Here is a 72,089-nt window from a genome sequence, read left to right as displayed (position 1 = left end):
ATAAAAAATATACTCAAGAGCCTCCCTCTTCATGAATAGGCTTTGCAAGTGTTGTAGTTCCTGGGCTTGGCTTCTTGTAAATGACCTTGAGGAAAGTGCTCTTGCATCAATAGGCTTCATGAGTTGTTGCCTCACAATTGCCCTCGGAGTAGTATTCTTCACCCTTGTACGAGTTATGATCATATCGACCATATTCTTCATTCGGTCTATGAGCACTATCACCATCATATTCATTGTTAGAATAGTGATGCTCACCATCATGGTCATACCTCTAGTCTACTCCCTCATGGCCTCCGTCATCCTCATAGTCATACCATCCATTGCTAGAGCAATAACCTTCAAAATCTTCTCCACAAGACTCTGAAGCTAGGGATGACATCCTTATCTCTCCTTCTCCTTATGTCTCCTCTTCGTGTACCTACAAAACGAACAAACAAGATTAGTAGCAAAAGCTCCTCACGTCACTCGTATTTGCACTCAACCTACCTAAGCTTCTTCCATGGTTGGTCAAGAACCCCTTTTAATCCAAATCAATTCACAAGATTGCTAACCTTTGTGGAGGAATAGATTCCTGTTAATCGAAAGACGGACGACTCGATAAAGCAAAAAGGACTTGAGCCAAGAAGATTCAACGTTATTAAAACGAGAAAAGCTTGAAAAAAATTGGCACGAAAGAAATTAAGGAATCAAGAACTAGTTAACAACTAATAAGATCGATCACTAGTTGTTAAATAGTTGTAAGAATCAAATAAAAGAAGTTAGGAAAGAATCAAACCATTTTTGACACTTAGAATTTTTTTTAGAACTTTTCAGGGAATCAGGCTTTTTTTCCGCTTAGCGGAGGAAAAGCGGACCAAACAAATTTCTGGAAATCAGGCTATCCTTGCGGTATGCAGACCGAAAGCGGACCGCTTTCCTTCCGCTTTGCGAACCAGATGCGGGGTTTTCTGAGACAATTTATCTCGAACTTTGGGCTGGATTTTCAGATTTTTGTTGAACTATTGTCCTACTCAACCTTGGATCTTTCCCTTTTGGGCTGGAAAAACTACTTTTCACAACTTGGGTGAATTTCTTTGGATCAAACTCCCTTTTTGGTCTTCTTCTTCACTATGAAGATATGAGGATGCTCAAAAACATGAAGAACACTCAAAATCCAATTCACCTCCAAATCAACTTATTTTTCCACCAAATTTTAGATCTAGACTCTCCTTCACCTAGAGAACAAAGCCCAATAAAAATTAACCTTTAATTTAACTTCAATCACCCAAACCCATTTGGAGTTTTTCAAAAAGCTTGAAGGTCTTTAATGGTGATTTTTCAAAATACCTCCAAACACTCCCAAATTCGAGATCTAGATGGATTTGACCACAACGAACTTGATTATAACTTCAAATCCACCAAACAACAACAAATTTTCTGATTTTTTGATTTTTGAATTTCTTTTTTTTTATCAACCAAGGATTGAAGAATTGATGGAATAACTCCGCAACCTTGCTCTGATACCAAATGATACAAATTGAATTGGGGAAATAACCCAATTCAATCCGAAACGCGAAAATTAAGGGGATACGAAGAAAAAGGGGATGAGAAGGGAGGGATAAAGGAAAGACCTCTAGATAATGACTCTATGGACAAATTTGGATATGTTAAATCCAAACCCTCCCAATTGGAATCAAACCTAAAAACCTATACTATTTGAAATCAAGGCAAGTGAAGATTCAATTGAATCCACAAATGAACAAAATCTTCATGAAATCAATGGAAACAAAGGTTCAAGACCATTCAATGGAATCCACCATCACAATAGTTAACTAAGCTAAACTCTAACTACAAACTATCAACTCAGAAGAGTCTCTCATATCGTCATTCATCAACTAAGTGTAAAAATGAATTAAGTCTAATAGTTATACTCCAAGAAATAAAAAACAACTAGCTATTACATATTTGCCCTTAATGAGGCAATGGCCTTGTTTGGCTAGTTGGGATGTTGGTTTGGAATTCAAAATGTCTCTTCTTTGCACAACTAGCCCTCATCCAATCCACAAAGCTTGCAATTGTGACCATTTGCATTTATGCCCCTTGACTTGCATATTCGGCCACTTTTGCATTTCTACCATTTTGCGCTTCTAGCCACTTTTAATTGTTGGCCTTCTTTCTTGTAGCCTTATCTTCAAGCCTTTCCCAAGACACCTCCCACACATCATAGGCCTCATTGTGGGGCTTGTATGGGCCTCCAAAGGCCATCCTTATCATCCATGCCACTTGTAGAGCTTGAAGTTCCATATCAATGCCTTGGATGTAAAGTCTTGAAATGAAGTGTGCTAAGTAAGATAATATCATTTCTGCATCAATAACAAATATGAATCATGACTCAACTCTTATAACTTAGCTCTACCGCATGATTTGGATTTAAAAGAAGGGAAACCAACTCATGAATGCCCTGTAGTTTCTTATTTATATAACGCGGAGCACAACACATTTATAAACAAGACTCTACTAGACACGACTTGCAGAAACCTAGGACAGAACTGCTCTGATACCACTTTATCACACCCTGATGCAAATAAAATACCAAAGATAGAAAGAAGACACAATTTGAATAACAATTGGGCAACAACTAAGGGAAACTTACCTTAGCCACCTCCCAAAAGGTTCAAAAGGCACCGATCCTATTCGAACAATCCTCAAGAGAATAGCCATCTCTTGCAAACTGTTAGATCAAACGGGAGTTGTTCAATTTGGACTCCACCAAATTAACACTAGTCATTCAAGACTAAATGGTTTCAATAATATTCAATATTCAAAGATAGGTATCTTTCAAATGAATTACAAGCACTTTTAAATAAGGTTCTTAAAATATACTAGTCAAAAGAAATAAATGGAAGTGTAGTCTTCTCGGTGCATAGAAGACTACAAAATGCATACACCTAGAAGCCTAGAAAGCCACTACACATTATGAAAGTCAAAATAGCCTTTAATAAGCCTAGAAAACACAAAAAGGGAAGCTTCCTTCGTTCACATTAGACCAGCTCCTCATGTTCACACTAGAGCTTGTAGATGTCCTAATTTGGGCTGCTAGACTTGTTCTTTCCATGGGGCAGATCTTGGGCTTCAATCCACATCTTCTCGGGCTTCAATTTTAGGTCTCCTCGGCTTGAACACTTGAGTCGCCACCATGCTAATTTGGATTGCATCATCCTCCCTTTCTTGGAAGAATTTCGTCCTTGAAATTACAACATTAATATCAACCTCGACCGCAGCATCAACCTCAACCACATCATTATGGAACAGTTGGATCATCATCATGGCTATATGGACTACATCATTCTCCCCCTCTTGAAAAGAATTTTTCCTCAAATTTGATCCCTACAAAACATGGACGAGAATAAGTATGTGTAGCTTCCAAGTCTCAATCGGGTAATAGTTAAGTAGCAACATGAGTGAATAATCATGATATAAAACAAGAGTGCTACAAAACTGCCCAATGATAATAGTGATTACCGTCATGGATTTGGAAAGCCCAAGAAGAAGCATGAGCCAAGAAAACCTACCATCTGGAGTTTGCAAGTCGTGGTCGCATACCACAATGATGTCCAGGGAGGATCTTTCCAATGACTCTCCACCTAATTCACCTTAAAATACACTAAATTCTTTCCAAGGCTAAGTACAAAACAAGTAGAATAACTCAACTGCCAATACCGAAGTAATGTACCAGCCCACCCCAAAATCATTAATTCCAACAAGTTATAAACCTTATGATCAATTCTGGGGTCAAAAAACAAAAATGGTCAACGTATCAAGCTTAGAATATGTCTCAAGCATATCTACTAGTAACTCGAATAGTAACAACAAACAAGAGTGACAATGATGTATCCAATTACTACAAAAGTACTCTAGAGAAGCATGAATCATGAGGTAAGAATATGTGCCATCATTGATCTTAGAAACATCAAAGGGATCAAACCATGTGTAATGACCAGATTTCTCATACTTCTCTCGTCTTTTCCTTTGACAAGAACTCACAAAAAAGTCAAATAAGCAATCAAACTTATCAAAAGGAAGAATTTTACCTCTAAGATCGTGACTACTATCCCAAGATTCAAATGCAAAACTTCCACATTTCAAACTAAGGAACTTGGTATAGCCTATCTCAAGTGAGTAATCTATGTAGGGATCACAATAAGTAAAGTAATAGGTGGATTTAGAGACAAGCTGATGAATCTTTTCTTAGTGTTATCTGTCAATATAATTTCCCATCGGTCTTGGCTGAACAATGTCTATCTTGTAAGCGTGCAATTATGTCATCAATAAGTTGAGAAATCAAGACCGCAAAAATGAGTATAAAATTAAGACAAAAACTGTTAGAATCGTGATTGAATCAGTCTTAGTTTATAGCCTACATTTCATGTATTTTCTGAAGAGTATAAGTCAGCTGAACTTGCTGTCCAGTTGAACTATCTATTTTTTTTTTCTTTCTTTTAAAAGCTTTGAAACTGGTAAAATTAAATCATTGTGTAAATCAGTAATTGCAATACTTCCTCTCATGGTTTTAATCAAGCCACTTCATTTACGCAAGCCCCATCACTCATTAGCAAAATATCCTTTTATACTATCATTTACCACTTGGTTATTTCCTGAACTTAAGAACTATGATAACTAATGACATGACTCTTCTTACAATATCTCCTTTTGTTCTTCATCTTTATTAAGTAAGTGTTTTGTACGATAGTTGATTAATATTGTTATGATGCTTATAAAACTTTACTCCATATGTTTGAATATTTAAGATCATGTGTTTGTTTGTGCTTAATTGGTAATGTCCAAACTGGACATCCAGTTTTCTTTCCTTAAAAAGTAGAGAGAGTTGTCCTCTTCCTTAAGAAGTTCTCTGTAAGAGAAGTGTTTGAATGTAGGATATGTTTGCTGCTAGTTTTGTTGTAATGAAGTCACGTATGGAGGAAGGATTAAGCATGCTTAAACAGTACTATATTGAGTAGGAACTAAAAGCTGTATAAATTCCATGTCCTATTCATTGTGTTTCCTTTATTGAGATTGCTCCTAACACTTATTTGTTTTTATTGCATGAACACATTTGGGAGAATGTTGGAGTTATGGCAACTCCAATTTCAGCCCAGGCCGAAAAACAGTAGCAGGAATGTCATTCTCGTGTATAGTTGTCCCTTATTTTCATGTTGAAAGAGTCCGCATCCTTCTTCCTCTCTTCAAAATTTGTGTCTCCACATTAAAACATTCACATACATATATTCTAGACTAACATTTCTTTTGGATCATGTTTGTAGCATATTTGCTTCTGGCTTATGTATGAACTTGCGGGGAAATGGTTAAGTATTACATCGAGAGATTTTAGCAAAAAATGAAAATAAAATGAAAGGCTCGAAAGTATGGATTTTTCGCAAAGGAGAAAAGTGTGAGCTTTTTAAGAGTCCAAACGTAGATATTGAAGGAATAAAAACAAGACTTTTAAAACCTCTAAATGTAGGTGTTTTGGAGTTGAAAAGTGCAGATTTTTTTTACGGGACAAACAACGGCTGAATTTTAAGTTTGTTTTTATACAGGAGCAAGACCAATTATTATTATCATTATTTTTTCCAGAAATTTGTCTATTTCTATAACTAACGTCCAGCTGGCTTTATTTTTCAAGTTGAAAACAAAAAAAAAAAATCGTATTAGGCTTATATATATTGGCCAAAGCTATTTTACAAGAACTACAAGGTACGTACTTTAGTTTAATACACATATACTATCTTATTTTTCAATCATCTTTTCATTATGTGTGTGCCTATCTATATCACGGTACTTATACATATTATTATATTATCCATGGCTATTTCTAAAAGTATACCTCTTTATACTATTTTTACATACGATAAACATACTACATGTATATATTATTTTCTCATAAAAAATTATGTATTTTCATACTCTATATTATATATACTGTCCTTATATACAATAGCCATATTTATACCTAATCTTCAAAAAATACACATGTACTCTTTTTGTAAACAATATACATCCCTAGTACATATAATTTTACGACTCGTATTAATTACTTTCCTTTACAATGAATATGCCTACATACTATTATTTTTTTAAACACGTAACATACATATACTATCTTATTTCCATTAATTCCCTTGGTCGCCTTTACATTATACGTATCTATATAGTACTATCATGTCTTCAATAACTATTTTTTAGTTACCCGTGATATACATATCTCATATATATGTTATTTTCTTATAAAAAATATATCTTCTTATTCCATATTACACATACTATTCTTATATAAAATAAATGTCATACATATTTTTCTCAAGCATACATTAGCATTAACTACTTCCTTTATAAATATGCATTTACTTACATAGTTGTAATTTCATCAAAGCTCATCTATACCAGAAATTTCAAAGGAAGTGAAGTAGGGTTTTTGGCATAAAAGAGTATTGTTGTTCAAGGTTTGTTCCAACACTACCCAAGGTAAGTTTTATAACTTTTTCATGATGATTGAAGTAATCATATGTTGAAACACTTGGATTATGGAAGAGTGTAGTAAATGGGTCATAAAATGTGAATAGTGTCATAGTTGGATGATAGTTGGATTGAATCATGAATGTTGGTGTGTTGAGAGTATAAATATGCTATAAATGACGTTTAGACCATGAAATAAGTATTATGTATGAGGAGATGTGATGATGAGCCAAAACCAATAAATATGGAGAGATTAGAGGAAAATGGTGGAATGTGGTAGATGTAGATAAATGACGATTGTTCATACGATATTGTGAGTGTTATTATGAATATTTGGTAGTTGAAATGAAATGTGGGAAAGGTAGTAGAAACAAGGGAAATGCTGCCCAATTTTCCCTATAAATAGTAGTGTGTTCTTATCGTTGATTGACTAACGATGGTATGAATTCTCTCTTGAAGGTAGAGACGTGATATTGAAGGAGCACAAGCGAACACTAGACCAATTAAACGACAAAGGTATGTGAGGCTTATCTTTTCTTTCAAAAAGGCATGAATTCTTCAAGTTTTCTATAATCCATCTACAAGACGAAGCCTATGAGTCCTCCAACATATCGAAATACATATGAATATGATGGTGATGACAATGAGCTAAAGTATAGTGATTCAAGAATTTGTGGCACAATGTTCCTATAACGCTAATGATGTCATCTTTGTTAATACTCGCCTTATGCTCTATTTCCTTCAAGGCGAGGCATGGTACTCATAACCGTTCATAATATAATCGGGGGTTCACGACCTTACGTTACCCCGACATAGTGTGGTTTCCTTAAAAGCTTAACGTATGCTCTTAATGCTAATATATGATATGTCTATAAGATGATTAGCAATGATAGTTTGTAATACGATGATGATATGTATAAGATACCAAGAAATGATAAGATGATGCTATGTTATGAGATCTGTAATAGTGATGTGTTATGATTGATTTTGTGATGATAAGATTCCACCGCGCCTATATGGCCGGGCATGTCACCGCGAATGCGGGATGCGTATGATTCCACCGCGCCTATATGGTCGGGCATGTCACCGCTAATGTGGGCTACTATGTTTACACCGAGCCTAGAGGGCCGGGCATGATCACCACTAGTGGGCGGCATATGAGGATTACCCGGACGCGGGTAATGATGCGGAGTACGATGTGACGATGTACTTGATGAAGTATGTGATGATGTTTGTGATGATGAATGTGATGATATATGGGATATGATGAAACATATACTATGATGATGTAAAATATGATATATGTAAAAAGTATGTTGCTTATAACACTCAAGCCGGTTATATCTTTTCTTATGATTCATGATGCTTCTATGACACTGTTCATTTCATTCCTGCCTTACATATTCAGTACAATGTTCGTACTGACGTCCGTTTTCTATGGACGCTGTGTTCATGCCCACAGGTAGTCAGGGAGGAGATCCTGCTCCAGATTTTTAGAAGCTGTTAGCTGACTGAAAGCACTCCATTGTCCCGGAGGTGCTTATGATGATTCTTTTGTGTACAATTGTAGATGTCATCTCATAGAGGCTCGTAGATACTCAATGTGGGTTATGTGGTTTCACGACGTAGATATTGTGTAAATGTATTGATATGTGTGATTGTATAAAAGCATTATGTTTTGTAATGAAAAGCAGTCTCTTTTGTAAAATGAGTATGAAATCGATAAATGATTGTGAATGAGTCTAAGAAGTAATAGTACGAGTAGTGCTCGGTAGTTAGCCCCGGGTACACGTCGCGGCCCCTAGTTGGGTCGTGACAGAAGTGGTATCAGAGCAGTTCGTCCTAGGAAGTGTCTATGAGCCGTGTCTAGTAGAGTCTTGTTTATGGTGTGTTGCGCGCCACATCAATAAAGAAGAGGCTACAGGGCATTTAGGAAAAATGACCATCTTCCTTCTTATGAGATCGTGCGATAGAGCCATGTATAAGATTTTATCCTCCCTAATAGTGCGTTGTGATTTCAGAATGCCGCTAAAGGGGAAAGCTATAGCCACCCAGAAGGGCAAGACCACGACAAAGAGACGGGTAGAAAGAGAGCCTCCGGTGAATATTGGAGAGGGCGAGTCACCAAATGAGACTCCATCTAGCACTTCCTCCAACCCGCCAACTGTGGAAGAACAAGGGGGAGCCCCAGCTCCAATTCCTCCGCCGGTTGCTTCCGGTCAACAAATGACCGAGGCCATTCAGTTATTGACACAGTTGGTTGCCACCCAGGCCCAGCGGCAAAATGCGGGCCCGAGTGATCGATCCGCCAGTACTAGAGCCCGTGCTTTCATGACTTTAGATCCTCCGGATTTCTTTGGGTCAAAGCTGGATGAAGATCCGCAAAACTTTATTGATGAAATGTTGAGGACCTTAAAAATTATTCCTGCCTCCGAGACTGAATCCGTGGAGTTGGCATCTTATTGACTCCGGGATGTGGCAGTCCTATGGTACAACAATTGGGTGTTATCAAGAGGAGAGAATGCACCTCCTCCCGTTTGGCAGGAGTTTGTTGACGCTTTCATTCGTCATTATTTGCCACCTGAGGTCCGCCGAGTTAGAGCGGACAGGTTCTTGAATCTAAAGCAAGGGAGCATGAGTGCTCGGGAATATAGCTTGCAATTCAATTCCTTGGCCAGATACGCCCCAGTTATGGTGGCCGATATGGGAGATCGGGTGAACAGATTTGTGAGTGGGCTGGGATCGCATTTATTCAAAGACTGTTTCACAACTTCATTGCAAGATGGGATGGACATTTCCCGTATACAAGCCCATACCCAGAATTTAGAAGGGCGACAACAACCATCGAGGAGTGATCGTGATATGGACAGGAGGCAAAGTAAGCGGGCCAGATCTATGGGCACAGGCAGTGATTATAGAGGGGGACCAAGACAGACTTATTTCCGACATTCAGGCCAGTCAGCGACCAGTGCGCCTCCCAGATTTCCAGACAGGAGATATGGCCGCTCCTTTCGCCCAAGACAGGGCCAGAGTGCGAGGGCTTCAGGTTCCCAGTTTGAGGGTGATTATAGTCAGGGGAGACCCCCAGTTCCACGATGTAGTCGGTGCCGCAAATTACACTCAGGGCCGTGTCGCCAGGACACAGATGCTTGTTACGTTTGTGGACAGACTGGGCATTTGATGCGAGATTATCCCTGGCGGTATGGTAGAGGTGGAGCTCAGCCCACAGGTTCAGCAGTGGGTTCTTCTTCGGTACGCCCGACAGCACAGATTCCCCAGACTCTAGCAGGTAGAGGTAGAGGCAGAGGGGGAGCATCTACTTCAGGTGCTGTTCAACCCCGAGTGTATGCTTTAGCTGGGCGACAGGATCTCGAGTCCTCCCCAGACGTCGTTACAGGTATATTGTCTATATTTTCCCGTGATGTGTATGCTTTGATAGATCCGGGTTCTACATTCTCTTATATTACTCCATATGTTGCTGGTTGTATTGGGGTGAAGCCCGAGTCAATTAAACCTTTTGAGGTACTCACTCCGGTTGGTGATCCCGTGATAGCAAGGCAAGTGTACAAAAATTGTGTGATTTTGATATGTGATCGTCAGACAAAAGCTGATTTGATTGAGGTGCAAATGATAGATTTCGATATAATAATGGGCATAGATTGGTTGGCTTCGTGCTATGCTAATGTTGATTGCCGAACGAAAGTAGTTCGATTTCAATTCCCGGGAGAGCCCGTACTTGAATGAAAGGGTAACACGGCATCCCCAAAGGGTCAGTTTATTTCCTACCTCAAGGCAAGAAAGATGATAGCCAAGGGTTATATTTATCATCTAGTTCGAGTACGTGACACAGAAGCAGAATCGCCAACATTTCAATCTGTTCCGGTGGTGAATGAATTTCCGGATGTATTTCCTGATGAACTTCCAGGCCTTCCTCCAGAAAGAGAAATTGACTTCTCCATTGATGTATTGCCGGACACCGAGCCCATTTCTATTCCTTCTTATCGAATAGCTCCGGTAGAATTGAAAGAGCTAAAGGTGCAGCTGAAAGACTTGCTTGAAAAGGGGTTCATTAGACCCAGTTTATCGTCGTGGGGAGCACCAATCTTGTTCGTGAGAAAGAAATACGGTCCCTCCGAATGTGCATTGATTATAGGAAATTGAATAAGATGACAATAAAGAATAAATACCCCTCTTCCCAGAATTGATGACTTGTTTGATCAGCTGCAGGGTGCCAAATGGTTTTCAAAAATCGACTTGAGGTCGGGCTATCATCAAGTGAGCGTTAGAGAAGCAGATATTCCTAAAACTTCTTTCAGGACAAAGTATGGCCACTATGAGTTCCGAGTGATGTCGTTTGGACTGACAAATGCCCCGGCGGTGTTCATGAATTTGATGAACAATGTATTCAGGCCGCTCTTGGATTTATTTGTAATAGTGTTCATCGATGACATTCTAGTGTATTCTCGCACAGAATCAGAACATGCGGATCATTTTACGAATTGTTCTTGGAATTCTGCGAGCCCGAGAATTATATGCAAAGTTCTCTAAGTGCGAGTTTTGGCTGAATTCTGTAACATTCTTGGACCATATTATTTCAGATGATGGCATTCGAGTCGACACCCAGAAAATTGAAGCTCTGAAGACTTGGCCAAGGCCTACGACGCCTACAGAAGTTCGTAGTTTCCTGGGTTTGGCGGGATATTATAGAATATTCTTAGAGGGATTTTCATCTATTTCAGCCCCGTTAACGAAGCTAACCCAGAAGTCGGCAAAATTTCAGTGGAACGATGCTTGTGAGCGTAGTTTTCAAGAATTGAAAGACAGATTGACCTCAACTCCGGTGTTAACACTTCCAGAGGGGCCAGATGGCTATGTTGTGTATTGTGATTCTTCCGGTGTGAGACTAGGATGTGTATTGATGCAGCATGGCAGAGTTATTGCATACGCTTCGAGACAGTTGCGGAAACATGAAACGAATTATCCAACTCATGATCTCGAATTGGCTGCGGTTATTCATGCGTTGATGATATGGAGACATTATTTGTACGGTGTGCACGTCAATATCTATACAGATCACAAGAGTCTCCAACATATTTTCAAGCGGAAGGAGTTGAATCTGCGGCAGAGGCGGTGGTTAGAATTGTTGAAAGATTATGATGTGAATATTTTATATCACCCCGGAAAAGCGAATGTAGTCGCCGATGCGCTCAGCCGCCGATCCATGGGCATTCTATGTGAAGTCCCTCCAGAAAAGAAAGAAATGGCTCGTGAGCTCCATAAATTAGCTAATCTTGGAGTACGTGCCATTGATTCGGGTAGTGCAGGTATTAGCATTAATGACCCCACAGTGTCATCTTTGAATGTAAAAGTGAAGGAACGACAGTATGAAGATCCCCAGCTAAGCCATTACAGAAACTTATCTCATAAAAAGGAGAAGTCTCCATTTGAAGTTTCTAGAGATGGAATCTTTAGATACTGAGGCAGACTATGTGTGCCGCATGTGGCAGAATTACGCTGGCGGATTCTAGACGAAGCACATTATTCTCAGTATTCTATTCATCCAGGTGCAACCAAAATGTATTAGGATCTCAAATTGCTATACTGGTGGGATGGCATGAAGAGGGACACAACAGAATTTGTAGCACAATGTCGAAATTGCCAACAAGTAAAAGCCGAACATCAAAAGCCAGGAGGATTATTACAAGCGATGGAAATCCCTACTTGGAAATGGGAAGAAATCAATATGGATTTTATTGTGGGATTACCCCATTCACGGGGAAAGTACGATTCTATATGGGTGATCGTGGACAGACTCACAAAAGCAGCTCATTTTCTTCCAGTCAGAACCACGTACTCAGCGGAGGATTATGCTAGGTTGTACTTAAAAGAAATTGTGCGACTTCATGGAATTCCATTATCCGTTATTACAGATAGAGGGGCACAATTTACAGCCAAGTTCTGGAAGTCCTTTCAAGAAGGTCTAGGTACTCAAGTCAAGCTCAGCACGACATTTCATCCACAGATTGATGGACAAGCCGAACGTACTATTCAGACCTTGGAGGATATGCTACGAGCGTGTGTGCTGGATTTTGGTGGCAGTTGGGATGAGCATCTGCCTCGTATTGAATTTGCATACCCCAATAGCTATCATTCCAGTATTCAAATGGCTCCGTATGAAGCTTTGTATGGAAGAAAGTGTAGATCTCCAATTGGATGGTTTGAAACCGGAGAAACACAATTAATAGGCCCCGAATTGATTCAACAAGCAGTCGAAAAAGTCAAAGTGATCCGAGATCGACTGTTGACAGCCCAAAGTAGCCAAAAGTCTTATGCAGATAAACGCCGATGGGTATTTCTGAAAGTATCCCCAATGAAAGGGGTAATGAGGCTTGGTAGAAAGGGGAAGTTAAGTCCTAGATACATTGGACCCTACAAAATTATCCGTAAGGTGGGTCATGTAGCCTATGAATTGAATTTGCCTTCAGAGCTTGAATCAGTTCACCCAGTTTTTCATGTTTCGATGCTCCACAAGTGTATTGGAGACCCAACAAGAATAGTCCCGATAGATGATGTACAAGTGACAGAGAAGCTAACATATGAAGAACTACATATTGCTATTCTAGATAGGCAAGTGCGAAAACTCCGAAATAAAGAAGTAGCGTCAGTTAAAGTTTTGTGGCGAAACAATAGCCGAAAGGAAATGACATGGGAAGCGGAAGAGAGTATGAAGTCCAAGTACCCGTATTTATTCCAACACCCGAGAGAAATTCAAGGTGAAACGCCAGCGACATAAGGTATGCATGCATTAAACGAAGTGTAATAATTAAAGTATCTGAACACCCTTACTTCCATCATTTCTTGGAATTTTATTGTGTTATGGCCCTGTGAGGCCATGGTACGATATTATGGGTTGTTGTGACAGGGTGGTAGCGCCATATTACAGGGGAAACTCTGGCGAAATTTTTCTAGAATCCCCGATGACTTAACATTCGAGGACAAATGTTCCAAAAGGGGGGAAGAATGTTACGCCTCGGAAAATTCCCCGTGAACGTACAATGAATGGACTAACAAAGAGTATATGAAGGGAATGACTACTTATGAGTTTGGAAAATGCGAAAGTTCCAGATTTACACTTCACCCCAGTTGGTCGTAAAATAGAATACGACCCGTAAAGTGGTTTACGAACCATAAACTGCTATCGTCCTCCAAACTTCAACTTTCTGTTAAATGTATAAATGGTTAAATACGACTCAGAATACGGACCGTAAAATGAAATACGGCCCGTAAACTTCAACCGTAGATCACCATGACTTCAATATACCTTTCTGGTTTGATATGCTTAAATGCGGTCGTGAAGGACGGACCATAAACCAGAATACGGCCCGTAAACTGGGTTTACGGCCACTGTGCACTCCGACTACTGTTCATAAAAATCATGTTTTGTGATTAATATAAGGGACCCTTTTCATTCATTTTCATTTCATTTCTCATCTACACAACTCAAGAGAACTCTAGAACATTCCAAACATTTCATCCACAAGAATCTAAGAGAAATTAGTGATCAACTACATGAAATCCATGGAACCAAGAGTGTGAAGCTCATCTACACCAAGAAATTGCAAGGGAAGTGAAGTAGGGTTTTTGGCATAAAAGAGTATTATTGCTCAAGGCTTGTTCCAACACTACCCAAGGTAAGTTTTATAACTTTTTCATGATTATTGAAGTAATCATACGCTGAAACACTTGGATTATGGAAGAGTGTAGTAAATGGGTCATAAAATGTGAATAGTGCTATAGTTGGATGATAGTTGGATTGAATCATGAATGTTGGTGTGTTGAGAGTATAAATATGCTATAAATGAAGTTTAGACCATGAAATAAGTATTACGTATGAGAAGATGTGATGATGAGCCAAAACCAATAAATATGGAGAGATTGGAGGAAAATGGTAGAATGTGGTAGATGTAGATAAATGACGATTGTTGATACGATATTGTGAGTGTTGTTATGAATGTTTGGTAGTTGAAATGAAACGTGGGAAAGGTAGTAGAAACAAGGGAAATACTGCCCAATTTTCCCTATAAATAGTAGTGCGTTCTTATCGTTGACTGACAAATGATGGTATGAATTCTCTCTTGAAGGTAGAGACGTGATATTGAAGGAGAACACGCGAATGCTCGACCAATTAAATGACAAAGGTATGTGAGGCTTATCTCTTCTTTCAAAAAGGCATGAATCCTTCAAGTTTTCTATAATCCTTCTACAAGACGAAGCCCATGAGTCCTCGAATATATCGAATTACATATGAATATGATGGTGATGATAATGAGCTAAAGTATAGTGATTCAAGAATTTGTGGCATAATGTTCCTATAACGCTAATGATGTCATCTTTGTTAACACTCGCCTTATGCTCTATTTCCTTCAAGGCGAGGCACGGTACTCATAAACGTTCATAATATAATCGGGGGTTCACGACCTTACGTCACCCCGACATAGTGTAGTTGCCTTTAAAGCTTAACGTATGCTCTTAATGCTAATATATGATATGTCTATAAGATGATTAGCAATACTAGTTTGTAATACGATGATGATATGTATAAGATACCAAGAAATGATAAGGTGATGCTATGTTATGAGTTGTGTAATAGTGATATGTTATGATTGATTTTTTTATGATAAGATTCCACCGAGCTTATATGGCCGGGCATGTCACCGTGAATGCGGGCTGCGTATGATTCTACCGCGCCTATATGGCCGGGCATGTCACCGCTAATGCGGGCTGCTATGTTTACACCGAGCCTAGAGGGCCGGGCATGATCAACACTAGTGGGCGGCATATGAGGATTACCCGGACGCGGGTAATGATGCGGAGTACGATGTGATGATGTACGTGATGAAGTATTTGATGATGTATGTGATGATGAATGTGATGATATATGGGATATGACGAAACATATACTATGATGATGTAAAATATGATATATTTAAAAAGTATGTTGCTTATAACACTCAAGCCGGTTATATATTTTCTTATGATTCATGATGCTTCTATGACACTGTTCATTTCATTCCTGCCTCACATACTCAGTACAATGTTCGTATTGACGTCCATTTTCTTTGGACGCTGTGTTCATGCCCACAGGTAGACAGGGAGGAGATCCTGCTCCAGATTCTTAGAAGCTGTTAGCTGACTGAAAGCACTCCATTGTCCCGGAGGTGATTATGATGATTCTTTTGTGTACAATTGTAGATGTCATCTCATAGAGGCTCGTAGATACTCAATGTCGGTTATGTGGTTTCACGACGTAGATATTGTGTAAATGTATTGATATATGTTATTGTATAAAAGCATTATGTTTTGTAATGAAAAGCAGTCTCTTTTGTAAAATGAGTATGAAATCGATAAATGATTGTGAATGAGTGTAGGAAGTAATAGTACGAGTGGTGCTCGGTAGTTAACCCCGGGTACCCGTCGCGGCCCTTAGTTGGGTCGTGACAAATGACTGTCTTCGGATAGGCTCTGAGGAATGCTTAACACCTTCCCGTCGGGGTTAATAAAACCCTTACCTAGAATCTCACAGGTTTCAAAGACTAAAAAAAAGAGTTTACTGTTTTTACAAATGGTTTCCTAATATTTCCTAAAATTAGGTGGCGACTCTGAAAATTTGCAAAACCGGAGGAAACATAGTCATAAGTTGTGAACTAGTTTTAATCCGTTGAAAATAGGACATGACAGAATGGCGACTCTGCTGGGGACCATACCTTAGGTTTTGACTTTAGTAGACTTAGTTTAAGAAGTAGATACTCGAGGGATGTTTTTTTTTTATTATTTTATCACCTGTTATTTATGAGTTGCTACATTGCTATATTTGAAAGGACGCAAGCCAAAGCCAAACTTGTGCTCCTTATTTGTTTGAGAAAACACTATTTGTTACTGCTTTCCTTATAATGTCATTGCACTTTTTATCGAGTCTTTGGCCGTACACTTACACACACTGTGGTTCACACGAGGTGTTGTCTGACACACCTCCACCCCTTCTTTGGATTCTCTAGTTTCAGAGTCGGTACGGTAGTTTACTACGTATCTTCTCGCAGACATTCAGTCCCACTCCGAAATTCTTAGGAAAAAATCTTATTCTAGAAAAAATAAGTCATGCTGCATACACCTTAGGCAGGACAATCCAAGGTATTGTCGCTGCAAATTAGGAATCCACCCTTTTGTCAAAGGTCTGAAACCTGAATGAACCCTTTATGTGAATTGATGAAATGATCCTTAAGAGACACAAGATGATTTTTTTAACAAACAATACTTATCATAATCTTTACCCTTCTTTTTTTAGATGGAAATTAACCAAAACCTACCAAATATCCAAATGATAGTCTCATCTCCTCACGACCTGCAAACTTGGTGGAGGAACATAAAAGTGGCACACGGAGAGGAAATCCGACAACATCTGGGGTCATTAATGTCACTAATGGGTATCCAAGCTAACAAAACTCTCACCAAGCTGCTGACAGAATTTTAGGATCCCGCCAGTGTAACCTTAAATTTTTTGGATTTTGAGATAACCCCTACTTTAGAGGAAGTTCGTGGATTCACCGACTTACCATTTGAGGGAAGAAGGCAGTGTTACCATCCTTCATATCGGGAGAGAAATTCTTGCGCATTTTGGGATTTAATGTCTACCCGGTCTTGAGGAACGTGGAAAATGATTGAGTGAAGTTTGACTTTATTTTTCAGAGATTTGGGCGCCGAGAAAGCTTTGATCGATATCGGGATGAGTTTACGTGTGACCGCGGAAGGTGGGAGAAAATGCGGCCACGAGTCTTCGCCATAGCCTTGTTGGGAGTCATGGTCTTCCCAAAGAGAGCCTACCGAATCAATATTAACCTTTTGCCACTTGTTATGAATATCTTCTCGGGACCGGATGAATTGACATTGAGCCCTATGATCCTCGCGGTGATGCTCGGAGCTCTATCGTCTTGTTCAAGAGGGCATAACTCTTTCAAGGGGTGTAATCTCTTGCTGCAGTTATAGGACATGGAACACTTCTATACTCGCCTCCTCATCATGGATTATTGCATAGATACTCGTAGAAGAATTCAGAGCCATACGGAAAGAATGAGGTACTGGCCTAAACCTATTGGAGAGGAAGAGTGGCGCGCATTCTTTGTTCAGCTCACGGGATATGCTATTCAGCGGAAATATCCCTGGCTGTCAGGGAGACATTTGGATAGAACTGCAAATCTGTACTTCATTGAGTTGATCGGGTTGGAAGGGATTCAACCATATGCACCTCTTAGAGTCCTGAGGCAGTTTGGAGTTACACAAGATGTCCCAGTTTGGTCCCATATGGCACTGCATGAAGATAATTATGACAGGGTGGTTCCAGTAGCACGAGTGAGAATTCTACAAAGAGAATGGCTGAACATGATCACAATTGGTATGGGTTATGAGAGTTGGTGCACACCCGAGTATTACATCTGGTATAATGTGGGAGGCTTGGCACTTTTGCCAACCGAGGACGGATTCGATGGGCTCACGGACGATGATGTAGCCGCTTGGCTTAAAGTTGAGATATTGCCTTTCATGAACGTCAATAATGGCATGTACAGGTAGGTAGTTTCGGGTTCAGTAAACCATATGATACAACTGGTAGAAGAGGAAGATCCGATCGAACCGGAAGAAGAGATGGAAGAGGATCCTGAAGAAGATCCGATAGAGCCAGATGAACCAATGTAAGAGAATTCGAAAGAAGATCCAGAGTGGGAATTAAAGCATAATCTTGCAATGGAGGTAGAGCCGGAGAAATCACCTGAGTATACTCCAGCAGGATATTCTAAGGAGGAACCGGAGGTGCAGTCCGAGTACAGGCCTACAGTACATGGTATAGAGGAGGGACATGAGTATGATCCAGAGGCAGGTTGGGAGATAGAGACAGACCCAGAGGAAGAACCTGAATACGACCCCAGGCCCGATTATGATCCAGCATATGGTAGGGATGATAATGACAGCCCGACATAGCCTTAGACTATTTTCTTTCCCCTTTTATTTTCTTTACATTCCAAAAGAGTGTCATACGGCCCAATACCTTTGTACGCCTTCGCGGCCACCCTTTGCATTTTCATTTCAAATTTCCATCGACCCATTCCTTTTGTATGCCTTTATGGCCATCCCTTTTTATGTTTTATCATTTCAGGCTGCTATAGGCCTATCCTTGTAAGCTCTTGAGCTACCTTTTGTTGGAATGGAAATTATGTTTGTTCTAAAAAATCACAGAATGTGTCACAAAAGGATCATCATCATCAACTTGTGTGTAACGTAGGTTTACCTCTGGCAAAAAGAGGCTTCACAATTAGGACACACTTTTTTGCACATCGACTTGACGTAATTATGTGATTAAACGTGTTACGAGACTCTTTCTAAAGGTTCCCGGACTAACCTTCTTGTTTTCCAACTGTCTTTATTTTGGTTTTATCCCCCCAACAGAGGTTGATTTGTGTTGATCTTCAAACTGGCCGAATCACACTACAATTTGAGGTCTAAGGGAAAAATGACTATAACCAACGAAGTCAAACCAACAGCTAACCTTGCCATAACGAATGAAAATCCAGGGAGCTCAAGGGAGAGGAATAATCTAAACGATGAAGAAGAGATCACTTTGCTAAAACTACAACTTGACGAACTAAGAGGAGAGATGCACCAAGTTCGGCACCTGACCCATCTCATTGTGACTGCTTTCGCAAACCCACCTCACTTTCCATCCTTGGATTCGCCTATTCTAGAACACTTCCCTCCATCCACACGCCCACCTCCAGTACCCCTTTCTTGCTCCAACCTACCTCCAGTCACTTCGGCGAATGTACCAAATCTACCTAAACAAAGCCTTTACATCCTCGACTACACCCATACATCACAAAACCCACTACCAACCCAAACTGCTACCGCACCTACTTACCCCACCGTGCAGCACATACCATGGGAACATGTTGACACTTCCCACAAGCAACATGTGCCACCGGTATATGCAGCTGGGGCTCCAACCTTTACCGCTTCTGTCACAGTCAGGATCCAGTTGAGGTGGATCAGTATGCATAAATGGAGAGAGATGCCAAGATAGGAGAAGACGAATGAATCATTAGCCAACTGCACAGTCTAAGGAAATAAATGAGGAGCATGCGAGTCACTCAGGGAAGTGAGAATTTGGATTAAGATGATCTATGCATACACCCGGATATTGGCATGCCAGTAGGGTACATACCTCCTAAGTTTGATGTTTTTGATGGGACCGGTGATCCTCATGCTCATTTGAGGGCCTACTGCGAGAAGTTAGTAGGAGTGGGAAGGAACGAGAAATTGAGAATGAAGTTGTTTATCAGAAGTTTGTCAGGAGAGGCGCTCACTTGGTATACTCGCCAAGATCCTCGCAAATGGAGCGACTGGCACGATATGGCTAGGGATTTCATGACTCACTTCGGGTTTAACACTGAGATCACACCAGACAGGTTTTCTCTGAGCAATGTACAAAAGAAGGCGACTGAATCATTCGAGGATTATGCAAGACGTTAGAGAATTGAGGTCGCCCGATTTATGCCCCCATTGGACGAAAGCGAGCTCAGCAAGTATTTCATTCGTGCTCAGGAAGGAATCTACTTTGAAAAGATGATGGGATCAATTGGCCAAAAGTTCGCCGATTTGGTCAAAATGGGAGACTTTTTGGAAGAAGGAATCATGTCCGGAAAGATTCAATCAATGGCTGCGCTGCAAGCCGCAAGCAAAGCCATACCGTCAGGTTCCATTAGCGGAGTTAAGAAGAAGAAGGAGGACATATCTAATATCACACCTTACCACCGGCGAGGAGAGTCATCTCGCCTATACCCCAAAAACTCCTAAATATTTGCTCATGCCCCTTATGTCCCGTACCCAGTTTATAACGCCCAACCACATTTCAACACACCACGAGCCCCCACTTACCAAAACCCTCCAAGACTTTACACCTCTATCTAAGCACCCATCCACCAAAATAGACCAGCATATGCCCCAAGACCTCGCCTAACTCTCGAAGTCAGAAATACCCGAACCTATAACCCCATAGCCGAGCCTTTAGCCCAGTTATTTGAAAGGTTGAGGATAGCAAGATTGTTGCAACCAATTGAAGGGAGAATCTCTGATCCAATTCCTCGAAACTTTGATGGGAACAAACGTTGCGCATATAATTCAGGAATTCAGGGATATGACACTGAGGAGTGCTTTGGTTTGAAAAACCAAGTTGAAGCTTTAATGAAGAGTGGAGCAATTCAATACACTACAGTGCCCTCGAACGTGAACAACAACCCGCTACTAAATCATGGAAACCGAGCAGTTAAAATGATATCATTTAATGAGAAATATGACTTGGAGGGAACCATTGTGCCCATTGGAAACACTGAGGCATTTGTCGCAACATCCCCAACTGCTCCCATCATCACGGTACAGTTGAAGGCGCCGGCAACTATTCGGACATACCAACCAAAATCCGTGGTGACCACTGTTGTAGCAAGAAAGCACGATTATGATTATAGGGAAGTCCCATGGGACTATCAATTGAAAGGGAAGGCTAAGATGATGGAAACCGCAGTCGCCCATGGAATGACAAGGTCAGGAAGATGTTATGTCCCAGAGGATTTAAACAGAGGAAGTTCAGGCAAAGAGCACCATCAAAGGAGAAACATTACTGATGCCGAGGCAGCAGAATTCTGGAAGAAGATGCAAACCAAAGATTATTCAGTCGAGGAACAGTTGAAGAAGACACTTGCCCAAATATCGATCATGTCCTTGTTGATGAGTTCTGAAGACCACAGGGACACTTTAGTTAAGGCGTTGAGTTGAGTAAGCATATCGAACGAGATGATGGGTGAAACGCTGGCCACAACAATCGGGCAGATGGTTGAAGCAAACAAGATATCTTTCCACGATGATGAACTTCCACCAGAAGAACAGAACACAACAAAGCACTTCACATCACCGTGAGGTGCGTATATAAGTTTGTATCCAGGGTACTTGTTGATGGAGGTTCTGGGTGTAACATTTGCCCTCTAAACACCTTGAGAAGTTTGAAGATGGACACGGGAGTGAAAGAAAGCCGTATGAAGGTCCGAGCTTTTGACGGGACACAAAGGGGTGTCATTGGAGAAATCTGTCTACATTTGCAGATCGGTCCTATGGAGTTCCCGGTCCTTTTTCAAGTGATCGACATATCATCAACTTACAACTTGTTGTTAGGAAGGCTATGGGTCCACATGCCTAGAGCCGTTCCTTCCACTTTGCATCAGTGTTTGAAATTCGAAAGGGGTTGGGAGCAAATCGTAGTTCAGGGGGAACTTAGTCACCTCGTCTATTCTGAACGCTCTATCCTGGTTACTGAAGAAATGGGAGAATTAGATGGAGCTACCTTTCATGCTGTGGAAATCATGCAAGTGGTAAAAATAGATGAGATGGCAGGATCTAATGAAATGAAGATGTCAAGCGCGGCAAAGATGGTAGCGCCAGAGATGTTGAAGTACGGCTACCAGCCAAAGTGTCACGACCCGACTAGGGGCCGTGACGGGTACCCGGGGCTAACCACCGAGCATCGCTCGTTCTATTACTCATCATACTCATTCAATGCTCTTTTATCAAATTTATACTTAGTTTATAAGGAAATCATTGTCCATTTAAGAACATAAATACTTTTATATACATAAGCCTCTCGGCTATCAAAATGATAATATACATATATATACAATAGTGACCTTGTAAGACCATATGACCCACACTGCGTATCTACGAGCCTCTACTAGAGTACTAAATATAGGGACGGGACAAGACCCCGTCGTGCCCAAAATATACATGTACACAAAAGAATAATCATAAGCACCTTCGAACAATGGAGTGCTCTGTGGGCATGAACACAGTGTCCAAAGAAAATGGACGTTAGTACGAACATTGTACTGAGTATGAGAGGCATAAACAATAATGGTACGTCAATGAAATGAAGAAGATATCAATAAAGAACATCTGGATCTGACTGCCAATTATAAAGGAAATAAATCATGCTATCTTACTCATACTCATCATCATATCATATATGCATAAATGTATAAGCTGCCCATCCATATCGGATCGGTGTGATAATCAATAACATTAGCCTGTGTCCAGGCCTCCCGCGTCCGGGGTACCATCTCATGCCGCCCACTAGTGGTGTCTGCCCGTGCCATCTGGCCATGGTGAATACGCTGCCCGGCTTAGCGGTGACTGCCCGGGCATTTAGGCGCGGTGTTATATCATCATCATAACATGCTCATCATAACATGCTTATCATAATAAGCTTATCCTAGTATGCTTACCATAGTACATGTATAAAGGCTCAAGGACAATTATACTTTATCGGGGTGACGTAAGGTCGTGATCCCCCGATTTTATTATGGAGCATTCATTGACATCCTGCCTCACCTTGAAGGAAATAATGCATAAGGTGAGTGTAAACAATAATTGACATCATTAACGATATAGGATCATCACATCATGAACTCTAGAATCCCTATACTTTAACTTATCATCATTATTATTGGGCTCATAACATATCTCATTTGACTACTCATGAACATAGGATCATAGTTTTCCGGAATGTAAGAAATTCATGAAGAGGAAAAGAAGTCATACTATAGGATTCATCCCATATAAAGAAAGGACTAGCCTCACATACCTTTTACGTTTAGCTAATCTAACGCTTGCTTGTTCTCCTTCGATATCCGCATTTCTACCTTCAAGAGGATTCGCGTTAACGTTAGTCAATCGGCTATAAGAACGCGTTACTATTTCTAGGGAAAATTGGGCAGCATTTCCTTTGTTTCTACTACTTTTCCCATATTCTATATCAACTCCCAAACGTTCATACAACATTCACAATACCGCAAACAACAGTCATCATTTATCTACATTTACTACAATTCACCATTTCCCTTCAATTTCTCCACAATTATGGTTATAGCTCTTTATCGCGTTTTCTCATATATAATACATATTCCATGGTCTAAATGTCATTTATAACATATTCACAATCACAACATACCAACATTCATGATTCATCCCAACCACTATTCAACAATGACACTATTCACTCATTTATGACCCATTTTCTATGTCTTTCTACAATTCAAGTGTCTTAGTCTTCCAATACATTAAACAACATGGTATGGTCATGAAAATTACCTTAGATGATGGATGAAAAACCCTTGAGTGGAACTTCTCTTCTTGCACCAAAACCCTAATCCACTTCCCTTGAGGTTTCTTGGTGTAGATGAACTTTGGCTAGGTCTCATACACTTGTTTTCATAGTTTGAAGTAGTTGATCATGGATTTCCTTTGATTTTCTTGTGGATGAATGTTAGAGAGTGTTCTAGAGGTTTCTTGACTTGTGGAGTGAAAATTAAATGAATTGAAATGAGAAAGGGTCCCTTATATTTAATCATGAAAGCTGTCCCGACGAACTTATACGGACCAACATACGGTCCGTACATTTTATACGAACCGTATGTGTGGCCGTATGTTTGGTCCAGTAGGTGGTGTCCCTCTTGGATAAATATACGGCCTAACATACGGCCAGTATATTTTATACAGTCCGTATGTTGGGCCGTATAGTGCCCAGCTGTTCCGTTTTCGTTTTCGTCGACTCGTTTGATCTCCAATCCTTATGGAACCTTCTTGACACTTGTTTAGCACCTCAATACCAATATAAGGGACGTTACCACTCTTCTCTAAGAGGTCATTACGCCATCACTAATTCTTCGTCCATAATTCCTACCCGACACATAACATATCCTTCACTTCCTTTGTCAAACTTCTTTCTTTACGTCTAATGTCTTTGAATCTCGATTAGGATCATCAAATACTATTTATTACTTATCAAATCATAGTACACATCGTGCCCTTCACTGGCTTATTCACTGCACGTTAACAGGGAATTTTCCAAGGTGTAACATTCTTCCCCCCTTTTGGAACATTCGTCCTCGAATGTTAAACACTCGGGAATTCTACGAAAATTTCGCCAGAGTTTCCCATGTAATAAGGCACTACCGTCCTGTCACAACAACCCACAATAATATTTCCTAACAGGGCCACAATACAATAACAATGTAAATTGGCCACACACGACCAAAAGCATGAAAAGAAAGCTTACATACCTCAAAATCTTGGTGTTTCATCTTGAATCTCTCCTGGGGATTGCAATAAATGCAGATATGTGGATTTCATTTTCTCTTCCACTTCCCAAGTCATTTCTTCCTGGTTGTTGTTTCGCCACAAGACTTTGACTGAAGCTACCTCCTTATTTCGAAGTCTTCGTACTTGCCTATCTAAGATGGCAATAGGCACTTCTTCATATGCTAGCTCTTCTGTCACTTGGACATCATCAATCGGAACAATCCTCATAGGATCTCCAATACACTTACGGAGCATCAAGACATGAAAGACTGGATGAACTGATTCAAGTTCTGATAGGCAAGTCCAATTCGTAGGCTACATGACCCACCTTGCGGATAATGTTATAGGGTCCAATGTATCGAGGACTTAATTTCCCTTTCTTGCCAAATCTCATCACACACGACCAAAAGCATGAAAAGAAAGCTTACATACCTCAAAATCTTGGTGTTTCATCTTGAATCTCTCCTGGGGATTGCAATAAATGCAGATATGTGGATTTCATTTTCTCTTCCACTTCCCAAGTCATTTCTTCCTGGTTGTTGTTTCGCCACAAGACTTTGACTGAAGCTACCTCCTTATTTCGAAGTCTTCGTACTTGCCTATCTAAGATGGCAATAGGCACTTCTTCATATGCTAGCTCTTCTGTCACTTGGACATCATCAATCGGAACAATCCTCATAGGATCTCCAATACACTTACGGAGCATCAAGACATGAAAGACTGGATGAACTGATTCAAGTTCTGATAGGCAAGTCCAATTCGTAGGCTACATGACCCACCTTGCGGATAATGTTATAGGGTCCAATGTATCGAGGACTTAATTTCCCTTTCTTGCCAAATCTCATCACCCCTTTCATTAGCGACACCTTCAGAAATACCCAATCATCAACCTGAAATTCCAAGTCTTGCTGGCGGTTGTCCGCATAAGATTTTTGGCAACTTTGGGCTGTCAACAATCGATCTCGGATCACTTTGACTTTTTCTACCGCTTGCTGAATCAATTCAGGGCCTATTAGCTGTACCTCTCCTATTTCAAACCATCCAATTGGAGACCTGCACTTCCTTCCATATAACGCTTCGTACGGAGCCATTTGAATACTGGAATGGTAGCTATTGTTGTACGCAAACTCAATAAGGGGTAAGTTATCATCCCAACTACCACCGAAATCCAGCACACATGCTCAGAGCATATCTTCCAAGGTCTGAATAGTACGTTCGGCTTGTCCATCAGTCTGTGGATGGAATGTCGTGCTAAGCTTCGCTTGAGTACCTAGGCCTTCTTGAAAGGATTTCGAGAACTTAGCTGTGAACTGTGCTCCTCTATCTGTGATAATGGATATTGGGATGCTATGGAGTCGCACAATTTCTTTAAGATACAACCTCGCATAGTCTTCTGCTGAGTAGGTAGTTCTAACCGGAAGAAAATGAGCTGCTTTCGTGAGTCTGTCCACAATCACCCATATGGAATCATACTTTCCTCGAGAACGAGGTAACCCCACAATAAAATCTATGTTGATTACTTCCCATTTCCAAGTAGGAATTTCCATTGTTTGCAATAACCCTCCTGGTTTCTGATGTTCGATTTTCACCTATTAGCAATTTGGACACTGGGCTACAATTTTGCTATGTCTCTTTTCATGCCATCCTACCAATATATCATCTTGAGATCATGATACATCTTAGTTTCACCTGGGTGAATAGAATACCGAGAATAATAGGCTTCTTCTAGAATTCGATGGCTCAATTCTACAATGTTCGGCACACATAGCCTGCCTCGATATCTAAGAATCCCATTCATGGAAACATCAAATAGGGACTTCTCCTTTTCATGAGATATGTCTCTGTAATGGCACAAATGAGGATCTTCATACTGATGCTCTTTCACTTCCATATTCAGAGAAGAAACTGTGGGATCATTAATACCAATCCCTGCACTACCCGAATCAATTATACGTACTCCAAGATTAGCTAACTGGCGAAGCTCATGAGTCATTTCTTTCCTCTCCGAAGGAACTTCACATAGGATACCCATTGATCTGCGGCTAAGCACATCAGCCACTACATTTGCTTTTCCGGGGTGGTATAAGATGTTCACATCATAATCTTTCAATAGTTCTAACCACCGCCTCTGTCGCAGATTCAACTCTTTTGCTTGTAAATGTACTGAAGACTCTTGTGATCTGTATAAATATCGACATGTACACCATAAAAATAATGTCTCCACATTTTAATACATAAATGACTGCAGCCAATTCGAGATCGTGAGTTGGATAGTTCTTTTCATATTTCCGCAGCTGTCTTGAAGCATAAGCAATAACTTTACCGCGCTGCATTAACACACATCCTAACCCAACACCGGAAGCATCACAGTACACAACATAGCCATCTGGCCCTTCTAGAAATGTTAATACTGGAGCTGAGGTTAATCTGTCCTTCAACTCTTGGAAGCTGCGTTCACAAGCATCGTTCCATTGAAATTTAACCGACTTCTGGGTTAGCTTCGTCAATGGGGCTGAAATGGCGGAAAATCCCTCTACGAACCTTCTATAGTAACCTGCCAATCCCAGAAAACTACGGACCTCTGTAGGTGTTGTAGGCCTTGGCCAAGTCTTTACAACTTCAATTTTCTGAGTATCAACTCGAACACCATCATCTGAAATAACATGACCCAGAAATGTTACAGAATTCAACCAAAACTCGCACTTTGAAAATTTTGCCTATAATTCTCGGGCTCGAAGAATTCCAAGAACAATGCGTAAATGATCAGCATGTTCTGATTCTGTGCGAGAGTATACCAAAATGGCATCAGTAAATACTATCACGAACAAATCCAAGAGCGGCCTAAATACATTATTCATCAAATTCATGAACACTGCCGGAGCATTAGTCAACCCAAATGACATCACCCGAAATTCGTAGTGGCCATATCTTGTTCTGAAAGCTATCTTAGGAATATCTTCTTCTCTAACCCTCACTTGATGATAACTCGACCTCAAGTCTATTTTAGAAAACCACTTGGCACCCTGTAGTTGATCGAACAAGTCATCAATCCTTGGGAGAGGATATTTGTTCTTTACCGCCACCTTGTTCAATTGCCTATAATCGATGCACATTCGTAGGGAACCGTCTTTCTTTCTCATGAACAAGACTGGTGCTCCCCAAGGCGACGAACTGGGTCTAATAAACCCCTTCTCAAGTAAATCCTTCAACTGTGACTTTAGCTCTTTCAATTCTGCCGGAGCCATCCGATACGGAGGAATAGAAATAGGCTTCGTGTCCGGCAACACATCAATGGAGAAATATATCTCTCTTTCTGGAGGAAGTCCTGGAAGTTCATCTAAGAATACATCTGGAAATTCATTCTCTACCGGAACGGATTGGAAAGTTGATGACTTTGCCTCGGTGTCATGAACTCGGACTAAGTGATAAATATAGCCCTTGGCTATCATCTTTCTCACCTTAAGGTAGGAAATACACCTACCCTTTGGAGATGTCGTATTACCCTTCCATTCAAGCACGGGCTCTCCCGGAAATTGGAATCGAACAGTTTTCATTCGGCAATCAACATTAGCATAACATGAAGCCAACCGATCCATACCCATAATTACATCGAAATCTAGCATTTCCAGCTCGATTAAATTAGCTTTGGTCTGGCGATTGCATATCACGACTACACAATTTTTATACACTTGTCTCGCTATCACAGGACCACCAACTGGAGTAGATACCTCAAAAGCTTTAATTGGCTCAGGCTTCACCCCAATACAACCACCAACATATGGAGTAATATAAGAGAAAGTAGAACCCGAATCTATCAAGGCATATACATCATGGGAAAATATGGACAATGTACCTGTAACCACATCCGGGAAGGACTCAAGATCCTGTCGTCCGGCTAAAGCATACACACGGGGCTGAGTGGCACCTGGAGTAGATGCTACCCCTCTGCCTCTACCTCGACCTGCTGAAATCTGGGAAGTCTGCCCTACCAGGCGTACTGAGGATGAACCAGCCACTGATCCTGTGGGCTGAACCCCAACTCTACCGCTGATCGACGGGCAATCTCGCATCATATGCCCAACCTGACCACAGGCATAGCAAGCATCTGTGCCCTGGCGACACTGTCCGGAATGCCATCTACTGCACTGGCTGCATCGCGGTACCAGGGGTCTCCTCTGACTATAATCTCCCCTGAATTGAGAATTCGAAGCTCTCGAACTCTGACCCTGACCGGAAGGAAAGGAGAGATCAAATCTCCTACTCGTAAATTGAGGAGGTGCACTAGTCACCGACTGGCCTGAGTGTCTGAAATAAATTTGCCTCGATCCCCCTCTATAATCCCTACCTGCCTCCATAGATCTGGCCCTCTTGCTTTGCCTTCTATCAATATCACGATCACCTCTTTGTGGTTGCTGTCGTCCCTCTAAATTCTGGGCATGGGCTTGTATTCGGGAAATATCCATCCCATCTTGAAACGAAGCCGTCAAACAGTCTTTAAATAGATGTGGCCCTAAGCCACTCACAAAGCGATGCACTCTATCTCCCATCTTGGCCACCATAGTCGGGGCATATCTAGCCAATGAGTTAAATTGAAGGCTATATTCCCGGGCACTCATACTTCCTTGCTTTATATTTAAGAACCTATCCGCTCTAGCTCGGCGGACCTCGGGTGGCAAACAGTGACGGATAAAATCATCTACAAATTCTTGCCACACGTGAAGTGGCGCATTTTCTTTCCTTGATGCTAGCCAATTGTTATACCACAATACCGCCACATCTCGGAGTCTAGAAGATGAAAACTCCACATATTCGGTCTCGGAGGCATGAATAATCCTCAATGTTCTCAACATCTCATCAATAAAGCCTTGCGGGTCTTCATTCGGCTTTGACCCAAAAAACACCGGAGAATTAAAACTCATGAAATCACGGGCCCTGGTACTAGTTGCCCGATCACTTGAACTCACGTTCTGCCGCTGCGCTTGGGAGACAACCAATTGTGTCAATAATTGAATGGCCTCAGTCACTTGTTGACCCGAAGCAACCGGTGGAGGAATTGGAGCTGAAGCTCCTCCTTGTTTTTCTACATTGGGCGGGGTATAGGAAGTATTAGATGGAGCCTCATTTTGTGACTCGCCCTCTTCTACATTCATTGGCGGCTCTCTTTCTACCCGCCTTTTTATCGTAGTCTTGCCCTTCTGGGCAGCTGTAGGTTTTCCTTTTGGCGGCATTTCTGAAATCACAACACACTATTAAGAGGGGAAAATATTGTAACACAGCTCTATCGCACGATCTCTTAAGATGAAAGATGGTTATTTTTCCTAAATGCTCTGTAGCCTCTAGTTTATTAGCGTGGCGCGCAACACATCATAAACAAGACTCTACTAGACACGGCTCGTAGACACTTCCTAGGACTGAACTGCTCTGATACCACTTCTATCACAACTCGACTAGGGGCCGCGACGGGTACCAGGGGCTAACCACCGACCACCGCTCGTTCTATTACTCATCATACTCATTTAATACTCTTTTATCAAATTTATACTCAATTTATAAGGAAATCACTTTCCATTTGAGAACATAAACACTTTTATATACATAAGCCTCTCGGCTATCAAAATGATAATATACATATATATACAGTAGTGACCTTGTGAGACCATATGACCCACACTACGTATCTGCGAGCCTCTACTAGAGTACTAGACATAGGGACGGGACAAGACCCCGTCGTGCCCAAAATATACATGTACACAAAAGAATAATCATAAGCACCTTCGAACAATGGAGTGCTCTCAACTCAGCTACTGGCTCCTACGAATCTGGATCAAGATCACCTCCATGTCTACCTGTGGGCATGAACACAGCGTCCAAAGAAAACGGACGTTAGTACGAACATTGTACTGAGTATGAGAGGCATAAACAATAATGGTACGTCAATGAAATGAAAAAGATATCAATAAAGAACATCTGGATCTGACTGTCAATTATAAAGGAAATAAATCATGCTGTCTTACTCATACTCATCATCATATCATATATGCATAAATGTATAAGTTGCCCGTCCATATCGGATCGGTGTGATAATCAATAACATTAGCCTGCGTCCAGGCCTCCAGCGTCCGGGGTACCATCTCATGCCGCCCACTAGTGGTGTCTGCCCATGCCATCTGGCCATGGTGAATACGCTGCCCGGCTTAGCGGTGACTGCCCGGGCATTTAGGCGCGGTGTTATATCATCATCATAACATGCTCATCATAATATGCTTATCATAATATGCTTATCCTAGTATGCTTACCATAGTACATGTATAAAGGCTCAAGGACAATTATACTTTATCGGGGTGACGTAAGGTCGTGATCCCCCGATTTTATTATGGAGCATTCATTGACATTCTGCCTCACCTTGAAGGAAATAATGCATAAGGTGAGTGTAAACAATAATTGACATCATTAACGATATAGGATCATCACATCATGAACTCTAGAATCTCTATACTTTAACTTATCATCATTATTATTGGGCTCATAACATATCTCATATGACTACTCATGAACATAGGCTCATAGTTTTCCGGAATGTAAGAAATTCATGAAGAGGAAGGGAAGTCATACTATAGAGGTTTAGCTAATCTATCGCTTGCTTGTTCTCCTTCGATATCCACATTTCTACCTTCAAGAGGATTCGCGTTAACGTTAGTCAATCGGCAATAAGAACGCGTTACTATTTCTCGGGAAAATTGGGCAGAATTTCCTTTGTTTCTACTACTTTTCCCATATTCTATATCAACTCCCAAACGTTCATACAACATTCACAATATCGCAAACAACAATCATCATTTATCTACATTTACCACAATTCACCATTTCCTTTCAATTTCTCCACAATTATGGTTATAGCTCATTATCGCGTTTTCTCATATATAATACTTATTCCATGTTCTAAATGTAATTTATAACATATTCATAATCACAACATACCAACATTCATGATTCATCCCAACCACTATTCAACAATGACACTATTCACTCATTTATGACCCATTTTCTATGTCTTTATACAATTCAACTGTCTTAGTCTTCCAATACCTTAAACAACATGGTATGGTAATGAAAATTACCTTAGATGATGGATGAACAACCCTTGAGTGGAACTTCTCTTCTTGCACCAAAACCCTAATCCACTTCCCTTGAGGTTTCTTGGTGTAGATGAACTTTGGCTAGGTCTCATACACTTGTTTTCATAGTTTGAAGTAGTTGATCATGGATTTCCTTTGATTTTCTTGTGGATGAATGTTAGAGAGTGTTCTAGAGGTTTCTTGATTTGTGGAGTGAAAATGAAATGAATTGAAATGAGAAAGGGTCCCTTATATTTAATCATGAAAGTTGTCCCGACCAACTTATACGGACCAACATACGGTCCGTACATTTTATACGAACCGTATGTGTGGCCATATGTTTGGTCCAGTTGGTGGTGTCCCTCTTGGCTAAATATATGGCCTAACATACGGCCAGTATATTTTATACGGTCCGTATGTTTGGCCCTATAGTGCCCAGCTGTTCCGTTTTCGTTCTCGTCGACTCATTTGATCTCCAATCCTTATGGAACCTTCTTGACACTTGTTTAGCACCTCAATACCAATATAAGGGACGTTACCACTCTTTTCTAAGACGTCATTATACCATCACTAATTCGTCGTCCATAATTCCTACCCGACATATAACATATCCTTCACTTCCTTTGTCAAACTTCTTTCTTTACGTCTAATGTCTTTGAATCTCGATTAGGATCATCAAATACTATTTCTTACTTATCAAATCATAGTACACATCGTGCCCTTCGCTGGCTTATTCACTGCACGTTAACAGGGAATTTTCGAAGGTGTAACACAAAGTCCGAGTTAGGCCCAAAATCTGATGGCAGAAGGGTACTTTTGAGCTCGGGTATGATCCTATGTTTGGAGAAACTAGCGGCACCAAGAGGATCTTTTTCCAGAAGCAAGTTCCTGTCCAGGGTCAGATGATTGTGCCGGAGGTCGATGAAGATATCACAGAAGGAATGAAGAACCTGTTCGTGACAGTGATCGAGGAGTATTGTGGGGAAACTGAAGCAGATGCCGAGACACCGACTATTCGTGATGCCGAACTAGGAGAGATCTTGCAGAATTGGATTGTCAGCCCATCCTTGGTTCGCCGGGAGTCTTGGTAGTGTGAAATTGTAGTTTGTTTTCAAAATAGCATGATCAATTGAGGCTTGAATCATGCCTGTGCTCTTTTGTCATCTGCCGCTTTCTTTAAAAGCATTGAATGCTTCTTTAATGAAAATGCATTTCTACCTTTTTATTAAAAATATCATATCTTACGTACACTCACTTTCCTTTTTCAGCACTCAAGCTAGTAAAAATATTCATTCTATGATTATGACATGTAACAAAACCGTTGAGCAAGGTACAAAAGGGGAACAAGATTATAAGGAATATGACGAAAGCATGATGCCTGAGAAGCTTCCGCAAGAGATCGAGCAGCTCGAGAATCAAAAGAAACCTAACTTGGATGAAACTGAGATAGCTAACTTAGGAGTCGACGAATTAGTGAAGGAAACTCGGATTAGCATACACTTAGAAGCTGAACGGAAGCAAGAATTGTTGGAATTACTTAAGCAGTATGTCGACGTATTTGCTTGGTCCTATGAAGACATGCCCGAGTTGAGCACCGACATCTTCTCTCATAGGCTACCAACTGATCCCACCCGCCCGCCGATCAAGCAAAAGCCAAGGAAGCTCAAGCCCGATTTGAGTTTAACGATCAAAGAGGAAGTCACTAAGCAGATTGAAGAAAATGTCGTGAGGGTTACAAAATACCCTTCGTGGTTGGCCTACATTGTGCCCGTTCCAAAGAAGGACGAAAAAATTAGGATATGTGTGGATTATCGGGATCTCAACAAAGCTAGTCCTAAAGATGACTTCCCCCTTCCGAACATCCACATACTCATCGATAACTGTGCAAAACATGAGTTTCAATCATTTGTCCATTGCTTTGCAGGATATCATCAGATTTTGATGCATGAGGATGATGCAGAAAAGACGGCGTTTACCACTCCATAGGGAGTGTACTGCTACCGAGTAATGTCATTTGGCCTCAAGAATGCTGGTGCGACCTACATGAGGGCCATGACTATTTTGTTCCATGATATGATTCGTAGGGAGATCGAAGTTTACGTGGACGATGTCATTATCAAATCTCGAAGGAGTTCAGATCATTTTACTGACCTAAGGAAGTTCTTTGAACAATTGTAGAGGTACAACTTGAAGTTGAATCCAGCAAAATGTGCATTTGGAGTTCCCGCTAGAAAATTATTGGGATTCATTGTTAGCAGAAAAGGTATAGAGTTGGATCTTTCAAAAATCAAGGCAATGCAAGACTTGCCTCCCCCGAAGAGCAAGAAAGATGTAATGAGTTTCTTCAGAAGGCTCAATTACATTAGTCGATTCATCGCACAGTCGACGGTGATTTGTGAACCTATATTTAAACTGCTGAAGAAAGATGTTGCCATAGAGTGGACAGAAGAGTGTCAGAAGGCCTTCGACAGAATCAAGGAGTACTTGTCCAGTCCACCCGTATTGTTCCCGCCAGAACCGAGAAAACCTCTATTGCTGTACTTGTCCGTATTGGATGGTGCGTTTGGATGTGTGTTGGGACAACACGATGAGACGGGGAAAAAGAAGCAAGCCATTTACTACCTAAGCTAGAAATTTCACACCGTACGGGGAAAGGTACACTTTGTTGGAACGCACGTGCTGTGCTTTGACTTGGATCGCACAAAAGTTGAGATACTACCTATCTGCGTACACCACGTTCTTGATCTCAAGGATGGATCCACTCAAATACATCTTCCAAAAGCCGATGCCCACCGGGAAATTAGCAAAATGGCAGATCTTGTTAAGTGAGTTTGACATCGTGTACATAACTCAGAAGGCCATCAAGGGACAAGCATTGGCGGATCACCTCGCTGAGAACCTCGTAGACAATGAATACAAGCCGCTTACAACTTATTTTCCTGATGAGGAAGTACTATTCGCAGGGGAAGATATTTCAGAGCCTTATTCAGAATGGAGGATGTTCTTTGATGGAGCGTCAAATTTCAAAGAGAATAGGAGCAGTTTTGGTTCCGAGATAGGTCAGCACTACCCTATCTCGGCAAATATCAGATTTTTACCTGCACGAACAATATGACAGAATACGAAGCTTGCATCCTCGGGCTTAGGATAGCAGTTGATATGAAAATCAACGAACATTTGGTAATAGGCGATTCTGACCTATTAGTTCATCAGGTACTAGGAGAATGGACCACCAAGAATGTCAAAATTCTTCCATATTTACATTGCGTGAAGGAGTTGTGCAAGCAGTTCAGAGAGATTGACTTCAAGCATGTCCCTCGAATCCAAAATGAGTTTGCTGATGACCTTGCGACATTGTCATCAATGATCCAACATCCGGACAAGAATTACATCCACCCTATCAAGGTAGAAATACACGACCAACAAGTATATTATTTTTATGTCGATGAGGAATTGGATGGCCAGCCATGGTACTACAACATTAATAAGTTGCTCGAGACAGGAGAATATCCGGAAAATGCTACTAACAAACAGAAGCGGACCTTGAGGAGAATGGCAAATCACTTTTCCTTAACGGAGAAATCCTATATAGGAGGACTTCAGATCTAGGATTGCTAAGATGTGTAGATGCCGCAGAGGCAACAAGGTTGTTAGAAGTACACACAGGGACATGTGGACCCCACATGAACGGATTCACTTTGGCAAAGAAGATTCTGCGAGCGGGATACTTTTGGATGACTATGGAAAGAGACAGCATTCGCTATGTACAAAAGTGCCGTCAATGTCAGGTTCACAGAGATTTCATTCGAGTTCCCCCAAATGAGCTTAATGTAATGGGCTCCCCTTGGCCGTTCGCCGCTTGGGGCATGAATGTGATTGGACCTATCGAACCCCCTACATCAAATGGACATCGCTTAATCTTGGTGGCCATCGATTATTTCAGTAAATGGGTCGAAGCTTCAACGTACAAGGCAGTAACAAAGAAGGTGGTAGCAGATTTTGTTCGCCACAATATAGTTTGCCGATTTGGGATTCCAGAGTCAATTATCACAGATAATGCAGCCAATCTCAACAGCGATCTTATGAGAGAGACTTGTGAAAAGTTTAGGATTGCCCACTGAAATTCCACAGCTTATCGACCACAGATGAATGGAGCAGTCGAGGCAGCAAATATGAACATCAAGAAGATCTTAAGGAAGATAACAGATAGTCACAGGCACTAGCACGAAAAGTTGCCATATGCTTTACTTGGTTACCGTACCACTGCTAGAACATCCACAGGAGCAACTCCCTATATGTTGGTGTACGGTTCTGAAGCTGTGATACCCGCAGAAGTAGAGATACCTTCTTTGAGGATTATCCAAGATGTTGGTTTGGACGATGCAGAATGGATACGTAGTAGACACAAACAGTTGATGCTCATTGATGAGAAAAGGATGGACGCTATCTGTCACGATCAGCTTTATCAGAATAGGATGTCCAAGGCATTTAACAAGAGAGTAAGGCATAGGAAATTCGAATCAGAGCAGTTGGTTTTAAAGCGAATATTTCCTCATCAAGACAAAGCTAAAGGGAAATTCGCACCAAATTGGCAAGGTCCATATGTGGTTCATCGAGTGCTCTCAGGAGGAGCATTGATTTTGGCAGAAATGGATGGTAAAGTGAGCACGAAGCCCATCAACTCAGACTTGGTCAAGAAGTACTACATCTGAAGATATCCAAGCTAGCTTTTTTCTTTTCCGTTGTAATTTACATTTCTATTGTAATAGAACTACGATGACTTGACTTCCCACGGTGGGATACGTAGGAAACCCACCTCGGGTCCGGTCTCTTGTAATAGAAAACCCAAAAAAAATTATCTTCATGTAACTGGAACTACGATTCGACCTGATTTCCCTTGGTGGGATACGTAGGCAATCCCCACCGGATTCGATCCCTTTATTAATCTTCTTTTCTATTGTAATTGAACTATGTTATGACTTGATTCCGATTGGATACATAGGCAGCCTGAGTCAGGCTCGGTCACATAACATTACATATCATTTTCTTTTCATATGTACCCCCGAACTACGTACAGACCTGATTCCTATTTGGGATACGTAGGCAACCTAAAAAGGTTCGGTCATACCTTAGGAACCCTTTTATTTGTAGTGTAACTATCGATTAGGATCGATCTCATCGTCAAAGACATCGGGGCACTTGGCTTGAATACGAAGAAGCATCATCAGAGGAACAGATTATACAAAGACATCGTTTGGATACAGGTGTCAGAATGGAGAAGCTAAATGCGTTTCGGAACATGTCATAATAAAAAAAATGATAGAGTTTTATTGCATTTATAGGTAGCATATATACATGCATATCCGATTTCTAAAAACCATTTTTTTCTTTTTTCAAAATGCATTTATGTACATTTCCACCTACTAAGTCTCTGGACAGAGATCTCCGCAACCGAAGAAGCTCAAAGGATTCAAGTGACAAGGCTAGGGCCACGATCGACACAAATCAACACCCCTTCCCAAACTAAGAATTTTTCTTTGAGCACAGGATTTACAAGAATTAGGATGAGAGGACATTGAAACGAGCTTCCAGTGAAGGCGTCACAAGATCCATCACTACATCATGAGCCAAATAACCTTCTCCTATTTTTTTTATCTTATCTTATGCACCTCTGAACGTTTCATTTAAATTTGCAGGTATCTCCAGAAGCAGGGTCAAGGTCGATTATTCGAGAGATGGGGCCCCCGTAGCAACCTTGTTCCTTAATAACAACTCCGCCAATCGGAGATCTACGTTCTAACTATGTTAAAAAAAAACTCTTCGCCAATCAGAGATACAATCTAACTGCGATTAACTCTGCCAATCGGAGATACGATCTAACTGCGACTAACTCCGCCAATTGAAGATACAATCTAACTGCGTCAAATAACTCCGCCAATCGAAGATACAATCTAACTGCGACTAACTTCACCGGTCAGAGATACCATCTAATTGCATCGACTAACTTCGCCAATCAAGGATACTGTCTAACAACACCAATTACCCCGCCAATCAGGGACCGCCGTCTAACTTCGTCAACAACTCCACCGGTCGGAGATTTTTACTTTACATTACAGTTGCTCCGCCAGCCAGAAGGTTTTACATTACAGTTTCTCCGCCAATAAGAGATTTTTACTTTACATTACAGTTGCTCCGCCAACCGGAAGACTTTACATTACAGTTGCTCCGCCAGCCGGAATCCTTTACATTACCGTTGCTCCGCCAGCCGGAAGCCTCTACATTACAGTTGCTCCGCCAGCCGGAAGCTTTACATTCCAGTCGCTCCGCAAATCAGAGCTTTCAATTCTAGTTTGTTTACAATCCTTCCCTTTATTCCCTTATGTTATTATTACATTACAACTTTGAACTGCACAGGTATCTTTACATCTTTTGCAGGTCAACACAATACAACGTGGAACTATCTCTGCCACAGCGAACTGAGGCGCCCCGCTTAATGAGGACATCAAACTCATAAGCTATAGTCAATGAATCCGCTCTCCGCTTCAGCTCGCCAATCTGTTTTTCTTTCAGTTTTTAAGAAGATAGTTACTTCCTCTGAGAATCTACATTCTGGAGACTCAGTCAAATTCTTCCACATCAAGGTCGTCAAAATACGATACTAGGACAATTATGAGGGTCAGTCCTCTACGATGTACTGATATGATCCTATGACGGCACATAGATGCATTCGTGTAGAGTCTCACTTATGGGTGTGTTGCGGCCGCCACATTTACAATCAAGAAGCTGCAAAAGTACATCCCGTCATCAGAAAGACCTTTTTCATCAGCAATCTTTCCCAAAATTTGACCACATCTTCCTAGCAACATCTAGTGTCACCATAATTCGACACTGGGACAAAATTTTGAGCATCCCTCAAAATTTTCTATCTTCTCATTTTCGTTAAAACACATCTGAATTAATTCCCGTCCTCTTCAATACGTAGGGGACTCAGAGTCAATCCAGTCATATTCCATTCTAGCTATTTTCGCTCATGTTGAAACCACTACCCTTTCCATCTCCGAAACCTCGTGTTACCATAACTACAACACTGGGACAAATTTTTGAGGATCACTCAAAAAATTTCAATAACTCAACCTTCCAAATCTCCAACAAAAGTATTATCCCCTATCCATGACAAGAGAGCCAGTGTCCTCATAATTCAGACACTGGGGCAAAATTTTGAGGACCTCTCAAAATCTTGTCGTCTTCTTGTTCGAACTACATCGACCTGATTCTCTTATGACCCGAGATATGTAGGCTACTCAGGAACCAGAGTTCGGTCGAATTCATAAATTCACCTCTCGATTCCCAAAAGAATTACTCTTTTTCACTTGTACTCTTTCCAAACCCAATCTGATTTACCCATCGGGACAAAATCGGGTTCACGTCAACGTCTTCGTCCAAAGACTCTATCATCATCCTTGGTCGAAGAAGGACAAGCTGTTGACACCCAATTTTGGCCCTCCTTTTTCGTTTAATTAATTTCACTATGCTTTTAGTCCAGAAAATTCCCCAAAGGAGCTAGGAATATTTTCACTAATTATTACGCTATTTTCCGAGATATATTTCTCTAAAGTTAAGGAATTTTTATCGTTTCTTAGAAATTACCAAAAAAAAAATCATATTTTTTAATTATAAATGACTAAACATCATTTTTTTTATATAATTAAAATCACTCAAAAAAATAATGTTGATATTCGTATATCAATATTGACATTGGCATTTTTCCTTTAATCCTACTTATTACCGTATTAATCATCTTTTGCTCTATTGTTTTTAAAACTAAATACGTATATTAAATTACTTGTATTGTAATTTATATAGGTGTATATATTTGGGAATTAATTAGGACAAAGAAGCATATTTTAATTAATTGATTAGACTAAAAAGGGATTAGAAATTAATTCACCTACATAACATTAGGCCAATTCCCTTCTCCTCCAAATTAAATCAGCAACCCAACACATCTAGCCCAATTCCCCACCGACCCAAACCGGCCCAACACCTACACTAAAATCCCCCAACCCATTTTTAGTTCAATCCAGACCAAACCCTTTCTCTTTAACCAAACAGCCCTAAAGACTAACGCTCCTCTCCTCTCCCTCTTCCACCTCGCTGCCCCCCCCCCCCCTTTACCCATCAGACCATCGGCTAAAGCCGATTTCGGCGACACCGACGCCACCTCCCATCAACCCCTGTCCCTTTTTCTTCAAGTGACAGAGCTTCGAACAGCTCGTCCAAAGTCGAATCAACCCCCAAATCAAAAAGCACGCAATCAACCCCCAAATCAAAAAGCACGCAATCAACCCCCAAATCAAAAAGCACGCAAACATATTTGGGATTCCAGACCGTTCTTCCAACAATCCATAGGGTAAAGGTTTGTTTCGGTCCATGGAGCCTAAAACCATGAAGAATGCACTAAATTCGGAGTGCCAACGAATTTGTAGCCTTCAAATCGCTCTGAAAAGGTGAGAATCTGTCATTTTTTTTCATCATTTCATCCTTTCAAAATTGCAGATTTTCCCCCCTCTTTAATTCGAAATTCCAAGGCAAAAGGCTTCTTGAAGAAGCTGTTGAAACGCCCCAATCCTCAGCTATAAATACCGGCCTTTGAGGGCTGTTTTAGAACAAGTCGAACAATTGAAAAAAGTCCTGTTATTTCATAAGTTTTCTTGACAGTTAAAAATCCCCTTAAGTTCAAGAATTAAAAAAAATCTCATTATTTTCACAAAGTTCAACAATTGGAAAATTCCCCACTATTTTTTTTTTTAGCTTCTTACTCTCTGAAAATCCCCTTAACTCTAAGTTTTCTTTGGTTATCAAAATCTTCTTTCAAGTTCTGGACTCCACAACAAGCTTTTCAAGCGAATTCGAAGACTCGACGACGATAATAGCCTCATTTTTTTATATAATTAAAATCACTCAAAAAAAATAATGTTGATATTCGTATATAAATATTGGCATTGGCATGTTTCCTTTAATCCTACTTATTACCGTATTAATCATCGTTCGCTCTATTTTTTTTAAAACCAAATACGTATATTAAATTACTTGTATTGTAATTTATATAGGTGTATATATTTGGGAATTAATTAGGACAAAGAAGCATATTTTAAGTAATTGATTAGAGTAAAAAGGGATTAGAAATTAATTCACCTACATAACATTGCGCCAATTCCCTTCTCCTCCAAATTAAATCAGTAACCCAACACCTCTAGCCCAATTCCCAACCGACCCGAACCGGCCTAACACCTACACTAAAATCCCCCAACCCATTTTCAGTTCAATCCAGACCAGACCCTTTCTCTTTAACCAAACAGCCCTAAAGACTAACGCTCCTCTCCTCTCCCTCTTCCACATCGCCTCCACCCCCCCCCCCCCCCGCTTTACCCATCAGACCATCGGCTAAAGCTGATTTCGGCATCACTTACACCGCTTCCCATCAACCCCTGTCCCTTCGTCCCCTTTTCTTCAAGTGACAGAGCTTCGAACAGCTCGTCCAAAGTCGAATCAGCCCCCAAATCAAAAAGAACGCGAACATCTTTGGGATTCCAGACCGTTCTTCCAACAATCCATAGGGTAAAGGTTTGTTTCGGTCCATGGAGCCTAAAACCATGAAGAATCCACTAAATTCGGAGTCCCACTGAATTTGCAGCCTTCAAATCGCTCTGAAAAGGTGAGAATCTGTCATTTTTTTCATCATTTCATCCTTTCAAAATTGCATATTTTCCCCTCTCTTTAATTCGAAATTCCAAGGCAAAAAGCTTCTTGAAGAAGCTATTGAAATGCCCCAATCTTCAGATATGAATACCGGCCTTTGAGGGCTGTTTTAGAACAAGTCGAACAATTGAAAAAAGTCCTGTTATTTCATAAGTTTTCTTGACAGTTAAAAATCCCCTTAAGTTCAAGAATTAAAATAAAAATCTCTTTATTTTCACAAAGTTCAACAACTGGAAAATTCCCCACTGTTTTTTTAGCTTCTTACTCTCAGAAAAAATCCTCTTAACTCTAAGTTTTCTTTGGTTATTAAAATCTTCTTTCAAGTTCTCGACTCCACAACAAGCTTTTCAAGCGGAATCGAATACTCGACGACGACAATAGCCTCAGTTCGCTGTCATGGAGAAGGTAATCACACTCGTCCTCTTTTCGTCTTTCATTTTAGCAGAAGTAGAAATGTAGTCATTCAAGTGTTTCTCATCGTTTGTTTGGTTTGGCTGGCTGGAATGAGTTCATTTTTCATTTGTTGCGAGCTGGTGTAAAACGACTAATCACACTTAGTAGAACTAGTAATTAATCCATCAAAAAGTGTGTAACTATGTTGTCGTTGTGTATATCTCTGCTTGACATGTTTATCCGAATTTGTTTTACCTCTTTTGTTTAAAATAGTGAACGCACTGTAGATCTTAGAGGAAAGCTATTCGTTCAATAAAAAATAAGAAAAAATAAGAAAGCAAATAAGCGACAGGTTCAAATGGTTGTTTGTTAATACTCTCTGCATAATCGTTATCATGCCTAGAAAGTTGTCCACTTTATCTAGAAATAGTTCAGATCATGAGTTTGTGATAGTTAAAAATATGTGCTTCTTTGGTGCTTTTAATAAAATCTACTAGTCTAACATGTGTTCAAGAAGTACTGATTCACTACGGGATAATTTGGAATTCAAACTGAAGGTTTATGCATATATAAAGAAGTGTATTTTCATTTTGATTAGTGGTTTATACTTTAGCATGATTTGAAATATGATTTGTTTCCTTTAGAACAAAAGTGCTTTTTGTTTATCTAAATGTTAGCAGGATTTATCATCTTACTGATTTTTGTCTGAAAAAAAAAGGGTACTTTTTTGTTTAACTAAAAAGGCATTAAAGATGATGGCTAAAGAATGCTAAAGTCTGTTAGACTCTGTAATTATTTTTATAAGCGCATATTTAACCATGGTTCAAAGTATAGGATATTATGATCTTATTTGTAGGATTTTTTGTATTTCTACTAGCGGGTAAAAGTTATACTATGAAGGTAATATGAAATGGGAATAAGCTGTTTTCCAATAGGTTTATTTGAAGAGTGAGACTTGTTGTATTAGAAATCATGTTTATGGGGACTGCACTCTTATCTTGAATTACTATTTCTTTGAGTAATGTCGTCTCCAAAATTAGTTGAGTTAGTGCCTGTTGTTAACCCATCTGTTTCAGTTTTCACTTTGTTGGTTTCAGTTTCATTTTGTTGGTTGTTTAAGTCTAAACTGCTATGTTGATATTTCTGTTTGGGTGGGACTATTTCTGGGAAGACTTAACACACTTGTTCCGGGTTGATCTTGTTTGTAGCTGGAGTTGGTTTTTGAATTAATCTATCTAAGGTTCACTAAGTTTGCTGTTGGGTTTCTTTCAAACTAGTAAAAAATGAAAGTTGGCTAAGACACTTTGCTTTGTCAATTTTTTTTTTCTTTTGAAAGATTTAACCTTGATCCGCTTGTTCCTCTCATACATGAAGTATGGATTGTCCAGTAGTATTTTTCCTTCTTTCTTATCTGATTATTGTCAAGCCTAAATACTAAGCTAAAGATGCCATTTAGTTTTCACCACATCATATTTGAGACGTGATTCAGTTCAAATTTTGTGTGTATATGACATCTCTTTTCTTTTACCGTGTCCATGAGACCTTCTTAACCTATGATGACTCTTATTTATCGATTTTTTTCCCGAAGTTTTGCATAGTTGATTAATACTGTTTTGATGTATATATATATATATATATATATATATATAAAACCTACTGTTTTTAACTAGAAAGGCTACTGTTTTCCGGTTAAAAAGTTACTAGTTTGATTGGAGAAAAGGGTTACCATTTTGATTAGAGAAAAGGGGTTACTCGTTTGATTTTTCAAAAAAGGGTTACTATTTTGATTAGGGAAAAGTTGTTGATTAAATCCGTTGAATATGTGATCAACTTCGTCGCTCACTTTAAATATTCTTTTTATCTTCCTCGAAGGATTATTTGTCTGGTTGCTCTCATTAAAAGTCAATATGCACATAACCATCATGAATTAACAATGCTTAAAGGAAGCAATTAGCAACCTGTTGAATATGCATACGACTAGTTAAAATTCTGTCCTAATCAACTAAGTATATGGCTGTTTGAAGAACTTGTTTTTTCATTGTTTGAATTCTGTCTCCAAAAGCTTGAATTTGCTTACTGCCATGGCTAAAATTAAGATTGTGAGTGACTTCAAGGATATCTAGAGCTTAAGGGTAAGATTCCACTAAGTCGTTTAACAATAACGACCCTCGAAAAACTGATTGCAGGGAGACTTTGGCATTGGTTGAAATTGTTGTTTAAGCTTAACATGTAACTCTCTGTTAAATCTTTGTTTTTATGAGCGATCATCCCCGTAGTTAATCATTTATTTTTATTTTTAAAAGGAACAGAATGAGATGCTAAAGGTTGTGAAATGACATTGGTTAGAGTTTGGTATTAAGAATGTGATCAATGGTTTTTATTTTAAACCGTTCTCCCCATTTCATATGACTACAAAATCTCCAGCCATGCTTAAGTGAAAAATGAAAATTTCTTACTATTGATATAACATTGTTGGAAAACCATTATGTGATTAAGTGTTCATATAGTCTTTCAACTCGCATAACTAGTGGCCTGTGTGAAGATCGGGACTTTACTAGAAACTAGTATTTGTAGTCGAGGGTAATAAGAAGGGGCTAAGTACATGACTAAAACTATTAAGTAGGATGATTAAGCACTTAGATTGAAGCTACTGTTTTCCTCCTCATTCTAAAAGTTTGAATCTTTTTGTCCATTCTTTGACTGATATGAAAATTTAGTTTGAACAAGCAAGTCTTTTCACTTTTAATCAACTGCTCCAATTTCTTTTTTTTTTTTTTTTTTTTTTTTTTTTTTTTTTTTTTTTAGCACCGGGTGTCCGAGTCTCTTTGAGCCCCGACTAATCCCGGGGGTGCACAGGCCCTCAGCAAGGAGTTTCCCGCAAGTGCACCACGGTTAATTCAGGGTTTCCCCAGTCCGATGGCCCCCAGAAATTGTTTGCACCTAGCGGGTTTCGAACTTGAGACCCTGAAGGGGAGCACTCCAAGGCTCAAGTCAATTGCCACCAGGCCAACCCCTGAGGGTTAATTTCTTCTTTTTTTTTCTCTGAACCATTTGCTTCTCCTTCTAGCCATTTCATGAATGTTGAACACATATATGAATCCGGCGGCTGTTCTTACCATAGGCAGTGTGTCCTTGAAATGATGGTATAATGTGTCTAATTTATTAAAGTTTAGGAGTTGTTTTGTCATTTTCTTTTAGGATTCTAAAAAAAATGTGCTATTTGAGTTGTCTTTTGCTGAGAATTTGAAATTTGATTACTGGAAGTTGTATATCCGGGCCCCTTTATTATTGCGACAGCCTTTGTGGCATCCTAGTTATGCTTTGTGGTTAAAAGGTTCTGTTTGTAGGTAAAATTAGATAAAAAATAAAAGTAGTGACCTGTGGTATTTTTTTAACATTAGAAGTCGAGAAATGATGGTTGTTGTAGTTGTCTCCTGAGTATGTTGTATAAGGTTCTTGTTTTAACCATAAGTTACCACATGTGGTTTAATGGAAAATCCGATGGCATCTCGAATATCCTATTTTTGTACTAAGAAAGGCACAGGTGGATTTAGAGACAAGCTGATGAGTCTTCTCTTAGTGTTATCTGTCAATATAATTTCCTATCGGTCTTGGCTGAACAATGTCTATCTTGTAAGCGTGCAATTATGTCATCAATAAGTTGAGAAATCAAGACCTCAAAAATGAGTATAAAATTAAGACAAGAACTATTAGAATCGTGATTTAATCAGTCTTAGTTTATAGCCTGCATTTCATGTATTTTCTGAAGAGTATAAGTCAGTTGAACTTGCTGTCCAGTTGAACTATCCATTATTTTTTCTCTCTTTTAAAAGCTTTGAAACTGGTAAAATTAAATCGTTGTGTAAATCTGTAATTGTAATACTTCCTCTCATGGTTTTAATCAAGCCACTTCATTTATGCAAGCCCCATCACTCATTAGCTAAATATTCTTTTATACTATCATTTACCACTTGGTTATTTCCTGAACTTAAGAAATGTGATAACTAATGACATGACTCTTCTTACAATATCTCCTTTTGTTCTTCATCTTTATTAAGTAATTGTTTTGTACGATAGTTGATTAATATTGTTATGATGCTTATAAAACTTTACGCCATATGTTTGAATATTTAAGATCATGTGTTTTTTTGGTGCTTAATTGGTAATGTCCAAACTGGACATCCAGTTTTCTTTCCTTAAAAAGTAGAGAGAGTTGTCCTCTTCCTTAAGAAGTTCTCTATAAGAGAAGGTTTTGAATGTAGGATATTGTCACGACCCAACCCCGTGGGCCATGACTAGTGCCCGACCTGGACACCCGTATACGTACCTGTTAGATATAGCCAAACTAAAACTACGAACAATATGGTAACTTACGAAAGAACTCTAACGGTTCATAACGTCATCATATATATATATATATATATATATATATATATATATATATATATATATATATATATCCAGATAGACTGTCTCCTGAGGAGTCACAACTAGTCAGATCATAAAATGATACGCAAGCCGACAAGACTGCCACTGCACATCAATATCATGTCATATGCAAGCTGACAAGGCTGCCACTACACATCAATATCATGTCATATGCAAGCCGACAATGCTGCCATTACAGACGAACATATACATGGCACAACGTTTAGACACAGCTGGACAGAACTTATACACAACCAACACATATGTTCACAGACCTCTAAGAGTAATTGTAGCGAAATATGACGGGACAGGGCCCCGTCGTACCCCTGGATAAACATACATATATATATATATATATATATATATATATATATATATATATATCATAAGATCTGTACCAAAAGTCTAAACTACGGAACAACGGAGCTCTCCAAGACAGCTGAGTAGAAGTCCTATGCTGAAGGATCACCAAACCGACTATCTTTAGCTGCGGGCATGAAACGCAGCCCCCCGAAGAAAGGGGGTCAGTACGGAATATGTACTGAGTATATAAAGCATGAAATACAGTAAGAAGGATCATAACTGAAATAGGGGGTACAGAAAACAAGTACAATGTCCAGAATACTAAAACACTTGCCCTTTTGAAACATAAATCATGCATGTCAATATCATATATCATACCCGGCCCATTATGGGACTCGGTGAACATGGTCGCCACCCCGTCTTTGGCGCCATAACACAGCATAACTCCATAAACACATCATAACGCCATAACACAGCATAACTCCATAAACACAGCATAACGCCATAACACAGCATAACTCCATAAACACAACATAAAGCCATAACACAGCATAACTTCATTATATATATATATATATATATATATATATATATATATATATATATATATATATATATATATATATATATATATATATATCATATTCCGGCCCTCTAGTAAGGGACTCGGTGAACAATGCAGTGAAACTGTGCACAATAACATACCCGGCTCGGGACTCGATGAAGGACATATTGAGGCATGCACGGGTAGAGTAGTGAACAACCATATGCAATTTAAAACATTATCAAGACTCAAACAGAATAAGAAGAAGGGATTAACATCTGAGTATCAATAGCGACAATCATATCAAATATCCCCCGAATGTCATCATATCTAATATCAAAAGAGCCTTAGGAATCATAGACATGTGTCAATACAGTATGAAACAACTTATAGAAGTCAAAGACATTAGTTATCGTAGAGTTTCTAAAAATAGGAGCTTATATATATTGACTACTATCCAACGTACAGAAAATTGAAGAGGGAAGCTCAATCATTTTAAGAGTTCTAGCATCAAGAAGTGATTAAGAATCATGAACCACACTTGAAATTTATGAATAGAATTACCCCAAAGCTCATATCATTCGTCACTTAAATCTACGACATGCCAAAAGAAAGAAGGGACAACTTTACATACCTGTTAACGACTAATCGCAAAACCGTTCGCTTCGTCGCCCTTTTAGCCTATTTAATATAAAAGTAACGCTATCGTTAGTACTATACTTTCTAGTTCGTAATTCTGCAGCTCATCGCTTATAGAACTTATTCTTTAACTCATACTTTCTCGTTTAGGGTTTTTCATTAGTTAAGGACTTAACGAAAATCGGGCAGCATTTCCCCTATATATTCGTCTAACCCGAATTTTCAATTATCCTCCTGTTAACACAGAAATACCAACAATAGAGATATACATACAAAATTCTTACTATTCAGCCCATAACAATTCTAACAACCCAACAACCTTTCTGAATCCATTTCAACCCACGACTTCATATAACATCAATTTTATGCATTTTCTTACTTCCAATTCTGTCCAATCCAATTTTAATAATTCCATTACAACACTATTAACACACTTACACCACAAAATAAGAAAATCTTACCTAATTTTTCTCGGAGGAATTTCTACGCTCAATTGCTCCAATTTTACAATTTCTTCTTCTCCAATTCAATATCCAATGTTGCTATCACCTCCTTGAACTTGTAATTCACTTGAAAGTTGATCAAAATACTCAACAAATTATTTTCTTCTCAATCACCATGGCTGGCCGAGAGCAGCCATGGGAGTTCTTTCTTTTTTTCTTTTCTTCTAACTTGATTTTTGATAAAATGAAATCAAGTATTGGTTTGTTCATTAACCAAGTGTTTATATATGTTCCTCCATGTATTGACACGTGCACCCCCCTCTAATGACTCACCAAAATTCTCTTTTTTTTTAATAAATCGGGTGGGGCCCACTCCTAATAATTAAATTAATTAATTTTAATAAATCATTAATCCTTACTTAATAATCTAATCACAATTAATTAGTCTCTAATTTCCAATAATATTTCTATACTAAATTAAATTTATAAACAATTTGTATAATAATTAAAATTGAAAATTAAAAGTTCCTATTTCATGTCCGAAAATAATCCTGTCTTTAACTTGAGTCGATTTGCTTGCGAATAATTCGACGTATAAAAATACGGGGTATAACAGATATGTTTGCTGCTAGTTTTGTTGTAATGAAGTCACGTATGGAGGAAGGATTAAGCATGCTTAAACAGTACTATATTGAATACATGTTGAGTAGGAATTAAAAGCTGTATAAATTCCATGTCCTATTCATTGTGTTTCCTTTATTGAGATTGCTCCTAACTCCTTTTTTTTTTATTGCATGAACACATTTGGGAGAATGTTGGAGTTATGGCAACTTCGATTTCAGCCCAGGCCGAATAGCAGTAGCAGCAATGTCATTCTCGTGTATAGCCGTCCCTTATTTTCATGTCGAAAGAGTCCACATCCTTCTTCCTCTCTTCAAAATTTGTGTCTCCACATTAACACATTCACATACATATATTCTAGACTAACATTTCTTTTGGATCATGTTTGTAGCATATTTGCTTCTGGCTTATGTATGAACTTGCGGGGAAATGGTTAAGTATAACATCGAGAGATTTTAGCAAAAAATGAAAATAAAAATGAAAGGCTCGAAAGTATGAATTTTTCGCAAAGGCAAAAAGTGTGAGCTTTTTAAGAGTCCAAATGTAGATATTGAAGGAATAAAAACGAGATTTTTAAAACCTCTAAATGTAGGTGTTTTGGAGTTGAAAAGTGCAAAAAAGATTTATGAGACAAACAATGGCTGAATTTTAAGTTTGTTTTTAAACAGGAGCAAGACCAATTATTATTATCATTATTTTTTCCAGAAATTTGTCTATTTCTATAACTAACGTCCAGCAGGCTTTATGTTTCAAGTTGAAAAAAAAAATCACATTAGGCTTATATATATTGGCCAAAGCTATTTTAAAAGAACTACAAGGTATGTACTTTAGTTTAATACACATATACTATCTTGTTTTTCAATCATCTTTTCATTATGTGTGTGCTTATCTATATCACGGTACTTATACATATTATTATATTATCCATTGCTATTTCTAAAAGTACACCTCTTTATACTATTTTTACATACGATAAACATACTACATGTATATATTATTTTCTCATAAAAAATTATGTATTTTGATACTCTATATTATATATACTGTCCTTATATACAATAGCCATATTTTTACCTAATCTTCAAAAAAACACACATGTACTCTTTTTGTAAACAATATACATCCCTAGTACATATAATTTTACGACTCGTATTAATTACTTTCCTTTACAATGAGTATGCCAACATACTATTATTTTTTTAAACACGTACCATACATATACTACCTTATTTCCATTAATTCCCTTGGTCGCCTTTACATTATATGCATCTATATAGTACTATCGTGTCTTCAATAACTATTTTTTAGTTACCCGTGATATACATATCACATATATATGTTATTTTCTTATAAAAAATATATCTTCTTATTCCATATTACACATACCATTCTTATATAAAATAAATGCCATACATATTTTTCTCAAGCATTCATTAACATTAACTACTTCCTTTATAAATATGCGTTTACTCACATAGTTGTAATTACTTTAAAATCCCCTTTTTTTTATACATATAGTTTTGAGAGAATAGTTTCTTTCCCGCCATTCTTTAAATAATAAATAAGAAATAATCAAATAATACCCTCTAGTGTTAATTAAGCTAAGTTTAAATACTGTTTTCGGATAGGCTCTGAGGGATGCTTAATACCTTCCCATCGGGGTAAATAAAATCCATACCTAGAAACTCACAGGTTTCAAAGACTAAAAGAAAGATTTTACTTTTTTTACAAATGGTTTCCTAATATTTCCTAAAATTAGGTGGCGGCTCTGAAAATTTGCAAAACCAGAGGAAACATAGTCATAAGTTGTGAACTAGTTTTAATCCGTTGAAAATAGGGCATGAAATGGCTAGACGTGAAAAATAACGGGCACAGATTCAAATGGTCACAATTGCAAGCTTTGAGGATTGGATGATCGCTATATGTGCAAGACGGAGTCTTTTCAAGTTTCAAGCCAACATCCAACTAGCCAAACAAGGCTCTTGCCTCATTAATGGCATTTTTGTAATAACTTAGTCTTCTTTAGTCTAGGAGTATAAATACTAGACTTAGACATCTCATTTACTTAGATTATATTGAATGATGAATGGAGAAACTCCTTTGGAGATATATTATTTAGCTTAGTAGCTTTAGGGTTAGTTATTATAATGGTGGATTCCATTGTTGGTCTTTGAACCTTTAATTCCATTGATTTCATGAAGAGTTGTTCATTTGTGGATTCATTTGAATCACTCTTGCCTTGATTTCAAATAATATAGGTTCTTTTATGATTGAATTAGATTGGGAGGTGTTGGATTTAATATATCCAAGGTTGCCGATAAATTCACCCTAATTGGGTCTTGCTTTTATCCTCTTTTCTCATCCATTTTCTTCAATTCTCATCCCAATTTGTTGTTATCCTTTAATTCCGCGTTTTAGTGTTGAATTGGTGTTATTCCCCAATTCAAATCGTATCACCTTCAAGCTCACAAGAATGGTTCCTTTACCTTCAAGTTCCTCTTTTGGGCAAATCTGCTCTTCCGGAGTCATTGCATCCTCTTCATAAGTTTCCATTGTCGGAGGCTCGCTCTCCCGCTTGTTTTCACCGATACCAACCAAAGAATTCAAGCAACTAGAGGAAAAAGAAAGATTGTGAGTGTTAGAGTGAAGAACTTTCTCTCCCTCATTCTTTTTCTTTTCTTCTTTCTTTTCTCTCATGTTCTTTTCAATTCCATTCTCTTGTTTCTTTTGTGGCAACCCACTCACTCCAGTCATCCCAAACTTCTCATTTGGCATGGCATTACACTCCCCTATAGGAATTGAAGAGACATATGCACTATTGGAATATTCTTTCGGAATTGGGAATGGAAAGAGAGACCACCCTTCCTCTTCCATGACATACCTTATCCAATCTCGTACATTTGGAACATTGTGTTTTTGAAACCAGGGCTGTCCAAAACATAAGTGACTTATTTTTAGGGGAAACAAATCACATCGGGCCGTTTCAAGATAATCTCCATAAGATATTACCACCTTGACCATCCACTTAACTTGATACCCATTATATTCATATGGGTATCTCTTTTTAACCCATGTCAAATTCAACCAATCAGCCGCATAAGGAGAAGTGAATGTGGAGTCACACAAATCGTCAAGCTACTTAGGTTAACGCTTTCGGGTATTAACCTAGTTGTGCTAGTCCAAATACCAAAATGCCCGATTTTGGGCAAAACTCTACCATTATCATTTCTTGAAAAGTGAGTATTTTTGCATAAATGATGCTTCTTGATTTGCGGAAATATAAACAAAAGCAGTTTCTTATCACAAATAATTTATATCTACAAAATTCGGGCAGCTTCTCCCCTGTTTATATCACTAGCCCGAAATCACAATACCAACAACCAATCATAACAACAACAACACTAACACCAACCACATCATCCTCAATACCAAAATATTCCATCAAACATCCCACACGATGTTTATCCAATTTCTCAACCAACAAATTCGTTATATGATCATTTAATAGATCTACCTCTATAAATAAACCTAAATCAATATCAATAGGAAGGATTCATATCTTGCTGCCGCTAGAACCGAAATATCTTCAATATTCACCTTGAATCTAAGCCAAGATTCCCCACAATACGACATTATAATCGCAACTATACGCTGTTCGAACCTAAATCCGGAGATTCCACTTGACTCGCGCTAAAATTTTATGAACGGAGGTTAGGGGAAAGTTCCATAGGGTTTGGGATGTTTTGAGGGGTGTTTGGATGAAATATGATGGGGCAAACCCTTTTTATAATGTTCTAGAGTCGGGTTGCACTGACCTAGAATTTGCTCTGTGCGTTCGTGCCACGTTGGGGCGCGTTCGCGCAGAGTTAATTCTATGCTCTAACAGTCTGTCTTAAAATGCTCATAACGTTTGATCCCAATGTTGGATTGATGCGCGGTTTGTTGCGTTGGAAACTAGACTTCCTGAAAGTCAATTTAGGCTTTTGTTTCACTTCAAAACTCCTGATATACTGAGAGATATAACTCTCTAAAGTTGACCCAAAATTTCTGTCGAAAATTCTGCCAACTTTTTCCAAATTTTTGACAAACTTATTTTCTTCGATTTGCTTGATCCCGAGACCTATAGACACTTACTTAACACTTGTTAAGAGTATTGCTTAACATTTTAAGGGCTCCATGACACCTTCGAGCCTATGTTAGTTTACTCACAACGCAAACGACGCGAAATTTTTAGAGGTGTAACAAACCGAATCTCACTCACGTACCTAGAACAACTCTACACCCCGAAAAGGTGTAGCAAGAGTAGTATCAGTACAAACACTATGTATGTACCATAGGCCGACAACCGTTATCTAACATATACATAGAAAGAAACTGAAGAATAGACATGCTCGCAATTAAATACAAACACCACACAGTACAAGAACAACAATTCAAGTATAGAAGTATCACGTCGGAATCTATGAAGAACGAGAATGATGTAATCACTAAGCACATCCACGTAAGTCTTGCAGTAATGTGAACCACACTAGATCTCAGTAGTCAACAGTCATAGCCTAGGCGGAACCTCTAGTCCTCGAATCCATCAAGTGTCTAGGTAAGTGATTAACAACCATGCAACATCTCAAATGAATCAACAACTAAGAAATCAAGGCTGAACGCATCATGCAATACATAGATACAACAACCAGAATCAGAGATGTGAATGGGTGTAATATGAATGCATGTGTTATGCGATGCAATGATATGCACTGGCCAAATGTAAGTCTCAGTACACACATACTACGGACGGAATACCTCCAAATCTCGATAGTCATGACCCATGGGGGACCCATAAATTTCATGTACCAGTCACCCCTCACACAACCCAGATATGACTCCACAACACCAACCACATTGCTAGCCATTCCGCACACAGCCCAGAGATGGCTACGCTATCAAATATGTTCCAACAATTATGGATGTTTCCTTCTCACTTATCATCATCAACACCAATCACAGGTAATATCAATGTACCCTGGAAATGGGGATGAATGCAATGCAAAATAACAATATCAAGTGTATCGTATCAATCCCAATCATGCCACACATGGACACATATCACAATATCAATATCAAGTCAAGTCATTTCCTCTATCCATGATAATGTCAAGATAAGTGTGAGACAACCGTATCATAATCACCATATGGCAACTAAGTACAAGTCAAATATCACACACATGGAGACGAGCCAATAACTCACAATAGATGACAAGCTCGCAAACTAGTCAACAATACCATACCTAAGTAATCCATCCCAACTTCATACCCGAAGACATACATGCTTTCTACGGCAATCACTAACTTTACATATGCTTCGCTAACCGAAGTCTAACCAGAAGGTAAGCCGTAACCTACCTCGATCTCGAACAGGTGTTACGAACTAATCCAGTTGAGCCTCACCTTTCCTTTTCAAAGAGCCTCAGTACGATTAATGTCTTTAATGTTAGGTCCCGTATTTTTACATTGGAACATTGTAAGGCAGAGTGCGACAAGTTGAATACAAAAACTGTTTTAGGGTTCCCGGTAGGGGTTTTTCACCCCCCGATTTTGGTTCGATGCACAAGTTGTCTAGGGATTTCGTTTGGTATAGGAATATTATTGGAGATTAGGGATTAATTAACCAAGATTGGATGATTAAGTGAGATTAAAAACCTAATCACATCTTTAAGGAAGCCTAAGTGGACGTGTGGGCCCCACCCATGAGTTGGCCAAATATTATTGGCTAAAAGCTTGGGTGGGACACATGTCCAACTTGTGGACTGCATATATAAGTGAAAATGCTGATTCATGGTTCAACTAGCTAACCATTTCACCTTCACAAGTTGAGATAAAACAAGAGATAGAGAGAGAAGCTCTCGGCCATGGCTGGCCGAGAATGAACTCCAAGGTTTGATCAAAAAAAATAAATTTCTCCATCAATTCAACTCCTTACCAAGTGCATAAGAACGTGTAGTAGTTGTTGGAAAGAAACAAGGAGGTGTGGCATGGCAATAATGTTGAAATTTGGCCAAGGTTGAAGAGTAAATTGTAAGGTAAGAATGATCATTTTTCATGTATTGCATGATGATTTGAAAGTATAGTTTGTGCATGTTGTTGTTGGATTGTTGTTGTGGTTGAAGTTGAGATAAGCCGTGAGCTTAGGTGAAGCCATGCTTGGTTTTATTTTGCATATATTGTAGATGAGTTGAATGTGTATCAACCTAAGAAAAGGAACAAAAATTGTAAGAAGCTTTTGTGTGGTTGTGTTGAGACCGTGTAGGTCTGTTGAATGGAATTGATATGTTGATTTACTTGAAGTCCTTGTGTTGTGTTAGGATGTAGTTAAACATGAGGTTGAGATGTAAAACTAATTGTTATGTGTTGAAGAAGGGAAAACAGTCCAAACCATGGACTGTTTTGGTAAAAATGAGGGACTAACTTATCTTGAATATTGATTGTGATTGTTATAATTTCTATAAATAGGAGTAGGGATATTGCATGGTTTAAAATTGGAGTTCAAGTTGTTGTGGACTGTCGTAGAAGTTAACATGTCGTCAATATGATTCCTTGTGATTATATGAACATTGCTGCTTGACGTGTTGTTGTTGGTTGGGTGAAATTGGAAAATTTCGAGTTGTATAGTATATTGGTCGGGCTGTTTTTGAGTAATGTACAGGCTGTCCGGAATTCCCTCGTGACCTAATCGTAGTTTGATATCTTAATATAGGATAAGAGTACTACTGAGCAGCTTGTACAAATTGCATAACGACTAAACGCTAAAGGTATGTAAAGTTGTCCATTCTTTCTTTTGGCATGTCCTAGGAGTAAGTATGATATAATCTGAGCTTGGGGTAACTCCACTCTCTAATCCTTAGCATGACATACGATTGTTATTCGTTCTTAATGTTAGAACTGTTGGTATAGTCGAATTATGGTCTCGTTGTCTATTACATGATTGACTAATATATGGTGTATAGGAGTCCTTACTCTTAAAAGAAATTGCATAAGCATACTTGACTTTCATAAGTTGTAACATGCTAGGGTGACACCTGTATATGAATTCTAAACGTTCCTTAATATAGCTCGTAAAGGTATTTAGGAAGAACTTAATGTGATGATTGTCCTGATGTTTGAAAGCTATTAAGTTTACTATACATTGAGTCTCAAAATATGTTTTATATGTATATGGTTACTTATTACTCTGCTCGTGCTTACCGCTACAGCCTTCACTGAGTCCCGGGCCAGGGTACGTTTTCGTGCGCAGATCTATTATATTATTCACCGAGTCCCTCACTAGAGGGCCGGTACACGTTATATATATATATATATATGATATGATGATATGGTGATATATGATATGGGGATGGCGGCCAGGATGGCATATGATTACTCATTCACCGAGTCCCTCAGTAGAGGGCCGGGACACGTTATATGTACATGTATATGATAATTTTACTTACACATGGTGTGATTACCTTGCTATGATTATTAAAATTTACGATGACTATGGCAAAGTTCAAACGTATGATTTATGTTCAAAGGTAAGTCTTGTGATTTCTAGTTGTTGCACTGGGTCTTATGCTACTCACTTCAGATATGATTCTACTTACTATGTTCCACGCTTTACATACTCAGTACATATTCCGTACTGACCCCCTTTCTTTGGGGGGCTGCATTTCATTCCCGCAGGTACAGATGCTCGTTTCGGAGATCCGCCAGCCTAGGATATCTATTCAGCTATTTCGGAGTGCTCCTTCATTCCGGAGCCTAGCTTCGTGGTATAGTCCTTTTGCTATGTATATGTGTTGTTGCTCAGGGTACGGCGGGGCCCTGTCCCGTCATGTGATGTCGTTGTTACTCTTAGAGGTCTGTGGTCATTTGTGTGGGTCTGTATATAGTTGTTGTTTCGTTGTATGGATATGACTTATGTTTGGGGCGTACCCATTCGTAGTGGCAGCCTTGTCGGCTTGCATATATATATATATATGTTTGGGATGTTGCGTGTAGTGGCAGCCTTGTCGGCTTGCGTAGATATATATATGTTTGTTGTTGGAAATTGTAACTCCTCAGGAGACAGGTGGCTATGACATGCATATATGTGACAGCTTCAAAATAACGTCTTGCCTTTTTATACAAATAAGTTCTCGATATGCTAGCTGTAGATGATTATAGTTAACAGGTGATATGAGTGTCCAACTTGGGCACTAGTCACGGCCTACGGGGTTGGGTCGTGACAAAAGTGGTATCAGAGCGGTTCATCCTCGGAGTGTCCGCAGACCGTGTTGAGTAGAGTCTTGTTTATGGATGTGTTGTGCACCACATTTATAAACGGGAAGCTACAAGACATTTAGGATGTCATCTTTCCTTCTTGTTCTAGATCGTGCGATAGAGCTATATTATCAGGATAATTCCTTCCTAACAGATTGTTATGCTTACAGTGATGCCTCCGAAGAAGGCGACAGCCGCCCAGAAAGGCAAGGCAGTAGCCAGGGAGACCAGCCAGACCCGGAGGATCACTAGGGCCTATGCCCAATCTGTACCCGGGACTAGACCCCAGTCAGCGAGCTCCGCTACACCTCCACTAGCAGGGGAGCCTAGTACAGCAGCAGCAGCTGCAGACCAGGGGACTGCTCCACCACCAGCTCCTGGGATTCCAGCACCTGAGCCTTCAGCTCCCCAGCCGGGGACAGAGGACAGAGCTATGAGAGACGCAGTCCAGTTATTGACCAGATTAATGTCGGGGCAGGCTTGCAGACACGGATTTGGAGGTGATTATACGGACAGACATGATAGTTTGAGAGTCCGTGATTTCTTGACTTGTAACCCCCAGAGTTCTATGGGTCAAAGCCCGCAGAGGATCCACAGGATTTTATTCGACAGATGCTGCGTACGTTGCGGGTAACTAGAGCTTCCGAGACTGAGTCGGTTGAATTGGCTTCATATCGGTTGCGTGACGTAGCGGTTAATTGGTATGAGTCCTGGGAGTTATCTAGAGGTGAGGACGCCCCTCCAGTTGTATGGGACGAGTTCGTGGAGGCCTTTCTGGGTCACTTTCTGCCTCCGGAGATGAGGCCAGCCAGAGTTGACAGATTTCTACACCTGAGGCAGAATGGCAGAAGTGTTCGAGATTATAGTCTCAAATTTGATTCGTTGGCTAGGTACGCGCCCACTATTGTAGCTGACATGGCTGATAGGGTGCATCGTTATGTGATGGGGCTGGATCATTACTTGGTTGATAACTGTATGGCAATGGCTGCTCAGCCCGGTATGGATATCGCTCGAGTGCAGGCATACACACAGGGAGTTTAGGACCGACATAGAGAGCGTCGATCTGATAGAGAGTATGGCAGGGGTCAGCATAAGAGAGTTAGATCAGCTGGGTATTCTTCGGGTGAGTTTCGGGGCGGGTAGCCCCAACAGCAGCATAGTAGATATTCCTCTCAGCCGGCACGGAGTGCACCTTCACGATTCACGGGTAGGAGGTTTGACAGCACGGGGTATTCAGGAGCTGGTCAAAGCTTCATGACTTCAGGTTTCCAGATGCACAGGGATTCAGGCCAGACGAGGCCATCTATACCTCAGTGTCCTCGATGTGGCAGGCGCCATCCGGGGGAATGCCGTCGCATTACTGGTGCTTGTTTCTCTTGTGGCCATCAAGGCCATACTATGAGGGAGTGTCGATTTGGGGGTAGTGCAGGTGGCGCAGCTCAGCCTACTGGATCAGTTGCGGGTTCATCCTCTTCGGTAGCTATGCGCCCTATGGGGCAAGGTATTCCGACACCAGCAGGCCGTGGCAGAGGCCGTGGTGGAATTTCCAGTTCTAGCGGTCCTTCGAACAACATATATGCTTTAGCTAGCAGACAGGATCAGGAGGCCTCGCCAAATGTGGTAACAAGTATACTATCGATTTTCTCCCGAGATGTATATGCATTGATAGACCCATGCTCCACATTATCATATATTTCCCCCCTTGTTGCTAGTAAAATTGGGATAAAATTTGAATGTATAGAACCATTCGAGGTAGCTACACCAGTGGGGGAGTCTGTTATAGCAAAACAAGTGTATAGAAATTGTTCGGTGGTCCTATGTAATCGTTGCACCAAGGCAGATTTAATAGAGCTAGATATGACTGAATTCGATGTTATTATGGGGATGGACTGGTTAGCTTCCTGTTATGCTAACGTCGATTTCAGAGGCAAGGTAGTTCGATTTCAGTTCCCGGGGGAACTAATTATAGGATGGAAGGGGAATACAACATCGCCGAGGGGTATGTTTATTTCATACATCAAGGCAAGGAAGATGGTTAGAAAGGGCTATATTTATCATCTGGTTCGTGTGCATGACTTGAAAGCAGAAGCACTGACTCTTCAGACAGTCCCGGTAGTTAATGAATTTCCGGATGTATTTCCAGATGAACTTCCAGGCCTTCCTCCTGAGCGTGAGATAGAGTTCACTATAGACGTATTGCAAGATACTCAGCCCATATCTGTTCCTCCTTATAGAATCGCACCTGCAGAATTGAAATAATTGAAGGAGCAACTGAAAGATTTATTAGAGAAGGGCTTCATTAGGCCCAGTACATCACCTTGGGGAGCGCCGGTATTATTTGTGAAAAAGAAAGATGGGTCGCTGCGGATGTGTATTGATTATAGGCAGCTGAATAAAATAACAATAAAGAATAGGTATCCTCTCCCCAGTATTGACGATCTATTTGACCAGTTGCATGGTGCTAAATGTTTCTCGAAGATAGACCTGCGATCAGGTTATCATCAGGTGCGGGTAAGAGAGGCGGATATTCCAAAGACTGCATTCAGGACCCGATACGGTCACTATAAGTTTAGGGTAATGTCTTTTGGGCTGACTAATGCTCCAGTAGTATTCATGGATCTGATGAACCGAGTATTCAAGTCGTTTCTTGATCTGTTTGTGATTGTATTTATTGATGATATTCTGGTTTATTCGCGATCAGAAGGGGAACATGCAGATCATTTGAGGACAGTACTTAGGATACTCCAGCACCAGAAGCTATATGCTAAATTTTCTAAATGTGAATTCTGGTTAACGTCAGTAGCGTTCTTGGGGCATATTATTGGAGTTGATGGTATCCGAGTAGACACACAGAAGATTGAAGCTGTCAAGACTTGGCCGAGACCTACGACACCTACTGAGGTACGTAGTTTTCTGGGGCTAGCAGGATATTACAGGAGATTCGTAGAAAAGTTTGCTTCGATTTCAGCGCCTTTAACAAGGCTGACACATAAGGCAGCCAAATTCCAATGGACCGATGCTTGTTGTTACATCCCGTATTTTTGAACGTCGGATTAATTGTAAGTTGAGGTGGGGCCCACACGTCAAGATTTTTTTTGGGACATGTGACAAATTATATGAATCACATATGTGAAGTTAAACACAACTCAAGAAGGACCCTTGGGCCAAATCAAAGTGGAAGTCCTCCAAACGAGTATTTTTAAGAAACCGTTTTCGGGTGACCTGACTTTGGGGGGCAAAAACGGTATTATAAGTTTGGAATTTGGAAATATACCAAGAAATAGAAGTTGTAGATAATTGAATTAGCTTTCCATCCATAGGTCGTGGGTTCCAAGGTGACATCGGTACAAGGAGATATGAACGTTTTAAGGTCGAAAGGTCAGTGGGCTAGGCCCAACTCGGGACCAACCGAGTTGGCCCAAAAAAATGAAAAGAAAAATTTAGGCCCAAGGTGAGAGGGTGGCCGGCCATACCTGGTCCAAGCCCACCAAATTAATTAATTTTCATGTGGCAAATTAATTATAAAGGGATCATTATCCCTTAGATGATTCAAGAAACTTAGAAGGAGAAAGAACAAACAAAACAAGAGCAAAAAAAAGGACCATTTCGGGTTTGGCCATGGAAAATTCAACCCTCAAAATCTTCCTCCAAAAATTATTTTCTTGTGGTATTCCTACTAATTTAAGGGTCCTTTACAACTTGGTGTAATTGTTTTGGAAGAAGGAGCACTTATTTCTTCAAGTTGACAACTTGTTCAAGTGAAGGAGTTTGTAGAAAAAGGTAAGAATCAATTCCTTTTTCTTATGTTATGAAGGTTTGTTTATGTTGTGGTATGTGGAAATGAGTAGAAATTATGGAAATAAGGAAGTTTGCAAAGTGGGTATGTATATATATATGTAGCCATGGGTGTATATATGTTGTATACATATATGAGTTGAATTTTATGTTGTATTCTAGTTGTGGTTATGGTGAAAATTATATTGGGAATGAAAGTTGAATGAATTTTGGTTGAAGTTGGAATGTAGAAAATTATGTCACTTTAGAATGATTTTGTGATATTATGGAAATGAAGTTGTTAAGATGTGAATTATGATTATGGTTCATGAAATTGGAAGATGGAAATATGTTATGGATATGTAGGTTGAATATTAGAAGTTTTGGATGAATTATGACTTTGGTGGAAAGTTTGTATATTTTGTATATCTTGTGAATATTTTGTGGAAAAGATATGAAATGCTTCCGAATTATGTTGTAATGATCTTGATTAGTAATGAATATGAAAATGTTGATATTGATTTGAAAATACGAAGTTGGAATGAAGGCTACGACGTTATGTTGGAAAGATGACTAATTATGTTATATTGTGTTTTGTAGTGATTATTGTTGTTGTTGGGTTGTTGTTGATTGTTTTGGCCGAGTTGAATTCTCGGGGGCGCTATATGTATAGGGGAGATGCTGCCCAAATTTTTGTAGAAAATGTTGACTCAAGATTTAGGACTTAAGTCTTATGGCTAACAATTGGTAAACGTGACCATTTGTAGATTTCGGGCGAAACGGGAATTGAATTCGGAAAGGCGTAAAGACCATATGAGGTATGTAAGGCTATCCCGATTCTTCTTTTGGCATGTCCTAGGTGTACTAGGATCGGATTTGAGCCTCGGAAAGTATTCTGCTCATCGGAATCTGCATTTGAAAATACCCCTTTTTCATTCAATGGAATTGAACCCTATAAGTATGCTTTATTGAAAGAATTGTGCAAACTTCCGCAAATTGTTTAGAAAATTATGGAATGTCCCCAGAACCTCCGTAGGTGACTTTATAAGCTTAAAATACGTAATTTGAGCCCATCGCTTCGTTTGTCCCGAGGTGGGCCCACTATTTCCGATTTTACCCTTTTAGTGGTTATGACTTGTCTTCGAGCGTATTTTTTTAAAGAAATGTTTTTAACTACGCTTGTAATTACTAAATAAAACTTGTTTTAAATATCCCATTAAGTCTTGTAAAACTGTTTCGGAACTTGGAAACGAACTTAGAAAGATTATGCTTCTGTAATCCATTATGACATCCGAAATACACTCACTATGATTCTGTCCGATTTCATTATTTAGATTTGTCATCCGATAGGTCTTATTGAGTCTCTGAAAATATATGACATTCGTTTGAATTATTTTGACAAGCCCCATAATGTATTTTGAAACATGAAAATGATTACAAAAAGCTTATTTTGACATATGCTATTGGGATATCCGAAATGCATACACTATGATTACTGCTTCGCTTCTGTCATATGGTTTGTCATCTGAATTATGCTACTGAGTCTCCGTAAATGTGCTATATTTTATTTTGCATTAGTTTCTCACTACTCCATTCGTGGATGCCTCAACGTTTCCTTCACTGAGCCCGGGCCAGGATATGTTATCACGCGTATTTCACTGCATTGTTCGCCGCGCCTCGATGTGAGGGGGCAAGTATACATGTACATGGGTTGTGGAGTATGCTGTGCCATGTACACACATTCTGATATGATATGATTTGATATGGCCATCTGATATGATATGTTATGTTACGGGGTTATCCCCTATTCTGCTCCTTATGTGTGGTGGCACCAGCGTCGGGGGGTGGCCACGTTCTGTTTGCCGAGTCCCTTGGCAGGGGTCGGATATGATATGGTATATGTTTCTGTACACACTCCTCATGTTTCGAAAATATGCATTTGATACTTCGGATGTTACACTCACTTCTCTGTAAGTTCTGTTTCGGTTATGATCTTGTTCCGTAATGGGACCAGGTACGACATATGTTTCCAGCGAATATTATTTATGCGATATGATCAGCATTTTGCTAATCTGGATATTCAGTTCATTTTCTGTATCTTCTGCTTCGATTATGACTTTGTTTACTACGTTCCGTGCTTTACATACTCAGTACATATTTCGTACTGACCCCCTTCCTTCGGGGGCTGCGTTTTCATGCCGCGCAGGTACAGACGACAGATTTGCTGACCCGCCTGCCTAGGACATCTATTCTGCTATTTTAGGAGTGCTCTTTTGTCCAGAGCCTATATGTTGGTACAGTCTTCTGCTATTGTATATATGTACGCTATTCAGGGGTACGATGGGGCCCTGTCCCGTCTTATGATTCTGTTATGTTCTGTAGAGGTCTGTAGACATACATGTGGGTTCTGTATATGTTTTGGGTTGCTATGATTTGTGATAGCCTTATCGGCTTCCATGTGCTATATATGTTCCTCTGTGACACTAGTAACGTCGACTGACTTTTATATTTATATAATCTGCTAGTCTGCTGGTTTGGGTTATTGGGTACGTTTGGGTGTCCAGCACGGACACTAGTCACGGCCTACGGGGTTGGGTCGTGACACTTGTGAACGGAGCTTCCAGTTGCTGAAGGAAAAGTTAACTACAGCTCCAGTTCTAACTCTTCCTGAGGGGCCAGATGGCTATGTTATTTATTGTGACACTTCAGGTGTTGGGCTAGGTTGTGTATTAATGCAGCATGGCAGAGTTATAGCCTATGCCTCCCGGCAACTCAGGAAGCACGAAAGAAATTATCCTACCCATGATCTGGAGTTGGCAGCGGTGATTCATGCTTTGAAGATATGGAGGCATTATCTATATGGCGTGCATGTTGATATTTATACAGATCATAAAAGTCTCCAGTATATCTTTAAGCAGAAGGAGCTGAATTTGCGGCAAAGAAGATGGCTAGAGTTGCTGAAAGATTATGATGTTGATATTCTATATCACCCAGGAAAGGCCAATGTGGTAGCAGACGTACTCAGCCGTAAATCTATGGGTAGTTTGGCAGATGTACCACCAGGGTAGAAAGAGATAGTCCATGAGGTTTGTCGGTTAGCTAGTCTGGGAGTTCGGTTGACTGATTCTGATAATGGTAGAATTTTTGTGCGAGGTATTGCTGAGTCATCTATTGTAGAAGAGGTAAAGAGACACCAGTATGAGGATCCTATTCTTATACATTATAGAGATACAACACTTCAGAAGGATGAGACCCCATTCGAGATTGCGTCTGACGGAGTACTACGATACAGAGGCAGACTATGTGTACCTGGGGTTGCAAGATTACGGAAATAGGTTATGGGGGAGGCACACTATGCTCGTTATTCTGTTCACCCAGGATCAACAAATATGTATCATGACCTTAGGTGTTTGTATTGGTAGGATGGTATGAAAAAGGACATAGCAGAATTTGTGGCCCAGTGCCCAAATTGCCAACAGGTGAAGATCGAGCACCAGAAGCCTGGGGGACTATTGCAGGAGATGGAGATTCCGGCCTGGAAATGGGAGGTAATCAATATGGACTTCATTACAGGTTTACCTCGCACTCCGTGGAAATATGACTCTATCTGGGTCATCGTTGATAGATTCACGAAATCATCTCACTTCCTTCCAGTCAGGACTACATATTCAGCTGAGGATTATGCCAGGTTGTATCTCAAGGAGATAGTGAGACTTCATGGGGTTCCCACAGCTATCATCTCTGATAGAGGAGCCCAGTTTACAGCTAACTTCTGGCGGTCCTTCCAGGAGGGATTGGGGACACAGGTGAGTCTCAGCACAGCATTCCACCCTCAGACTGACGGACAGGCCGAGCGTACCATCCAGACATTAAAAGATATGTTACGGGCCTGTGTTATTGATTTCAGAGGTAGCTGGGATGATCACTTGCCGCTTATTGAGTTGCTTATAATAACAACTACCATTATAGTATCCAGATGGCACCATACGAGGCTTTATATGGCAGGAAGTGCAGATCACCTATAGGCTGGTTTGACGTTGGTGAGACTAAGTTGATAGGCCCAGATATGGTTCAGCAGGCTGTCGATAAGGTGAAGCTTATTCAGGAGAGGTTACTGGCAGCCTAGAGTCGGCAGAAATCATATGCAGATAACCGACGGCGACACTTGGAATTTCAGGTTGGTGACTGGGTGTTCTTGAAGGTGTCACCCATGAAGGGGGTCGTGAGGTTCGGCAGAAAAGGGAAGTTAAGCCCGAGGTACATTGGGCCTTATCAGGTTGTTCGCAGAATAGGCCAGGTTGCCTACGAATTAGACCTACCATCTGATCTAGAAGTAGTACACCCAGTGTTTCATGTGTCTATGCTTCGCAAATGCATTGGCGATCCTTCCAGAGTGTTTCCTGCAGATGACATCCAGATAACATAGGAGCTATCATACGAAGAGCAGCCTATAGCCATACTTGATCGACAAATCAGGGGGTTGCGTACCAAAGACGTGGCTTCGGTTAAAGTGTTATGGCGGAACAATAACAGGGAGGAGATGACTTGGGAAGCTGAAGAGGAGATGAAGAAGAAATATCCTCACTTGTTTACTACTGTCACACCCCAATTCCACTAGGGTGTGATGGGCACCCGACCCCATATCCGGAGCCGAGCGAACCCACAGATTCTTATTACACACATAATTTCTTCAGACGCTGAAAATCAGATAAAAGTAAAATGCATATTAAGCTTTCGACATCCATCTTTTATCGTTCTCAATTTTAGGCAAAATCCGTAATTATATAAAATTTACTACATAACACAAAATGACATATCGGCTGATGGAGCCGCTTACAGACTGATAACCAATACCCACGACTCTGTCTGTAAAGTCTCTAACATAAATCCAGAATTCATAACATACATATACAAACTCTGACTCGGCAACACTCCGGGAGAAAATGGAGCCTGCCAACTCCGCTGGAACATCTTCGGTAATAACTTCAACTCATCTGGGTGTACCTGCGCGGCATGAAACGCAGCCCCCGAAGAAGAGGGGTCAGTACGAAAAATGTACTGAGTATGTAAAGCATAAAGTACAATAAACAGAATCGTAACCAGGTCCAGAAATCCAGAAATATAACAGATGAGAACATATCGAAATCGGAGGTACCGAAGTATAACAGACAGTATCATGATCGGGATCGGGAGTACAGACGTACAACAGAAGGAATCATAATCAGAGTCAGAAGTACAGAAAGTAAGTACAATAACCGGGATATCAAAGTGCTTACTCATAAAGCAGAGATAATGCATGTCAGAACATATGCCATATCCGGTTCCCATTATGGGACTCGGTGAACAGACGTGGTCGCCACCCCGACACTGGCGCCACAACACATCATACTCCGGATTAGGAAATAGCTCCGTAACATATCATATCATATCAGAGTGTGCACATATCATAGCATATCAGATGGCCATATCATATCATAGCATATCAGAATAAGCGTACATGGCACAGCATACTCCACAACCCATGTACACATATACCTGCCCCCTCACATCGAGGCACGACGAACAATGCAGTGGAATACGCGTGATAACATATCCTGGCCCGGGCTCAGTGAAGGAAGCATTGAGGCATCCACGAGTGGAGTAGTGAGAAACTTATGCATCATAAAATATTTACAAAGACTCGACAGAATAATCCGAATGACAGGTCATTTAAGAAAGAAATCAGACGATAGTCATAGCACGTACCTTTCGGATGTCGCGGGGGATTATATCAAAATAAGCTTTCTGAAATCGTTTTCATGTTTCAAAATGCATTATGGAACTCAACAAAATAATTCAAACAAACGTCATATAGTAGTTAGAAGAGTAGCCAAGAGTTTCCTTGGAATTCTACTTCAAAACAAGTCAAACGGAACAAATCAGAAAAATCCGGGAATAGTGGGCCCACCTCGGGTCAAACGAGGTGGCGTACATAATTTACGTATGTTACACTTCATAACGTCACTTGTGAGAGTTTTAAGATAGTCGGGTTCTATTTGTGCAAATTCTAGATGTTTAGGCAATTTTCCTAACTATTCATACACTTTCAATTCAATTCTACTGAATGAAAAAGGGGCAAATTCAGATGCGGATTTCTAAGAGTAGAGTCGTCCCCGAGGCTCGTATCCAAGCCTATCATACCTAGGACATGCCAAGAGAATGAAAAGCAAAGCTTTACATACCTTATTCGCTCCTTACGCCTCTCCAAATTCAAATCCCGTTTCGTCCAAAATCTACATTTGGTCACATTTACCAAATATAAATCATAAGGTTTAAAAGTTCAATCTTAACCAATACTTGTCTACAGAAATTTGGGCAGCATCTCCCCTATACATATAGCATCCCCGAGAATTTAACTCGGCCAAAATAATTCAACAACAACACCAACAACACCAACAATCATTACAAAACACAATATAGCATAACTAGTCTTCTTTCCAACATAGTGCAATAGCTTTCATTCCAACTTCACATTTTCAATTCAATACCAACATTCTCATATTCATTTACTAATCAAGATCACTCCAATACAATTCGGAACATTTCATATCATTTTACAAAATATTCACAAAATATACAAAATATACAAATTTTCCACCAAACCATAATCCATCCAAAACTTCTAATCTTCAACATACATATTCATAACATATTTCCACCTTCCAATTTCATCAACCAAAATCATAATTCACATCTTAACAACTTCATTTCCATAATATCACAAAATCATTCTAAAGTGACATAATCTTCTACATTCCAATTCAATACCAACTTAAACCATTTAACCTTCATTTACATTATAAGAATCACAACAACATAACTAACATATTAAACAAAATTAGTTCATTTCCATTTTTCTCCTCCAAACCACACGACCACATTCCATATTTCCAACTTCCACCAAATTCATTCAACTTTCATTTCCAATATAAATTTCACCATAACCACAACTAGAATACAACATAAAATTCAACTCATATTATATATACAACAATATACATACACGGCTACACTTTTACATACATACCCACTTTGCAAACTTTCATATTTCCATAATTTCTACTCATTTCTACATACTACAACATAAACAAACCTTCATAACATAAGAAAAAGGAATTGATTCTTACCTTTTTTTACAATCTTCTTCACTTGACCAAGTTGTCAACTTGAAGAAACAAGTGCTCTTTCTTCCAAAACAACTACACCAAGTTGTAAAGGACCCTTGAATTAGTGGAAATACCACAAGAAAATAATTTTTGGAGAATGATTTTAGGGAGCTAAATTTTCATGGTCATGGCCGAATGCCATGATTTTGCTCTTCAACTTTTGCTTTGTTCTTGCTCTCTTATTTCTTGAAGTTTCTAAATGTTTCAAGACAACTTAAATGGTCCCTTATATTAATTTGCCACATGGAAAATTCCCATGGGCTTGGGCCATTACACCATGGCCGGCCAACCTCACTTTTGGGCCTAAATTTTCTCTTTTTTTTTTTTTGGGCCAACCCTGTTGGTCCCGAGTTGGGCCTAGCCCACTGACCCTTCGACCTTAAAACGTCTATATCTCCTTGTACCGACGTCACCTGGGAACCCCACGACCTATGGATGGAAAGCTAATTCAATTATCTACAACTTATATTTCTTGGTATTTTTCCATATTCCAAACTTATAATATCGTTTTTTCCCCTCGAAGTCAGGTCACCCGAAAACGTTTTCTTAAAAATATTCGTTTGGAAGGCTTCCACTTTGATTTGGCCCAAGGGTCCTTCTTGAGTTGTGTTTAACTTTACATATGTAATTCATCTGTATTTTCAGACGTTCCAAGAAAATCTCGATTTGTGGGCCCCACCTTGGCAAATAATCTGACGTTAAAAAATACGGGATATAACAACTACGCTCACAGGTAACCTAAATGCTATGTGTTAGTGATATAACTCTGATCAATCTATATGCTAGTGATAAAGGGAACCTTTCCCCTAGTTCACATAAGACCCGATGGGATTAAATCAACATTCGAGGACGAATGTTCTAAAGGGGGGGGGGGGGGGAGGATGTTAAGTCCCGTATTTTTACATTGGAACATTGTAAGGCGGAGTGCGACAAGTTGAATACAAAAACTGTTTTAGGGTTCCTGGTAGGGGTTTTTCACCCCCCGATTTTGGTTCGATGCACAAGTTGCCTAGGGATTTAGTTTGGTATAGGAATATTATTGGAGATTAGGGATTAATTAACCAATATTGGATGATTAAGTGAGATTAAAAACCTAATCACATCATTAAGGAAACCTAAGTGGCCGTGTGGGCCCCACCCATGAGTTGGCCAAATATTATTGGCTAAAAGCTTGGGTGGAACACATGTCCAACTTGTGGACTGCATATATAAGTGAAAATGCTGATTCATGGTTCAACTAGCTAACCATTTGACCTTCACAAGTTGAGAGAAATCAAGAGATAGAGAGAGAAGCTCTCGGCCATGGCTGGCCGAGAATGAACTCCAAGGTTTGATAAAAAAAAAAATTCTCCATCAATTCAAGTCCTTACCAAGTGCATAAGAACGTGTAGTAGTTGTTGGAAATAAACAAGGAGGTGTGGCATGGCAATAATGTTGAAATTCGGCCAAAGTTGAAGAGTAAATTGTAATGTAAGAATGATCATTTTTCATGTATTGCATGATGATTTGAATGTGGAGTTTGTGCATGTTGTTGTTGGATTGTTGTTGGATGGTTGTTGTGGTTGAAGTTGAGATGAGCCGTGAGCTTAGGTGAAGCCATGCTTGGTTTTATTTTGCGTATATTGTAGATGAGTTGAATGTGTATCAACCTAAGAAAAGGAACAAAAATTATAAGAAGCTTTTGTGTGGTTGTGTTGAGACCGTGTAGGTGTGTTGAATGGAATTGATATGTTGATTTACTTGAAGTCCTTGTGTTGTGTTAGGATGTAGTTAAACATGAGGTTGAGATGTAAAAAGAATTGGTATGTGTTGATGAAGGGAAAACAGTCCAAACCATGGACTGTTTTGGTAAAAAGGAGGGACTAACTTATCTTGAATATTGATTGTGATTGTTATAGTTTCTATAAATAGGAGTAGGGATATTGCATGGTTTAAAATTGGAGTTCAAGTTGTTGTGGACTGTCGTAGAAGTTAACATGTCGTCAATATGATTCCTTGTGATTATATGAACATTGTTGCTAGACGTGTTGTTGTTGGTTGGGTGAAATTGGAAAATTTCGAGTTGTATAGTATATTGGTCGGGCTGTTTTTGAGTAATGTACAGGCTGTCCAGAATTCCCTCGTGACCTAATCGTAGTTTGATATCTTAATATAGGATAAGAGTATTATTGAGCAGCTTGTACAAATTGTGTAACGACTAAACGCTAAAGGTATGTAAAGTTGTCCATTCTTTCTTTTGGCATGTCCTAGGAGTAAGTATGATATAATCCGAGCTTGGGGTAACTCCACTCTCTAATCCTTAGCATAACATACGATTGTTATTCGTTCTTAATGTTAGAACTGTTGGTATAGTCGAATTATGGTCTCGTTGTCTATTACATGATTAACTAATATATGGTGTATAGGAGTCCTTACACTTAAAAAGAAATTGTATAAGCATACTTGACTTTCATAAGTTGTAACATGCTAGGGTGACACATGTATATGAATTCTAAACGTACCTTAATATAGCTCGTAAAGGTATTTAGGAAGAACTTAATGTGATGATTGTCCTGATGTTTGAAAGCTATTAAGTTTACTATACATTGAGTCTCAAAATATGTTTTATATGTATATGGTTGCTTATTTCTCTGCTCGTGCTTACCGCTACAGCCTTCAACTGAGTCCCGGGCCAGGGTACGTTTTCGTGCGCAGATCTATTATATTATTCACCGAGTCCCTCACTAGAGGGCCGGGACATGTTATATATATATATATATATATATATATATATATATATGATGATATGATGATATGATGACATGATGATATGATGATATGATGACATGATGATATGATGATATGGTGATATATGATATGGGGATGGCGGCCAGGATGGCATATGATTACTCATTCACCGAGTCCCTCAGTAGAGGGCCGGGACACGTTATATGTACATGTATATGACAATTTTACTTACACATGGTGTGATTACCTTGCTATGATTATTAAATTTTTTGATGACTATGGAAAAGTTCAAACGTATGATTTATGTTCAAAGGTAAGTCTTGTGATTTCTAGTTGTTGCACTGGGTCTTATGCTACTCACTTCAGATATGATTCTACTTACTATGTTCCATGCTTTACATACTCAGTACATATTCCGTACTGACCCCCTTTCTTCGGGGGGCTGCGTTTCATGCCCGCAGGTACAGACGCTCGTTTTGGAGATCCGCCAGCCTAGGATATCTATTCAGCTATTTCGGAGTGCTCCTTCGTTCCGGAGCCTAGCTTCGTGGTATAGTCCTTTTGCTATGTATATGTGTTGTTGCTCAGGGTACGGCGGGGCCCTGTCCGGTCATGTGATGTCATTGTTACTCTTAGAGGTCTGTGGTCATTTGTGTGGGTATGTATATAGTTGTTGTTTCGTTGTATGGATATGACTTATGTTTGTTTCGTAGTGGCAGCCTTGTCGGCTTGCATATATATATATATATATATATATATATATATATATATATATATATATATATATGTTTTGGATGTTACGTGTAGTGGCAGCCTTGTCGGCTTGCGTAGATATATATATGTTTGTTGTTGGAAATTGTAACTCCTCAGGACACAGGTGGCTATGACATGCATATATGTAACAACTTCAAAATAATGTCTTGCCTTTTTATATAAATAAGTTCTCGATATGCTAGCTGTAGATGATTATAGTTAACAGGTGATATGAGTGTCCAACTCGGGCACTAGTCACGGCCTACGGGGTTGGGTCGTGACATATAAACTCTTAATTCTAAGTTAGAAAACAAATCTAAGGATACCCATATTTCCATAGTTGTATCCAAAAATAAAAAAATGGACCCAAAATAGCCAAACC

The 72,089-nt window shown here is 39.6% G+C and overlaps 1 long non-coding RNA gene across 1 annotated transcript; it reads left to right on the top strand.

Moving 5' to 3' along the window:
* Positions 1–41,216: 41,216 nt before the first annotated feature.
* LOC132619572 (uncharacterized) lies at positions 41,217–45,272 on the top strand. The gene is made up of 3 exons (XR_009574731.1): positions 41,217–41,544; positions 41,913–41,993; positions 44,787–45,272. It is a non-coding gene; the product is annotated as an uncharacterized LOC132619572 (long non-coding RNA).
* Positions 45,273–72,089: the final 26,817 nt, after the last annotated feature.

Source organism: Lycium barbarum, chromosome 11, assembly GCF_019175385.1.
Source record: "Lycium barbarum isolate Lr01 chromosome 11, ASM1917538v2, whole genome shotgun sequence".
NCBI lineage: Eukaryota > Viridiplantae > Streptophyta > Magnoliopsida > Solanales > Solanaceae > Lycium > Lycium barbarum.
The sequence above is the reverse complement of the archived record's forward strand: the minus strand, read 5'-3'. Positions and strand labels throughout refer to the sequence as shown.